At 36.4% G+C, this 72,089-nt stretch overlaps 3 protein-coding genes across 15 annotated transcripts in view; 1 reads left to right on the top strand and 2 right to left on the bottom strand.

Annotated features, from left to right (window-relative positions):
* PBA1 (N-terminal nucleophile aminohydrolases (Ntn hydrolases) superfamily protein) overlaps window positions 1-13,109 on the bottom strand; it is a 15,233-nt gene extending 2,124 nt beyond the window's left edge. Inside the window, exons 1-6 of the mRNA XM_006850895.4 lie at window positions 12,870-13,109; window positions 12,564-12,640; window positions 11,138-11,193; window positions 6,216-6,288; window positions 5,350-5,461; window positions 416-489 (exon numbers count right to left, since the gene is read on the bottom strand). Of these exons, the coding sequence (XP_006850958.1) occupies window positions 416-489; window positions 5,350-5,461; window positions 6,216-6,288; window positions 11,138-11,193; window positions 12,564-12,640; window positions 12,870-12,972 (495 nt within the window). The 5' untranslated portion in view covers window positions 12,973-13,109. The remainder of the gene's footprint in view (window positions 1-415; window positions 490-5,349; window positions 5,462-6,215; window positions 6,289-11,137; window positions 11,194-12,563; window positions 12,641-12,869) is intronic.
* A 13,777-nt stretch (window positions 13,110-26,886) lies between these two features.
* Window positions 26,887-45,064, top strand: HEN2 (RNA helicase, ATP-dependent, SK12/DOB1 protein). 13 transcript variants are annotated; one of them, XR_016041455.1, is made up of 19 exons: window positions 26,887-26,983; window positions 27,142-28,191; window positions 28,497-28,871; window positions 29,014-29,118; window positions 29,291-29,359; window positions 30,031-30,198; window positions 30,282-30,353; window positions 30,529-30,645; window positions 30,990-31,214; window positions 31,367-31,525; window positions 41,823-41,912; window positions 42,055-42,150; window positions 42,986-43,139; window positions 43,228-43,376; window positions 43,506-43,601; window positions 43,711-43,803; window positions 44,087-44,184; window positions 44,427-44,538; window positions 44,760-45,064. XR_016041455.1 is itself a non-coding variant. In XM_088848031.1 (18 exons), exons 2-17 carry the CDS (start codon window positions 27,229-27,231, stop codon window positions 44,535-44,537), a joined length of 2,982 nt encoding a protein of 993 aa, XP_088704157.1. In that variant the 5' UTR covers window positions 26,887-26,983; window positions 27,142-27,228; the 3' UTR covers window position 44,538; window positions 44,760-45,064. The 13 variants fall into 13 exon arrangements, 4 of the variants coding, with proteins under 4 accessions (XP_088704157.1, XP_020526909.2, XP_006850959.2 ...); XR_016041465.1 differs by lacking the exon at window positions 44,087-44,184 and having other exon boundaries at window positions 28,557-28,871; window positions 30,990-31,253; XR_016041459.1 differs by lacking the exon at window positions 44,087-44,184 and having other exon boundaries at window positions 30,990-31,253.
* Window positions 45,065-47,876: 2,812 nt separating this feature from the next.
* LOC18440759 (gamma-glutamylcyclotransferase 2-1) lies at window positions 47,877-51,394 on the bottom strand. The gene is made up of 9 exons (XM_088848070.1): window positions 51,125-51,394; window positions 49,890-50,025; window positions 49,709-49,785; window positions 49,552-49,608; window positions 49,395-49,451; window positions 49,180-49,223; window positions 48,992-49,063; window positions 48,763-48,842; window positions 47,877-48,581 (listed from the first exon to the last, which is right to left on the bottom strand). The coding sequence occupies exons 2-9, from the start codon at window positions 49,996-49,998 to the stop codon at window positions 48,397-48,399; spliced, it is 681 nt and encodes a 226-aa protein (XP_088704196.1). The 5' UTR covers window positions 49,999-50,025; window positions 51,125-51,394; the 3' UTR covers window positions 47,877-48,396.
* Window positions 51,395-72,089: the final 20,695 nt, after the last annotated feature.

Here is a 72,089-nt window from a genome sequence, read left to right as displayed (position 1 = left end):
GAATCTAAGGGGAAAATGTTGTCGTTTGAGACTTCATATCTTCCCATACCAGGGTGCATAAGACAAATTTAGATGTATTTGGATAGCACATTAGTTGTCGAGTCAAGATACAGGGCAAGTAGAATTTGGGCTTATTTTGAAGGTGGGTATGGAGAAACCTAGGAATTGGGATTTCCTGGACTTAGGAGAATGGGCATTGAGTAGAAACAAAGGAGGTGAATTCACTTTCTCAATCTTTTTTAGCATAACATTGCACAAGGATTTAAAAAACTGAATATTAAGAAGAATCCCATGTAATAATGGTGTCTTTAAAGCAGCATAAGAACGTGACACGATAGAGCGAAACACCGGATGAAAATGGATGTAACTTTGGACAGAGCCACAAGGCAGAATTCAAATGGTCATACAGGCATACCTCAGCTGCTTCCTCAGTCAAATCTTTCTTCCACGCCTGATCAAAGAATCCATACAAATAACTGGAGCCAGATCCTACAAATGACAGAATATAAATTTAGTATATTATGGATAATATCGGCCTAATTCATACTCCCCAAAATCCATGCTAAGAATATAACAGGAAGATACTGAGATCTCTGATCCACCCTGCAAAGACAAGTTCTTAAGAGAAGATGGGAAAGCCATCCTAAGAATATTACTTAAAAGCACCTATGAAGCATCAACCAACCAAGTTATGCCAAAAGCACGATATAAGAGCAACTTATCCACTAAGTAGTCACCTCACACTCTACATGAACAACTCTTATAAGGCAGTATCGTGAATGAAAAAAATTTGCAAGGTCATTACAACATGAAATGCGGGCAAAGGGTCCATTGGAGAAGAGAAAGGTGATGAATGTCAGGTTTGGTAAAAGTCAATAATGTCAATGCGAAGTTTGCCTGAAAACTTTGGGGGCATTATGGTCAATAGGTAACAGGAAAGGGGGTTTTCCAGGGAACAAGCAAGGAAACCTAATGATTTATATATATATATTAACCAACAAACACATGATACATGTTCTTTTATGCGCCACGCCTTTGGGTCACCCTTTAGGGTCATGGAAAAGGTGATCTTCAAGAAAGAGATGCGATATATCTCCAAAAGAGAGAGAGGTATGGCCTCCTACAGAGAGGTGGTTTGGCATGGAGTTTTGGGTTGGTTCACTTTCCACTTCTAGAGAGTCATTCAGTCACTCTCAAGGTTATCTTTCCGGCAGCAGTATAGTAGAGGAACAAGGGAAATTGACCATGCCATTGTTTGATGGAGAGGTTGTGTCCAGATTCTTTAGAAAGTTATATCCACGAGGTCCACGTTTTGATAGAGAGGTATGTAAATGGTAATCAGTATTGAAAGTGGATTTTAAGTTGCTAAGGCCGTGGCCACATTGGGGTGAACCCCATAAACAGGATTATTATGGTGTGCTTTTGTTTTCCCATTTCTCGCACCTGGTTTTTTTATGTGTTTGCCAATTTCGCATGTAGCCGACTATGTACATAATCTTGGTAGATGAGATCTCGGTACTTGGGGTTCTTAGTTTCACTATTGAGTTCCCAAGGACTGTAATAGTGAAGGCTTCAGACTTCAGTCATGAAGAGATTCTACACCAAAGGGGAGAAGTCCAACACTCCAGTATCGCCAGGCCTCCATTCAAAAGAATTGAAGAATGGTACAGGCCGGATAGAGAGAGGAGAAGAAAATGATGAAACATAGACAATCATAGATGAGGATGTCTATAGAAGTATAGAAAGGAATTTCTAAGACCCACAATGAGAAGTTTGAACCAATGGCAAAAGGACCGAAGTGGTCATCAAACCAGTGAGGGCACTAGATTCAACCAGTTTGAACTGGCAGGTTCAAATCATTTTTTATCATTGTCAATTCAGTGGTCAGATTGGACAGGTTCCATGCCTGTTTCTTGGTGCAACACTCAGATCAGCTAGTCTGATCCAGTAATAACATTGGTTTGAACCAGTTGCCAGGGTCCCTTAGCTTGGGCCGATAGGATGGAATGAAGACATAGTGGGCCGAGGCGGCGCCTAGGCGGCATTAACCTCCCATTGCTCTTTAAAGTCAAATCCAAGGCTCGAAAACCAGGACCAAACTTGAACTTTCAATTTCCTATTTCCCATTTTTTTAAAATGTCTTTCTGATGGAGAAGCAAACTGACTCCAAACTTCTTAGATTTGATGCACAGAAACATCAAAAGAAGTTAGAAGAACGATTTCCCTTGCCATATTAGAGTCAAACTTGTGCATCGGAAAGTCAATTAACTACAGATTGGGCACAAAATCTTCATCAGAATCTCAATGTATTTTGATTTTTTCTTTCTTTTTGTCAAATAATCGTTAATGAACAATTGTTTCTTAATAAAATGCAATATAATACACTAGCATTTCATAAGGAGAAAAAAAGGAATCTTTGAATGAAATTTTAGAGGTCTTGGTAGAACAAAAAATAATTAATCCAATGTCCTTTTAAACCTGCACATGGTCTTTATTGATCTAGATAAAGTTTATGATAGAGTACATTGAGATTTGATTTGGCGGGTGCTGGAAAAAAAAGGCGTCTCTAAACACTACATAGACTTGGTGAGAGATGTGTACGATAGAGCGCTAACTAGTGTACGAACAACTAATGGAGAGATGAGCGAGTTTTCAGTGACAATAGGTCTACATCAAGGGTCAGCATTTAGCCAGTACCTCTTTGTTTTAGTTATGGACGGCTTAACTTGGCACCTACAGGATGAGGTTCCGTGGTGCATGTTGTTTGTAGATTACATTTTTTTTTTGACGAGACCCGAAACAACGTCAACACAAAGTTAGAACTTTGAAGGGACGCTCTAGAATCCAAACATTTTAAAATTAGTCAGACTAGGACAAAATATATGGAGTGCAAGTTTAGTAATAATAGGAGTAGAGACGAAGTAGTAGTTGAGATTGACGACCAAGAAGTACAAGAAAGACTGCACTTTCGATATCTTGGGTCAATAATCCCAAAAAATGGAGAGATTGAGGAAGATGTCGCACACAGAAGAGCTGGGTGGGCAAAGTGGAGATGTGCAACTGGAATTTTATGTGATCGCCGCATACTCTGAGTGGAAGGGCAAGCTTTAGAGGACAACGGTGAGACCCGCTTTGCTCCATGGGGTGGAATGTTGGGCGGACAAAAAACAATATACTCATAGACTAAGTGTAGCAGAGATGAGGATGCTGAGATGGATGAGTGGCAAGACAAGAACGGATAGAATTCGAAATGAATCAATTCGAGAGAATTTAGGCGTGGCACCAAGAGGCGATAAAATGAGAGAGAGTAGACTTAAGTGGGCTAGCCATGTGTGGCAATGACCAAGTACAACACATGTTATGAGGTACGAGATAGTTCAAGTGGAAGGACTGAAAAGGGCAAGACGTAGGCCCAAAGGGACGTGGTTGGAAGTAGTCCGAAAAGATATAAGGGACATATGGCCTTTAATAGAGCTGAATGGAGAACCAGGATTCATGTAGCCGACCCCAATTAATTTGGAAAAGGTTAAAATGATGATGATGATGAATGTCCTTTTAAAAATCTAAAAGGATTTTTATTATATTTGTTTGAAGACTGTTACAAATTTGATGAAGCACCGAACACATTTTATTCATTGATAGGATGCCTCTGGGAAAAGGCAAAGGCGCTGGACAATAGGGTCAAATTGCCTATTCTCAAAGCTGAAATTCATCTTCCAAGATGTCCTTTTATCTTTTGTTAATCGTCAACTGTTTTTCATTAAAGACTAGATTTATTGGTTATCAAAAAATATTGCCCTTCAAAATTGATATACAAATGTCTCAAAATAAGGGATGGTCAATCTCTGGTCTATCTGCGATTGGAACAATTAGAATCATACTGTGTGTACCCTTTTCTAGCTATTGAATGTTCTATAGTGCTCCAGCCTTCCATGAGTCCACAAAACTCCCTGAACCATTATCACAGAGCTTGAAAATTTCATAAAAAAAAAGTGCAAGCCTCCATGGGCACATAGCTTCTTTCTTCACCCATGAGATAATGCTAAAGGAGTCACCTTCCATAATAATATATTTCCAAGTTGGGAAACAGTCTTCAGGGTGGCAAGGAGTGCGCGAATCTTCCCCTCATTCAAGTACAGGACACTTGTCCCATCGAAATTCCCTATAGCTGGGAAAGGCAACTACAAAATCTTGGTGGAGGTCGAATACACGATTGGACTGTCCGTCTTCAGTAGGATTGGCATGATCAAAGATAAAACGTGACGCATATGCTATCAAAGTTGAAGGGCTTATAAGATCTAGATTTGAATTTTGAAGAGTGTCATATTGGACTAGCAAATTACAAGGCACAAATTGAGGTGTTACAGGTCAACACATTCGTAGCCTCTTCCCTTGGACATATGATAGTAGAGGGGATTCTCTTAAAATGACCAAATACGCTCGTCAATCAACCCCTGGACTACAGAGGATTGCTGAAGTACTACAAAGGATATTAGACAGTGCTAAAAATCTCATTCACATGCATGCGTAGATAGGCAGCGGATACATCAACTCAGAATATTACCAACTAAAAAATTTGTGGCAGCTGATAGATCAGCTCAGAATATTACGAACTAAAAAATTTGTGGGATTCCTTTGCAGCATTTTAGCTCTCATGTACAGAGAGACCTTTGAACCATTTCAAAGGTTCGACGTGAACCTTCCAACTTAAATGTAGGACGCCCACCCTTCACTTTAACTCCAATATATATGTACTGTTCTCTTACCCGTGAAATTAAATTGCAATATGAACAAACTCCCAGCAAAGGCAAAAATAAGAAAGAATAAAAGATATGAGACTCTCCAGACAACATTTAGTTCAGCACCCACTTTGAAAACTTTTTTTACCAAATACTTATAAAATAGAGCACTTTTTTTTCTGAGTGCTAATTTGGGACAGGAACTCTTGACATCACCTTGTAGCTCCACCTACCCTGACCCCCGTGCGAAGAGCTCCATATATAACACCATAGCGCACTTATCTAAATCATAATATAAGCTTCCTAAGACTAACACACCAAAAACTCTTCTAACAGGAACCCAACTAAATATGCTAAATGTAAGAACGAAATGCATATGCACAAAGTGCATCGCATTGTGAGGCAGAATAACAAACAATTATGTTAATGTGTGTGTGTGTGTGTGTGTGTGTGTGTGAGAGAGAGAGAGAGAGAGAGAGAGAGAGAGAGAGCAGAGGACAGACTACGAATCCAAACATGAAACATATAGAACATATTTTCAATATCAATGGGATATGGATTACATTTAATATGAAAGGGACAAAGATAGGTAAGAAAGGCCCTAACATACCTCCAATAGCAAATGGCTGTTCTACAATAGTACCTCCCAAAGGAACTGAGTATATTTGACCTCCCCCATACTGGTCCCATCCACCAACAATCAGGCCAGTCTCCAGCATGTTCTGGTGATAGGAAAATCCAACCACAGTGTTAAGTCAACTCACAGGTTTCTGAAGCATCTTAAATATGAATGAGAAAAATAAAATAGGAGGACCTAGTTCATGAACAATGCAGAGCCCTTAAGTATAACAGTAGAAGTCAGAACTGATCCAGTTTCTATGAACCAAAAGCATGAGGCAAAGCTAAAGATGCAAATATAACAGCCTGCAATTTCTGTTTCACATTCATTTAACAGTGCAATACACACATTGTTGAAAAACCTACTTCATAAGACCCAACAAAGGAAAGAAAGGGCATATCAATGGACTGTGACAGAGCGGCCTGAGTGAAATAAAGGAACCCAAATGCAACACATAAACAACAACTAAAGAATGTAAGATGATTGTGGTGGCAGGTGCAGTGTTCTTTGAATATCACGCTCAGATCAAGATAGCAACAACTGCAAATATGAAGCACAATTATCCAGATTGACAAATAAAGAGCAAATTACTATCTAATAAACTGGATAAGCAAGTTTCTGCAACTAGGAATGGGAATTCATAAATTTGCAGGTCTTTAAATAGAATTTAGATGACATTCCATGCAGAAAAAAGTAAGTGGATTGACTTTGAAAGCTGAATGTAACGATCAAAAGGAAAAAAAAAAAAAACTGCAGTATATGGCAGGACAATATTAGCCTTTGGGCTAACATTTTAGCTTGACCATCCAGCACAAACAGATGAACCATGGTACAATGTTAAATGAAGTTCGTCTTACCTTGTTTTGATATGACAACAACCTTATCAAGTTAGCAGTCACCTTGACCGTTGCAGGCTGCCCAAGTTGTATTCTGCAACAGAAACAATGTAAAATCAATTGACATCTGGACCAATCAATCCAAGTTTGAACCCCCCACTAATTTATAGAACAAATGTCACAATTTCTTTTTAACAACCATCACAGAAAGAAATTAATGTTTTATTATCAAACATCAAACCACATAATACAACACATAATGACATGGAACACAGGGATAAAAGTGCGTAAGAATCTTGGGAATTTCACAAGCAAGTTTCTTAGTTAATCAAAAGATGCAGATCACCCATCAAAAACAGTGCAGACTACACCTAGGCCACGTTCAAAGTTGGAAACAGAAGCATAACTCAGTAAAACACTTAATTTTCTCAATGTAATTTATAATCAGTCCAAGAGACATATAAAATGGGAATATGTGAAGCATTTGATCTCAAGTAACGATCAACAGGACATCAAATTAATCTCTTGGGCACAAATGGCCAAGAGATGAATGGCCATATGAAACAAAGTAAACGAACTGCAATACAAATAAAACTGAAGGAACAGACCAGGTTTCAATAAACTGGGAATTTAACAAAAAGGACACCTATTTCTCAAAAAAAAAAAAAAAAGGACACCTGTAGCAGGCAAAATGGTGGGTTAGGCATGTAAATAGGATATGACACTAAGTTCGTTTTCAAGTAACTAAGTGTTGGATTCATGAACAAAAATGAACTCTTAACACGAAACATTCAGATTAAAAAAGTTACAGTAAAATTGTGATCATTAGGCTTCTCCAACTGTTGCAATCCCTTCGAGAAGGATGATGGGATCAATCTAGGATTGGAGAGAAAAAAAAAAACTCTGCAACTCCAACTTGTACTCACCTGAATCACTTGAGCTTGACAGCTTGACGAGACGGAAACCCCTGTCTCAGGTAGGGGGTACTGTTTTCATACTCGCCCACATTAAACTGACAAGTCACTCGAATTGGGCCGCCTGTTAGTCCGGAACCCCTCCTACTAAGGTAAGGGGGAGATATTACAACCATACTTGCCCGAGTTATTAAAAAGTTGGGATAATTGCAACCATACTTGCAATTATCCCAACCATACTTGCCCGAGTTATTAAAGATAATTCCGAGATATTAAAGATATTGCAACCATACTTGCCCAAGATATTGCAACCATACTTGCCCCCGAGATATTGCAACCATACTTGCCCGAGTTATTGCAACCATACTTGCCCGAGTTATTGCAACCATAACTCGGCGATTGCAACCATAAGCCCAAGATATTGCCCGAGTTATTGCAACCATAAGCCTGAGATATTGCAACCATACTTGCCCACGTTATTAAAGATAAGGCCGAGAAATTGCAACCATACTTGCCCGAGTTATTAAAGGTAAGGCCGAGATATTGCAACCATACTTGCCCAAGTTATTAAAGATAAGGCCGAGATATTGCAACCATACTTGCCCAAGTTATTACTAAGATAAGTTGGGATAATTATTAAAGAGTCAGCAAGTTTCTGACAGACTCGGTGATTACTAAAGATCGCTACATTTTGCATATATAGAGGAAAGGGGAGAAATCAGACCCCACTTCTCCTCAATTTCTCCTCAACCCAGCATCTCCCAGTTGAGAAAATTAAGGTTTAGGGTCATTTTTGCGTCCTCTGTCTAGTAGAAAGATTAGATTCAAGAGAAAAACAACGATTTGGTTGAATTTGTGAGATTGTGATTCTTAAAATTGGTTTTGGCTGAAGTTTGAAAACTTGCAATCTGCTCGCAACCCCAGCTCAATTGTTAATTGAAATTTGCTACTTATCTTTTAGTTCTTTATTAAAACATAGGTATGTTCCCCCCACCCACACACGCACGCACGCACACAAAATAATAGAAATAACCATAATATTAATAATAATAAATAATAACAATGTAACAAATCTGAGATTTTAAACGTCAAGAGACTATTTGATTGAAAATTTCAACTAGTGTTTTGTGACAAAACAACGAGTCATGAAATGCCCATATGTTCCTTAGCCCAAAGAGTTGACATAGTGATCTCCAAATGTGTCCGAAATTCGATAATACCCTTGAAAACATGAAATATGCATGTGCCCCAAAAGATCAGGAGAATTGGAATCAAGTGCAAGGGAGTTGTCAAGTTCACCACAAGCTACAGTACCATGAATAGTACCCTCATGGTGAACTACAACAAATGTGACCAAATGATATCCGAACAAGCCCAAACTTGGAGGAATGCTTCATGAGGGTATTTCCAAACCTTCTGCCAAAAATCATGCAGTTTGGAGAGGGACAACACAATCCAGTGAAGGTTCACCACGAGCCATGAAAGCCATACATAAGCTCAGGCAGTGAACTTTCCAGTTTGAACAAATAGCGTCCAAATGCATCCAAGCTAGGTGGGAAATCAAAAGAATGTTGTTTTCAAGAAAGCCATGAAAAGTTATGAAGATTGGGTAACTCTATAGTGGTAAAGTAAAGTTCACCACGAGCCATAGGTATGGAGCATGGACTCTCATGCTGAACTGTCCAAGTTGGGGCAGATGATGTTCAAATGTGACCAAATTAGGAGAAATGATTGTGGAAATCTTTTATAAGCTCTTGTCCAAAAATTAGAAGATTTGATAGAGCTTTAAGTGGTAAAGTTCACTGCAAGCCACGGATAGAATGATAGAGGTCCCCTGTGGTGAACTATTGAAGTGTGATCAAATGGTTATGAATGATGGTACGATCTTCTTCTTCTAGAGATGCTTGCTCAGGTCTAAATGAAGAAATAGAATAAGTATCAAGCAGTTCTGAATAGAAAATAATTAGGCATTGAAGCTTTGAAGACTTACCGCAAGGGAAGCAATCCACGTGTTCATATAAGGCAAGCAATCTATTGGAGATAATTTCCTAGTGTTTTCTAGATGGAAGATACCCCAGAAACACAACATTTGGAGAATGTTTGGCCCCATGAGATTGAAATTATTCTTGCATGCTAAGTCTCATCTTCTACATGAGAGTAACTTGCAACTGTGACGGAGTTTCTGTGGGGAACAAGAAACAGAGTTTTAACACGACTTTTGAGATCTAACCATGGGAATTCCTTGCTGGAGTTGTGAGAAAGCTTCTGATATACAGAGGCTGCCATACATTTGAGAGGTTGAAAGAGACCAAACTAAGAACTTCAAGCAAGGTCTAGAGGAGTTAGAGGGAGAAAGTGATAGCCTGACATCCTTCAATCATCAGCAAGGTGTATGGAGTACATAAAAGTCAAGTGCCTAGGTCTGTAACCTATTTGCCTCTTTTGAATTCCTGTAATATCTTTGTAATCATGGACCAAAGGTGATCTTGTCTTTGTATAAAGATTTAATGCAAAAAAAACAAGTTGCTTGTGAACTCATCCCCGAAATCACACTTAATGAAAAGCTCTTGATCGTTTTACAGTCTTAAGTAAGTGTGTTCCCTGATTTGTGTGCTTTCTCTGGTTTAGCATTTGGAGTCACATCTCTTCAAAATATTTGTTTAATAGACATTTAGGCAAAACAACTCATAACGAACTCCAATCCCAAAACTAGAGGACCCTTTCACAAAGATTGGAACCATCAATTCGCGCCAAGTGCAAATATTGGAAGATTGGCCACGAAATTTTGTGTAAGAAAAATTAGGTTTCATTTTTTCAATTGAAATTCGTATATATCCTTTTTTGGGGACTAATGTCACTACATCTAGCTAAATTTAGCTAACATAATACTTTTGTCGCATTCTGGTCATAAAAATCAGTAAGATTCACTTTTTCATTTTTACTTATAAAGATACCTTTTACATGAATGTAGAGATACTTTTTACATTTTTGCAATTTTAGTTATGTTTATGATGCCAATTAGGTTCTTTGGAATTTCATTTTCAATTTTTTTCATTTTTTGTATTTTTTGGATTTTTTAAGAAATTTATCAATTTCAGAAACTTTTTATCGGCAACTCATCAACTCGAATAAAATCAGCAAGTTCACTCAAGACATGCCAAGTCTACTCGCTTGGGGCCTCAAGTAAGTGTGTTTTTGGCCCGCAATTATGCAATGTGTGTAAAGAATAATCTGCCTGAATCAAACTATTAATCGAATTTTGATATAAGAATTATCTATGCATTGATTCTAAAAAGGCCCTTATAATTCTGCAATGTGTGTTTTCTTATAGTAAAACACTGCACTGATAAATTCCACAATTTTTTCATGGACCCATCATAACATCCCAAAGCTTGATACAATACTAAAAGCATAATATAAAAACCCTTCTCTATCAAAACTCATAGAAGCAGTTGTGTTATACAATTGTTCAGAAAATCTCAATATAACTCACAATCTCATAACAATTCTTTTACTCTCAATCCATAGCTTATCAAACAATGTATGAGTTATCAAAATTCCCAAACAAATAATCACTAAAAAAAGTAAGTCTCCAGAACCACTAAATACAAAGCATGCCATGAACAATGTAGGACAAACTTATTATCCTTCATAGTAGTCCAATGAGCTAACAGGCGACAAGATAAGGGAAAGTAAACTTAGGTGGGCTAGCCATGTGCAGTGTAGACCCAATACACCACCAGTTAGGAAGTGCAATTTGGTTTAAGCAAAATGCTCTAAAAAAGGGCAAAGGGAAGATCCAAAAATATATAAATGGAAGTAGTGAGAAAAAATAAGAGTACGTATGGTATTACTGAAGGTAAGATAGAGCAAAATTGCAGAACAGGATTCGTGTAGCCAACACCAAATAGTTGGAATAATACTTTGATGATAATGATGAGTAGTCCCATGAGCAAAAAAAAAAAAACAGAACCTACCATTTCTTAAGATAACATGTAAGAACCAATGAGATGTGATAAATGAACTCACGTGTGCTGATGAAGATAGTAGCGTACGTAGTCAGAGACCACTTGAGAATCAGCAGCCTGCAAGTCCATCAAAGGAAGATAATAATGCATACAAATAAAAAACAGTGGGCAAATGAGGGCATCGCCAACCAGCAGCAGCATTATATTCTTGCACCCAGTTCCTTTTTCGGCAATAGTGTAACATTCTTGTAGCAAGATATAAGTACGAGTGATAAAGTATAAACAAAAACACTAAACCGATGTCTAACAAACTGAAAATAGTGACTAACAGAACAGGATGTATGTACTTAACCTCATGGCTGATTCACTCAAACCAAGGAATATAAGCTCAAATGACTACATGTGTTTACCGACATTTGTTAAAGAGAGCAAAGTATGCATCAAGTTGTACTATAAAGTAGAAACACATAAAGACGCACACAAGGTGAGATAACGAGAGATGAACAGAGAAAAGAGAGAAATCTGTACTAGAGAACATTCAATGAGGTAGTAAACTGCTGAGCAGCTTGTATAATCAAATCCAAATAAATTGATGCCAAAGAAATACAGCGGATATGCATTCTTCATTTAATCACTTTGACATGGCCAATCCTAGCATAAAAACCAAATAATCAAATCCAAAATAATTGATGCCAAAGAAATACATCAGATATGGATTCCGTTAAACACTTTGGCATGGTCAGTCTTAGCATACAAACCAAAATTTCAGAATATAATTACAGGGACATGGTGAATCTCAGAATACAAACATAATCAGATCAGTTGAGAATCTTTAATGGCTAAGAGTGGTGAAATATGTATTTACACCTTATAGTGACCCTCACATTGAATCCAATTACTTGATGGTAGGTCCAGAAAGACCTGTTTTTATGGTTGAGGTTGAGGAATTCCCCATTAAAAACCCTCTCCTAAATATATGATACCACCAAAAAAATAATAATATAATTAGAAAATGGATAATTATTCTATTTTGCAATGTGCAAAATTTGTACTCTTTGACATGACTACCCAATAACTCTTTCTTTTGCCTACTTAAACTGCCAATCCAGAACTTGATCTTGAGAAGAATGACTTCATAATTGACTTAATAAGAAAATCAATTAATCGACCCCAAAAACATAGACATTCACTGTTTTAAACATATATTCCGCCGTATTTTTCCCAGATTTAGGTCGATATGAACTCCTTAATACTCAAATGGTGTACTGGAAAATTGTGAGAACCCAATTTATCACGGCTAAACTAAGTTTTAGTATATACAAATTCCTTAGACCCTAGAGTTCTCTTTTAATTAAAAATTTATGCCCAGGGAATTGAACTTAAAGCCATGTAATTCTTATCTGCCAACAACTCTATTGTCGATCTCACATCAGTCAAACAACAAAACAGTAAAAAAATAACACAGAAAGATAGAGATTTAGTATTACCGATCCAGAACGACAAAGATAGACATTATCAGTGAGCTGTGTGATTTTATCTGAAGCTCGATTAGCAACATACATGCCTGATGCCAAACAACACAAAAACAAATACTCAGATTACTTCTAAGTTCTAACCTAGTGAACTGTACGCAACATTCACTGAACCAGATTATTCCCAAGAAAAGCCCAAAAAAAAATAAAACAGAAAGAAATAAAAGAGAATCACAACCACGGAATCAAAATCAATGAACAACATCAATTTTAATAGGAAAAACACCAACAAATAAACCCTTAGAATCCTAACCATCTTACCTGTGCTGGTCCTGGAATCAGCACCAAGAACCACACCATCCTTGTATGTCACTCCAATAATGGTGGTTCCCATTGAATGGGGAGCAGTTAGGTTAAGATCCATTGAAGAAATGTAAGAAAATTTACTCCGACTGCTCAAAAAAATTGCAGAGAAAGATAAATGTGGAGGACCGTGCTCGTGAAGAACAATATTCTCTGGAAAATGAAGCGCTTTCCATTTAAATTAGGGTTCAAGTCCCCTTCTTCAAGACAAGTCCTGTGAATGATATGAAAATTCAGGTTCTGAAGGATTCATATGTATCAGCCGTCCATTCTTCCTAACCAATAATCGCGTGAAGTTAAAGTAGTATGCTGAACGTTAGGTAGTGTATTTCATGAAGATAAACTTCTCGTGCAGTGCCATGTTTTATCCGTCCGATATTTAATCTGATGGCTGAGAGTAGGTAATACTTTTTCAATTTTATTTCCCTGGAATTTGCAAATGTGTTAATCAAAGGTGCTAGGCGCATCTGCGAATTTGTTAAATAATTTAAGCACACATCCTCCCAAAATTTGTGTTTTATTATATTTAGGGTGTGCCAATCTTAAACAATCCAATTGAAGCGCACCTACAAATTTTATCATGTAATTTTAGCATAAAATTTCTTAAGATTATCTAAAAATCTATTTTTATATCTAATTATAAAATTTTGAACTTCATAAATAGTTAAAATAAAATAGATTTATAAACATATGAAAATCATAAAAATGGACAATCTAGATAATGTGTTGCAATATGCAGTATTTTTAATATTCAAATTCTTATCTTTTTTTTTCATACTCGTACATCTCGATGTCAAGTCGACCAATTATAGGGTTTTTCACTATCAAAACAACCTTTTACGATGGACTTTTGATGTGCGTGCATAATTCTACATTTAAGGTTGCAACTTTATATAAATTTATCCCTTATATTTATGTCCAATTGTTTTACCTATTTCGAATATTGAATGTTTGAGATTTAGCATTTGTAATAAAACCTATAGACCTTTTCTTAGGTGATTATAAGGGCTTAAAAATACTTTGAATTTGGAAAATTCGAAGTCTTCTAAACTTTTGATTGTAAAAGTCCGAAATTTTATTGGCAACTAGCAAGGAGAGGACTAATGGAAACTTTAGTCTTTCAAGTTCCAAAGTTAGGGGGCTTTGGATAAAAACAATTAGTACAAAAAAATAGTATGAATGTAATATTTAAAATTTTAAAATAATTTTTTACGAGAGTAATTCAATGGATTTGTAAGTAAATTACTAAAAAAATATATACAATAATAATTTATTAATTTGACAATAACAAAATAAAAGTACATTATGAATCGGGGCACGCATCTCTGCATTTCTATCCCCCAATGCACCAACTTTGTTTTCACATTTGGCCTAGTGTTGTTTTCTTTTTATTTTTTATTTTTTTCAAATCCAACAGCTGAAAAATATCATTCATATATTTTTTTATATGTGTGCGGTGCCACATAGAAAGGTTACATTGTGATGAATATCTCAAATCTCGATAAATACATGTTTACGTAGTAAAATGACAAAACAAATCCTACACTTGAATCAATTACATTATACCCCCAGGAAGAATAACAAATTCAGGGTGTCTTATGTTTCAGATCACCTATGGAAGTAGGAAGTACACTTTGTATTTCTCTATTATTTTTTTTGTATTATTGTATTTATAGAGCTTGGCTCCTTTTTATTAATGAATTTACTGTTAATGGTAAAAAAAGAAGAAGAAGGAGAACAATAAATTCATAAATTGGAGTCTTTGCAACTATGTTATTTTAGGGTATGCTTGACAAAACAGGATTTGAATATTTAAAGATTTGAATAAAGACATGTCTGCTTTCTCTTATCTAGATTTTATATCATCCTTAATATTATTTTTTTGTGCCTTATGTATCTATCTACGTGTATTTTCGAGAAATAGGGAATGATATGAAGGTATTCAAGGAGATACATAGATTGAGTTAACCCTTCTCTCTCTACCTTACTTATTTTCCTACTAACCATGTATAAGAATTCATCACTCAAGAAAAACGGACACACCGTCTCTTTGTCTCTGATAAAATATTGTGCCCTTGCTCTCAATAAGAGACAACCATTCTTTCTTGTACCACAAAACAAACGTGGGAGGAAAGTGAGTGTTGTCCCTCAAAAAGTTCTCTCTCTATGGGCGTGTTTGATTGCTTGAAAGATGTCTTTGAAAAATAAAAATTTCAGTTTTATAGAAGTTTCACGTTTGGCAGAGTAAGAATGGCACCACCTCTCAATTAGCAATAAAGTCAACCTCTCTCTATGGAGATCAAGCTATTCAATTTCACTCTAGAGGAAACACCACCACCCTCCTATGACAACTAATTTTTACCCCAATAAAAACTTATCCTTCTTTTCTTTTTTAACACTAGTTCCAACTCTAAAGTAAATCCCTTCTTCTCTCGTTTGCTCTAGTTCTAGCTCTAGCTCCACCTTCAATATATGTAAGCAACATGGCATAAAACCCAACTCTAATCCAAAAACAAATCCACCTTTTCTCTCTAGACTGCCAAGTAAAAACCCACCTTCTCTCTCTAGAGTTTGCGGATAACACGAAAGTGATAGAGTTTCCATTGAAAGACAAAGGAGGGAGATGAGAGGATGAGTGAGTGAGAGACGTAAGACTTTGACAAGGGAAATCAAATCTTGCAAAATTCAACTTCAAGTTTAATTGTTGAGGATTTATATATCAGTGGGTTGTTTGAAAATTGCAATAAATGATTTTGCCCTATCAAGCACGGCAAATGTACTCATAACATTAGAATCATAATAGATACCGCGCTATCTTGAAATATTAGGATTTTAGAGTGCTATCAAGTAGACTCTTAATCCTTCTATGTCCATTATCACGTGATTACCAAGATAATTTGATAAAAGGGTTATGTATTTGCTTTTCATTCAATTTCTTTCCAGTGCATGTTTTTTTTTTTGACAAATATTGCTACTTTTATTAGAATCTAAAAAAATTCAATTACAAAGTCAGAAATGACCAAAGAAGAAAGTTGAGAACCCCCCTTCGCCAATTTATCAGCAAAGAATTAGCTTCACGATAAACATGAGTGAAAGTAATTGTGAGGGAGAAAGATAAGTCCATAACTCGTAACCAAAGAGAACGAAGATCTCATGGAACATGTTGCTCCTTATTGCACCACTTGACTACATTCAAAGAATCTCCTTTAATCCAGACAGTGTCCCCACAGTTTCTCTCCTTAAAGATCTTCAAGCCGTGGTATAACGTACTTAGTTCAGCCCTGATTGCAGTAGCACACCCAATAGGACCAGCATAAGAGAGGATAACATTGCCACCACCATCTCTTAATACACCACCTATGCTAGCAATCCAGGATTACCAAAAGAACTACCATCAAAATTAAGCTTCAATGTACCCTCCAAAGGGGCCAGCCAAAAAGATTTAGGACGATTACTATTGACCCCAAGCAGAACAAGGTTGCTAAGATTTGAGAACACATCAATCTCAAACACTCCCCACCCTTCCTTATAAACAGAAAACCACGACCAAATAAACAGTCCAATGGCATAAATCAAACAGTCAAATGTAAGGGATACACCTTTCAAAGTTATTATGTTTCTTTCTCTCCAAGCTTCCCAAAGAATAACTCATTTGGCTACATTCCACAAGGTTTACCAACCTTAGGCAGATGAGACAAAGATAGTTGAGAGACAATCCCGTCCACCACAGGAGGAAGAGTCAAGCTTATGTTGACCAAACCAAAAAGCTAATACCAAATCTGACTTGTAAAAGGGCAATGAACCAAAAGGTGTGCAACCGATTCACCATCAACCTTGCACAATAAGCAAACATTAGAAATAATCTTACCTCTTTTGGACAGCTTGTCGATGGTTAAGATTTTATTCATAGCGGCCAACCAGATAAAGACCTAAACCTTATGAGGTATGGGTCATTTCTAAACTTTGGCTATCTGAGGATAAGTCCATCGCCATCGATCATTAAAAAGGGGATTGTAGCGAGATTTAACAGTGAAAATACCATCACACTCCAACACCCAAACCATCTCATCTACTGCATTTGGAGCAACATAGACCTCATCAAGCAGTTCCATTAATGCACACCATTGCGCAAGCTGAGTATTGTTGAGCATGTTATAAGCAAGAGGAACATTCCAAGACAATTTGTCTCCTCTTCTCTCAACCACTTCACTAACCTTAATATTTGGCATCACGACAATCTCAAACAACTATGTGAATAGGGACTTAAGAGGAAAATCTGTAACCCATGTGTGATGTCAAAACAAAATTGAATCCCGACACCCCATTGACCATCTACAGTAAGCAGCAATAATTGGTCTACAACTGGCAATGTTACTCCATAACTTAGAGGTTTTCCTACCTTCCCCTTTCCCGAGCTAGACACCCAATGCCATATTTCACAATGAGTACCTGATACCCAATATGGTCTTTGAGATGGAGACTACGTCATCACCATTTGTACAACAGTGCTTGATTTACCAATTTGATTTTCCTTATGCCCAAACCACCATCCTTTTTTGGTGTACAAACCCTATCTCATCTTAGCAAATGGAACTTTCAATGCTCACTGCTATAACCCCACAAGCAATCCCTCATCAACTTCTCAATCTTTTTGACCACTGCTGCATGCATTTGAAAAAAAGACATCTGATAGACAGGAAGATTAGCCAGATAAGCTCTTAAAAGAGTCACCCTACCCCCAAAGAAAGGTATTTGAGTTTCCATAAATCCAGCCTACCTTGAACTCTCTCCAGCACCTTGTTCCGAATTGTTATGGGGAACCTAAAATCAAAAATAGGTAAGCCCAATTAAAGAAGGGGGAAGGTACCCACTTTATAGCCCAAGACATTCACCAACGATGCAACCACAGCTTCATTACAATTAATCCCTAATAAAGAGGATTTATGAAAATTCACTTTGAAGCCAATAGTCACCTCACATATATCCAAAAAAGTGGCGACCCTCTCTACCTGTAAAGGATCCGCATCATAAAATATCAGAGTGTCATCTGCACATTGAAGATGTGAAATTACCAAATCCGAATTTGCCACGGAAAACCCAGAGAAATGACTAGCCCTTTCCACTCCATTAAGCATCAAACTGAAGCATGATGTATATATAGTAAATAAAAAAGGGGAGAGGGGATCCCCCTGACGAAGGGCTCTAGATGCACGAAAAAATATGACAGGACTACCCTTGAATATCACCAAAAAATGGGCAGAGGAAAGGCAACCATGAATCCAAATGCACCACCTTTCCCCAAAACCCATACATTTCAAAATTTCCAACAAGATCATCCATTCCACCTGATCGTATGTCTTTTCCATATCCAACTTCAACAGAATATTAGGCTTCCTACACAACACCCTATAGTGGATACACTCTTGAACAATAAGCACGCTATTTGTAATCTGCCTATCATTGATAAAAGCCGACTGATTAGTCGAGATCCAAATGGGTAAGACAATTTTTAAGCTCTCTGCCAATACTTTTGCTAATTTTTTGTAAGGCTGGTTAAAAGACTGATAGGACGAATATCAGACAGGGTTGAAATCACATATTTCTTAGGAATCAAAACCAACAAAGTCGAATTCACCCCAAATCATGAAGCCTCTAACAAACTCCAAGAGCTCCCCTTCTACCAGATCCCAAAACTTATGGAAAAAGGCAAGACGGAAGCCATCTAGATCTGTGGCTTTACCCCCAGGCATAGAAAAAACCGCCTTATGTAATTCTTCTAAAGAAATGTCCCGCTCCAAAGTAGATATTAAATCACTCGAGAGAGTCTTAAAATGAACTCTATTAAAGGAAGGGGACAGATTAACTTCTTTGGAGAATGCTTGCTTGAAATGGTTAATGACTGCCCCTTTCATGGCATCATCATTTTCAAAATCTATCTCAGGAATAGACAACCCAGAGATATCATTATGCATTCTTCTGACACTAGTAATAGCATGAAAATATTTCGTGTCCAGATCCCCTTTCTTTAGCCATTTTGAACGCGACCTTTGTCGCCAATAGACTTCCATAATTCCTCAAATTCTTTCAACTTTTGACATCTAACGAGCGCAGACTACTCAGACAACATCCCAATGGCTTGAACATTGAGATCTACCATCTCTAAAACCGTAAGAACAACCTCAATCTTCCTCTTAATGTCAAACCTATTTTATTTCTTCCATATCAACAACTTATGTTTGACACTTAAGAGTTTTTTATGAAGTTGAAAATCAACAGTACCTTCCACAATCGTATTGACCCAGGTTCTTTTAATTAACTCCATAATCTCTATTTCAAGCAACCATCCTGCCTCCATCCGAAAAGGCCTTGGACCACTATCCAACTGACTTGAGGTCAACAAAATCAAGCAATGGTCTAAAAAAACCTAGGCAAAGCTTTAACAGAGGTAAGACGAAAAACTTCCAACAACTCTGGTGAAACCAGGAATCTTCTAGTTTAGACATCGCCAAATAAGAAATATTGTTATTTGACTACGTGAACTTGGCACCACTAATAGGTAGATCCACCAAAAAATTATTAACAATGAAACCATTGAACAATCTCATTCCCAAATTTATAGGAGGGGTTGATAAACATTCCTCGAGATAGTGAATTAGGTTGAAATCACCTCCAATCACCACAGAAAAGAAATCACCTCCAATCTCCACATGAAAAGAAAAAGAGCGAATCACATAATCTAAATCATTAATAAAATGTTATTTTACAGCGGTCAAGCAAAGACCATAGACATTCAAAAACCCCCAAGAACACCCCGCTTTAGGCCCCTGAAGACCCATAAGAATAAAATGATCTCTTATAATGACCTCAAAATTAACGAACACCAGAGGGTCCCACATGACCCGAAGCCCACCAGATGCCCCAACAACATCGATACCACTAAAAGCCACAGCACTATTACCCTAGACTTCCTTTACCTCATAAACTCTGGGGCTAGTGAGCTTTGTCTCTTGCAAAATAAGAACTACAAGATTAAATTTTGAAACAAAAAATTTGACATCCCTCTTCCTATTTAGATGCCCCAATCTCCTAACATCCCAAGACATAAAATTCATTAAAATTTGGAATGAAAAGAGGAAGAAGAGGAACCTGGTCCTAGCGGACCGCAACGAGCTGCACTTTCCTTGAACATTACCACTTCTGAGTCATCGTTTGACGAACTAGAGGAGGATAAATTCTCGGCTGGCACCTGTGGATCACGAAAGATTATCGCTGTGCAAGCAAGGGCATGCATCTGATCCCTGGCCCTATTTCTAGCCGAAGAATGAACACCAAACCTTGGTTCCTTAATCTTCTTCCCGACAGCCATTTCTTTAACTTTTGTCTTCCCTTTAGCTGTCGCCACCCCTTTCACTGGTGAATCGAAAACGTTAGGAACATCCCATAAGTCATTTGGTAACTTCCCACTAATCATGTATTTTTTGACCGCTAATAGTGACCTACATCGAGCCTTAATCTCCTCCATTATCACCGAGAGGGGAACGTCTTCCATACCCATATCCTCCACCATTTTTTCGATGACAGGAGCCTCCAACTTTGCAGAATCTTCCTCTTGGCCGGAGAATCCAGCAAGGGAGGCGCGACCGAGACAGTCATCGATAGTGGCAGAGGCGAAAACGTATCCAAGGTTGCATTGGACTCTGACGCATCATCCAAAGAGGAAATAACCATCTCCTACTGCTCAACAGACACTTCCTCATTTTCCACCACCACAATAGCCATGGGGTCGATGCGTAAAGGGTCGAACCTCGTCCTAGATCCACTTGAACTACTCATCGCCGCCACACGAGTAGGTAGGGGGTGCATTTTAAGTTGTAGAACCACCGCCACCACCACCAGTAAAAAGCTTTGAACCAAAGAAATAGTTCCTTTGCTTTGATAAGGAGCAGCAGTAACAAAACCAGGGACGAATAATCCTTTTGGAGTAGCCCTTAAGGATGAAGTATGGAAAGGAGAGAAGGCAACATCTTTCTATCTTTGTACACAACCGACTTATACGTCGTCACACAGAGCATTCCGTTTGCCTCGAGGATCTCAAGAAAGTGTAACTTGGGCAAGCAAAAACTATCAGCGAATCCTCTTGGGAAGATTTCCTTGCAGTTGGATTAGGAACACCCGCAGGACTACAAAAATTGGCTAAGGACCTCGAAAAACCATCGCGACAATTAGCAAAATCCTCCTTGATAAGCGGAGTTGATGAGGAAGCAACCTGCCGACTTGCGTTACGCTATGACCCCTCCAATCAATCCGAGAAATGCCCCACCTCAATCCAACATTTAGTAACCTTCGATTTTGCTTGCTTTTTGAATTTCCTATTTTTACGACACGATTTACAGATGGTGACGTTAATGGATGGACGACAATCAGGCAAAACATGTTGTTTTTCGATAAGGGGTTGCTGCGGAGGAGAATCCTTCACGAACCAGCATTCAGGTTGAAAATCATTCTCATCAGTAATCGAAATCAATAAAAAGCTGGCATCAAGACAAAGGGAGATACTCTTAGGGAACATAATGCCAAGGCATTTCCCAACCTTAACTCGAATAAAGTTGCAGACCCAACTCATAAAATAATCCCAGCCCAAGTCAAGAAACACTCCAAAAAACCCTACTACCCTTTTGATGACAGCTAAATTCCACCCCGACAGGGGCAGACCCTCCAACTTCAGCCAAAACATCTCTAAAGGATCGAAGGACGAGTGATCCGATGCTTCCCAAGGGTCTAAGGATAACATACTACCTCTCACCCTGCAAAATCTGTTTGTCAAAACCCTCTTGACCTCTTCATTATAATGTAATGTAAACACTATCTTATTAGGACCTATCATCTTCACATCTGGTGAGTAAGACAAATGCCATCCCCTTTGGGCCTAGTCCTAGAGGTAAAAAATATCAGAGATTGGTGGTGAAAACGACGTGTTGATATTGAGCCAACGCTAAGTATCACGATCCAAAACCAACACAGGAGACGAAGACATTGGAACCCTCACCTTCTGCACAACTTAAACTTTGAATAGCTCGAGATGCTTTCCCTTCACAAACATGCATGCTTTGTCTTACAACATTTTGAAGTTTAGGTATAAGGTTGGTATTTTACAAAATTTTATATGTGCATGAAAACATCTAATCATCTAATATTAATTGGATGATTGAAAGTGAACTAATAACAATGTCACACATTAATTAAAATTAATTTGTAACATTATTTTTGACTTGCCCTTATTATGGGTCACCATAAATATATAATTATATGTTATGGGACATATGTCTAGAGGCATATAAAAAGGTTTCCCTTTGTTGCTATGTTGTGTTTCAACATAGGTATGCATGAGCACAACCAATGCATAAGAAGCATGCCATCAACAACAATGTTTCTTAGAGAACACCAAAGCATTTATCTATAAGTTCGACATATTGTGAACTTTACTCGTTTAGACATAAGCCAATTGCTTAAGGTTTTGTAAGGGAATTTGTTTGACCCCATAACATATGCATGTTATTTGTTCACACCATTTATCACAAGTCAGTGTGAATCCCCAATCATACACTGCGACATTAAGCAGCGAAACATACTCATTGACAGGTCCAATACCCCAAAGATCGTTGACTTTGGGTTGGCAAAACTCTTGCAACATGACCAAACTCAAACTAAAACACTTCTTACGGGGTCAAGGGGCTATGTAGCTCCAGAGTGGTTTTGAAACGTGTCAATCACAGCAAAGGTGGATGTTTACAGTTTCGGGATCGTGCTACTTGAGATCATATGTTGCAGGAGGATAGATTTAGGTCAGGACAACGAGAGGCGAGTGATCTTATCTCATTGGGTCTATGATTGCTTCTATGAATGAAAGGTGCATGAGCTAGTGGAAGGAGATGAAGAAGCATCGAGTGATTTGAATCAGGTAGAGAGGATGGTTAAGGTGGGATTGTGGTGCATTCAAGATGATCCCTCTATGAAACCATCCATGAAAATGGTGACTTTGATGCTTGAAGGGATAATTGAAGTTGTTCCTCTGCCTGAGTCCATTATAAGTACATGGGGTTGAGCATGTAACAACGAATGCTTAACATCCATTTGAAATGGTCAAATCCAAATATTTGATAAATCAATATGTTGTGTTTTAATTATAATATCAAGTGTCAATTTGTATTTGGTGTTGATGAAAGGGAGATTGTCCATTACCTTCATGTTTTTTCTTTTTAGTGTTAACGGGTTTTTCATTGAGAAAATGAAAGCACTACAGCTACAAAATGGAAATAACAATAAAGAAATAACAAAAATAACTAAGAAAAGCCAAGATGAAGAGCATAGGGCATAAGAATAACGAAAATTAATAAACTATCTATGTTGCCTCTTTCGCTAGAGCATCAACAACACTATTCCTTTCCTTATTGACATGAGAAAATATTACTTCCTCTCAGCTTAGTGAAATAAAATTTCATCTATAGTAGTTGTCTAAAGCCATGGAATAGTAGCAAGAGACGTACAACAGTTTATATAGTAGTTAAATCTCCTTCCACTGTTAGAATATTTTGTTCAGGGGTGAGTTCAATAACCCCTTGTTTAAGGGCCTATAGTTATGCCTCGTTCATCTCATAAATATGCATGCGGCCACTATAAGTCCAAAGGGTTTTACCTTGGCTGTCTCTTAGTAACCCTCCATTTCCAACCATTATTACTTCGCTCCTAACATTGCCATCAAAGTTAAGCTTTAGGCAACCCATCGAGGAGTCATCCATATTGAAAGTTTGATGTTTTTAGGCCTTTTAGCAAGTAATGTCTTGTGAAATTTCTTGTAGAATAATTCCTCGGGGGTACTTTTGAAATCTAAGTGTGCTTGTGCCTATTGGATTACAATGGCTCTCATAATGTTTATAACCTGCAATGGCTCCTTTGCCTTAACATTCACAAAGCTCTAGTTGTTACTTCTCTCCGTGTATTCGGACACGCTGCTATAATCACGATCACTCAAAAGATGGATGCCACTTTTAGGGAAGTGGAAGACAAGCTGTGATTGAAATATATTTTTGTCTTTTCGACACCATATAATTCCAATGGGAGACACCTTTGCACCATTCCCTGATAATGCTAGAGCAAGGACAATGCAGGAAGATGTAAGAGCTTCAACATCCTACTCAAACGACAAGCATATATTAGTAAGCATCATCCATTCTATCCTCAATTGATCCACCGAGAGGGTATGATTTTGTTAAAACAAACATGAAATAACCTTTACCCCCAATGGTGCCTTGATAACTTAAGTTTCATGGGTAATAGGAAAAGGAGTATATCACTCACATTAGGTTTAGGAATTGTCACTTTGTGGACTATAAATCTCTAGAAATTGCAAGTTTAGGGGAGCATTGGCCACTTTGATGACCATAAATTTGTTTTTGACACTGGAGCCCACCAGACCCTACTGCAGGATAAAAATAGATTCCACTCAATAAAATCAGAATCACTTAAAAATATATAAAAAAACAATAATCACAATCTTTTCTATTTCTATAATTCATTCCGGCAGGCAAAATATATTTTAGAAGTATTTTTTGGGACTGCGTAAAATGGAAATGAAACCCCAACTATCAATGACAAAAATACTTTTAAATGCACTCATGTTGTCCATAAAAACAAAAGTAGTCTTAATATTAAGTATATATCATCTTTTTTTAGGATTGTATGCTATAAGAACATTTACTTTTGGTACAATGAAGTCATAATCGTTCAAATTTTATTTTGGACTTTGTACCTAATCATGATACACCCCCTACCACCAAATTGAACATGTAACAATCAATAATAATTGTTACATCCTTATATCAAAGGTAAATGATATTACTGAATATATATTTTTTTAATTTTTGACACTTAAATTTAATTATTTAATAACTTATATCGAAATCAATCATCTAGTTATTCTTAACCAAATCACTAAATGTCATATCGAGCACAAAAAAACTTCCAAACAACTCTTCTATATGATGAAGCAATTATGCACTTTTTCGCGTGGGAATATGATATGCCCAGCCAAGCCCAAATTGTATACATTCACTTCATACTTGAAGATTTCAAAAGTTTCAAAGGATCACTTATTCACAAATTCTCACTCATGGATCCCCATGATTGGGCCTACCTCAAGTTATATTCAAACTTGCTTCGCAAAATCTACAAATATTACACCTAATTATCTACTTTATATACAATAATAGGTGGTCGTGCAACCCGAATTCAAGGGAAGGGAGATCCCTTGAATGGATGGACCGGATTTCGCTAGTTAACGGCTATCCTATCCATGCATCGAATATCAATAAGGTGCCTCATTGCACTATAAAAGTGAGACGTACATCTGTATGCGCCCGTCTAGATACCCATAGATGTTTGTCCCCGGGAGATGACTCGTATAGGAGATGCATAACTCAAAATAGGCATATCATGTTATCGGCAGTTATGCTATTCGCAATATCTTGAATAAATATAAAATAGAATTAATGCAATAATTTTGCAAGCTGAAATTACCTTTTGGGTTTATTTGTACTTAGTGAGATTTGTATAAGGTTGCAACCGTACTTGTAGAAATAAGGTTGCAATATTATGCATCATCCATTTTAGTTGGATGATGTAGATTTGACACATATTTTTAAACAATATCAAAGTTGATGCATCTTTTAAGGTAATATTAAATCTATATCATCCAAATAAAATAGAAGGTATAGATTTTTGCAACCTACGTATTTCGCACTGTTGTAACCTTCAATAAACATTTTACAATTGCAAATGTTGATAAGGGATTGTATATTTTTACACCATTTGCTATTGATACAATGAGCTTACAACCAGCCTTAATAATCAGATATAAAATCTGATAGTTTCAAGTGTGTCATATAGTTCGAGAAATTTTATTTTGAGCTTTGTGCCCATTTAACGACACATCTCTTCCCGTAAAATTTCACATGTAATTGTCAAAAATATTTGTGATTTCCTTATACTAAAAATAATTTGTCATATCGTATATATTTCCCATCAAGAAAATGGGTGCGGTTGTATAAGGCCCCAATATTAAACAACCAAAGTAAGGTACATCTCCAAATCATGTCAAAGAATAATTTTTCATTGCCATAAACTATTGTGCTGGCCTGGAAATCTATTTTCCAAGCTACCTAGTGAAATTTAAAGTTCCAAAAGTGGTACATAACGGGCAACTCCACAAACATGTGAAAATCTTAAAACTGAACACTCGAGATGATGCATTATAAGACACGTAAATTTCAAGACTTTAAATCCTCTTTTATATGGATACATCTTGAGGTCAAGATGATTAATTATAAGATTATTAGCATGTAGATAACATTTTTTTATGGATTTTTTAGATGTGATTTACACCGTGTATAAACTTTTTCTCAAGAAATTTTACTTAAAAAAGATTTTGGAATAGTATCCTGTCCTGATGGGTGAAAGGGTGCACAAGCACCCTTCCAATGATTTAGATTTAGTCCCATATTTTGTTTTTATTTTTTAGTTAAATAAGGTATGTATTTGAATTTTCAGGTGTAGATATATTTTATTAATATAATTATATAAAAATAATTAAAAATTAAATTAAATAGAAAAATGATAAAATATCCCTAATTTTTTTGACCAATATTTTTTATTGAAAATAATTTATTATTTCTATTTAGTTTTAATTAAAAAATGAACCTCCCAATTTATATTAATATTATTTTTAAATAAAAATCTCAAGATAAAATCAAAATTCATTTTTGGCTCTCGAATGAGGTTGGGTTCAATATGAAGTTACGAACCATTAAGACGCAATACCAACCCGATTTTTTTTTGAGGGCGTGCATGACATTAAGTAGAAAAACAAGGGTATTTATAGACCCTCTGTGGCTTTTCTTCTTGCATTCTGAGTGAAAAATCTGTCGTCCTGCGGTTAGTATGACGAAACCCTAAGAAAGCTATTTTTTTTTGGAAGTTCAGCAGGGAGACCAACCCTAATTTCGCCGTCTCAGTTGCAGGTAAGCAAGCGTGAACTCTCAGACTCCATTAATTATTTATTTTGGTCATCCCACCTCTTTTTTCTTTACCGTCTTCCTCATTGTACCTGCAACCCTAGATTTTACATGCCTATTAATTGACCCACCTCTCTCTCTAACTTTTTTTTTTTTTTGTCAAGTCTCTCTCTCTTAATTCTTCAGCTTCAGCTCAGTTGGCAAAAACACTTTTTACTCATTGAAAAATTCCAGTTCTCTCTCTCTCTCTCATGGAGGAATCTCCAATACCTGGAAAACGAAAAGCAGAGGATGATCCTGAAGCCCCCAAAAGCGAAACTGAATCAGACCCAAAGCGCAGAAACATTTCACGTTCATGTGTCCATGAAGTTGCAGTCCCTTCTGGTTACTCTTCGACCACAGATGAATCCATTCATGGGACCCTCTCTAGCCCCTTTTTCAAAGGGGAAATGGCAAAGACCTACCCATTTACCCTAGACCCATTTCAACAAGTATCCATTGCCTGTTTAGAGAGAAATGAATCAGTTTTAGTTTCAGCTCACACATCAGCTGGTAAAACAGCAATTGCAGAGTATGCGATTGCCATGGCATTTAGAGAGAGACAAAGGGTTATTTATACTTCTCCATTAAAGGCATTGAGTAACCAAAAGTACAGAGAACTAGCCCAAGAGTTCTCTGATGTTGGGTTGATGACTGGAGATGTCACCCTCTCACCCAATGCCAGTTGTTTGGTTATGACCACTGAAATTCTAAGGGGAATGCTTTATCGGGGTTCCGAGGTTTTAAAGGAAGTGGCTTGGGTTATTTTTGATGAAATTCACTATATGAAGGATAGAGAGAGGGGGGTGGTTTGGGAAGAGAGTATAATATTTCTTCCTCCTGCTATAAAGATGGTTTTTCTATCAGCTACCATGTCTAATGCCACTGAGTTTGCAGAGTGGATATGTAAGCTACATAAGCAGCCTTGCCATGTGGTTTACACTGATTTTAGGCCCACCCCACTTCAACATTACGTGTTTCCTATGGGTGGGTCGGGTCTTTATCTCATTGTTGATGAGAAAGAACAGTTTAAGGAAGATAATTATTTGAAATTGCAAGATACTTTTGCGAAGAAGAAGACAGTAGCTGACGGTAACAACAACTGGAAAGGTGGAGGGAGGATAGCTAAAGGGGGCTCAGCTTCAGGGGATTCTGACATCTATAAGATTGTGAAGGTATGTGAAAGTTTAACTTTAACTTTCCTCGTTCACGTGCCTTTAATTTGGTAATTCTTATCTTGTGGTCAGTCAATGTGTTTTATTTGCTTTATTCATGAGAAATGATCATGTGGAAGGTTCCTTGTATTTAGTTGGGGGGAGTTCCCTACCCATTTGTCGGTTTAGATATTTAATAGGTGATAGAATGGTCGTTATTTGGTGAGATAGTGTAACTGCTATTCCTCCACCTCTGAGATCTTTAATCCAGTGGGCCACATACAGGGACACCTACCTGATCATTTCTTTTTCATCTGCCTCTGTAGGGACCATGGTGCATATGCATATTATTTGTAGTTGACTTCGCAATGATACTTTTTTCTCAGATGATCATGGAGCGCAAATTTCAGCCAGTAATTATTTTCAGTTTTAGTCGAAGAGAATGTGAGCAACATGCTTTGGCTATGTCCAAACTTGATTTTAACAGCCAAGAGGATAAGGATGTTGTGGAACAAGTTTTTAGAAATGCAATACAATGCCTTAGTGAGGAGGATAGAAGTTTACCTGCAATTGAACTCATGTTGCCACTTCTCCAACGAGGCATTGCGGTGCATCACTCAGGTCTTCTTCCTATAATTAAAGAATTGGTGGAGCTTCTCTTTCAAGAGGGACTTGTGAAAGCTCTTTTTGCTACGGAGACTGTACGTAATCATTGATATGCATGTGAATTTGTCATGGGTTTTATATGTTGTTATTTTTTAGATGGACATGGTTCAGTTGATCCTTAATTTGTATACAGTTTCACTACTGATTGTGGTATCTGGGCATTGATATGTATTATAGTTTGCCATGGGTTTGAACATGCCTGCGAAAACTGTTGTCTTCACATCGGTCAAGAAATGGGATGGTGATAGTCATCGATATATTGGTTCTGGTGAATATATACAGGTTAGTATTTAATTTTTCTTTTTGTTTGTTATTTTCATTTTCATAATTAGGCTATGAATGTTTAATGACGGGAAAATGTGAATCATGTCATTGTATCTGTTTAGTTTTGGTACATTCTCACCCCTTCTTCAAAAATAAATTATAGCAACTCTTTTTGACTGTGATTTTATAGATGAGTGGCAGAGCTGGACGTCGTGGGAAGGATGAACGTGGTATTTGTATCATCATGATCGATGAGCAGGTGTGTTGTGGCTGTTGATATCTTCCTTATATTGGTTCTTGCATCCCACCCTGTACTTTTGTGCAGGTTTATTGTTAGAATTCTTAAGTTAATTTAGGGGGCATGTGTCTTACACCCCATTGTACATTGGATATGTCTTACACCCCATTGTACAGTTTATTAAAGCTGACAATTATCCGAGTCTCCTTGGATCAAAGATCCTGCTTTGTCATTTTTTCAGGGACTTGAACGAATCAGTCTTCTGACTTGTCCAAGTTGGACCACTGACTTGAGCCAGGGACCTTGGCTGGTCTCAACTCTAGTCCCAGTTTTAAAATCACTATTCCTAACTTTCCTCCATGATGTTTTCCATTTTCCAAAAAAATCATGCATTATAAAGCTGGGCAACGCCATTGAGAGGATGCTTTAAAGTTATGGGAGTTTTGGAGTGAACTCTCATTTATGTCCGCACATAAATTGGTAGATTTGCTGTGCCTTCACAGCTGATTTTCATAAGTTTATATTAATATTTTTTTGAACTTACATTGTACATATTACACACTATCTAACCTTTTAGCTTTACGTAAGTGATGATTCTTTGTATATTTGTGTATGTATTGTTTTTGAAATTGTCTACACAGTGGTTTAGCTTGGTTATATATTTGTCAATTCCCTATCTGTTTCCTGGGCAGATGGAAATGAATACTCTCAAAGACATGGTTCTTGGAAAGCCTGCACCTCTAGTCAGTACTTTCAGGCTGAGTTACTACTCTATTCTGAACTTAATGAGCCGTGCTGAGGGTCAATTTACTGCTGAGCATGTGATCAAGAACTCCTTTCACCAGTTTCAGTATGAGAAGGTACCAATGCAACTTTTTTATGCTCTGTTTCTTAGTCTGACTTGTGGAGAAGCAGCAATGTGTTTGTCCATTGTAATTTACAGACATTGCCAGATATTGGACAAAGAGTTTCCAGCCTGGAGAAAGAAGCTAGTATGCTTGATGAATCTGGGGAGGTAAGATATCTCGAATGACTTTCTTGAATATTGCAGCCTGTATGATGTCCATTCATGCATTTATTGTACCATTGAATGTGCTGTGCTTTTCTTGTACAAATGAATGAGACATCATTATAAATTGATCCATTTTTTTTTTTTAAAAATAGTAAATGCTTTTTCAATTTTTTTGTAGGCTGATGTAGCAGAGTACCATAAGCTGAGACTAGATATTGCTCAACTTGAGAAGAAGATGATGTCGGAAATAACTAGACCTGAAAGGGTTCTATGTTTTCTTCTTCCTGGTAGGCTGGTAAGTTCCAGTGTAATTATTTTATTGAATTTTGAGGTATGAGGAGTTCCTCTCTTATTTTCATTTTTCTGTTTCAAGCATATTGCTATTAACTTGTTCTGGTACTGCAGATTTATTATATATGTTTCTTATTTTCATATTGCAAAGAACATTCGTTTCTTCGTATTGTTATGGGGGTTTGCTACTATTTTGATTGTGATCATTTATTGAATGTATTGTCCGAATTATATGGCTTCTATGTGTAAGGTTTTTACAGTCTCATTGAATTCTTCAATTTCTATGGTTTATTATTTTCTATTGCTAGTTTAATTTAATTCGTATGACTGTTCTTTGCACCTTTGCAGATTAAGGTTAGAGATGGTGGAACTGATTGGGGATGGGGTGTGGTAGTTAATGTGGTAAAAAAGCCACCTGTGTCATCAGCATCGGTGCCTTCTGCACTAGCCTCTATGCGCTCCACTAGTTATATAGTGGACACTTTGCTACATTGTGCATCTGGTTTAAGTGCTAATGGTTCTCGCCCAAAGCCATTACCTCCTAGTCCTGGAGAAAAGGGTGAAATGCACGTGGTGAGTTGAAGCTCATGGGAAGCAACACTTTTAAGCAGGGTCAGTGTGTATGTATTTTCAGCTAGGCAATTGAGGTTTAAGCAACGTGTGTTGGTGAAGTAAAATTGCATGGATTAACTAATGTGAATTTTGTTGAATATTGGTTTTTGTAGGTTCCTGTCCAATTGGGTTTAGTTTGTGCTTTGAGCTCCATTAGAGTATCTATCCCCTCTGATCTTCGACCAATAGAGGCAAGACAAAGTATATTGTTGGCAGTGCAGGAGCTGGGAACACGATTTCCCAAAGGCCTTCCTAAGCTTGATCCGATTAAGGTATGGATTTATATTGTAAAATTAAGATGTATTAAAGTTCTTTTTTTTTGTATCTTAAGATGTATTAAAGTTGCATGTGAAGTTCGGAATTATTGTCATGTTTTATCATCAATTTTACTTTCACTTGAAAACTTAACCATTATGAGTTCTCATACGTTTATATTGATGTGTGTGTGTTGGTGGGAGAGAGAGAGAGAGAGAGAACTCGTCGAGTTCGACTCATATGGACTTGAGTTACTCGGGCTTAGTTGTGTTACTCAGACTTGGCAGCCTGTGGAGTCTGGAGGAAAACCTTGGGAACTTGCTGAGTCTCACTAGTTCCAAGTTTTTTGTTGTCTAGTTTCTTGGGACTCGGTTGAGTTCATTGGAGGACTTGGCTGAGTTGGGCTCGAGACCCTTGCAAGTCCTAATTCCAGTCCATGGTTTAAAACATTGGTGTGGACTTATTATTTTTGGCAAAATACCTCCTTGGAAGGATTTTCTCGATCTGAAATTTCTGGGATCCACCTAGAATCACTGAATGAGCTTTTTCGTAAAGGGCGATTTGGAGTTCTTGAACACTCAAGTTGGTGGGCTTTGTTAAATATTAGGATGTTACTTCTTCAGGTTAATGTCAAATGCATATTTTTTTAAATTTTTTTTTGAGGTTATTCGTTTAAATCTCTAAAATATGGGGTCTTAAAGATACTCCTAATTAGAATTTTCGAAAGGGAGTGAATGTAAGATATGCTCACGCAAGAGATTACACATACACAGATGTGTGTAAGTATGTTTGTGTATGCATTTATTTATGTGTTTATTTGTATTTATGTATTTATGTATATACATATATAGGTATAGACCCATATTTGTGTGTGTGTACACAAGAAAAACATTTTGTCAGCCCAAGCATTGATGCAATAGTATACACCCTTGGCCTAGATTCAATTTGGGCTGATAGGAGGACCACAATCATGTTTCATCATTGAATTTGTTTTCTTTTTCTACGAATACAAATTACTTGAAATTTGGGTGTCCATTTTTGAAAATAGGCATTCATAATAAGAATAGAAAAATATTTTATAAAAAGTAAATTGACCAAAATACCTGTGAAATGAATAGGGTTATTCAGGTCAATTTATTTTTAATGAATTTTATTTGTTATATTTTTATTAGGTGCTCCTTCATGAGAAGACTGGACATTTCAAATTTCAGGTGATCTGAATTCGTATAAAAAAATTATAATTCAAATAGGAATCTCAGTCGTGATCGGCAATTGGCTCAAATTAAATCTAGGCCATTGGGCATATAAAAGTTACTCCCTTATATATGTGTGTGTGTATGTAGGTTTTGGATGAACATAAGACTGTTTACTTTTGGCACAAGATGGTCACAATCACTTTTAGTTGTCAAATGTGAAATCCGGTGGCTAGGGGGTATCACAAAGTTCGAGAAATATCTTTACTGGATTTCGAACCATTAATTACATATATTCTCAGCTTGCCTATTTTCAAATCTAACAGCTAAGGGTGATTGTGACCTTTTTGTACCAAAGGTAACTGGTTAGAACATACTTGCTCATACATACACGTAAACGCTTATGCACACAAAGAAAACTACATAATGCTTTGAGTGCTTTCTACAGTAAAACCTTATTGCTCTTTGCCTTCCGATCTTGATTGGAGAATAATTTTATTTTCTTATGTACACTTGGATTGAGCACAATTTTTATGCGTTTATAGTTCTCATAATGCACCTATAAAAAATAGAAAACAACTTTAAAAAACTAAATGACTAAATACCCCAAGAACTAGTTCAATTTATTTTGATAAATTTAATTTTTAATATTTTTATTGGTGGACCGTGCGCTCTGCATGTTATCTTGTGTTAAATTTTAGAAGGTAAAAATTAAATTCAAATAGTGTTACACTCTTTTAATTGCCAAATCAAGATTGAATGATCAAGAGTGATTGCGTTTCATTGCAGAATAATGATTAAAGCGTTCTCACTCTTTTAATTGCCAAATCAAGATCGAATGGTCATGAGTGATAGCGTTTCATTGCAGAATAATGATGAAAGCGTTATGTGTGTGTGTGTGTATAGAGCAATGATCCAATGCAACGGTTGTATCATAGTATAATGCAACGACACTTCTAGAAAACTATGTTTGTGGTATTTGTATGACCCCAAATTTTGTACACTCTCTTCATCTCAATAATCAATCCTCCCCCCCTTTCCAAGAAAAAAGTTATATTTGAACCCTAGATATGGTCAAAATGAGTCCCCTCCAAAAACGAATCTAGACAATTCATTTTGTGAATTTCAAAATCTTAGCCTTTATAAACTAAAAATCATTGTTTTTATTTTTTAACATTGCTCATCTAATGATAATAAAGCCATCCAAAAAAATTGGAAATGAAAAAATCCTTCTAATGCCTAGATATAAGCATCTCACCAAAATGAACGGCTTATGTTAATTGGGCTAAAAAAATACTTTCTAAGTTGTGTTTTCAATTTTTTATTTTTTTGTGATTGTTCATTCGAATGAAAAGAGTGTATTTCAAAAATTAGATCAAACAAATGGCCATAAGATGGTTTTTTAGGATTGTTGCATTATATTACTATACAACGGTTGCATGAAATCATTGCCCATATATATATATATATATATATATATATATAGAGAGAGAGAGAGAGAGAGAGAGAGAGAGAGAGAGAGAGAGAGAGAGAGAGAGAGAGAGAGAGAGAGTCTGTATATATACATATGCTCGGTATATATAAGGTTGCACCCTTACTTGTAGAAGTAATGTTGCGGTGTTTTACGATGTCTATTTTAGTTGGGTGTTGTAGATTTGACATGTCTTTTAAGATAATTTCAATATTTTAGTTGTCTTAAAAGACGTGCAAAATTTATATCATCTAACTGAAATGGGTAACATCATAAATTACTGCAGCCTTTACTTCTACAAGTAATACACACACATATATTTGTTGGTTTTGTTAGGTTTCTCAAGTATGGTGTAGTCTTTAGACCTACTCAACACTTTTGGATACTTCATGCCCCTACTCTTCAATATAGGCAACTTTTGTCTATGGGTATTTAAGGTAGTTTATCAGTGCTAATGTAAAACATTTTGTAATTGCAAAAACTTCTTTAACTATTGAATGGGATCACATCACCCACTTGAGATATTGCGAAATCATCTACATAGGGTGTGATATCACTCACATGGAGCGTTGATTATCCTTTCAACTAAGAAAATGCTATTGTCCTTTTTGGAAAATATTATTTTATTTTCAGTAGTAACATAAAACATCATTACCAAAGTAGTTATTGTATTAAAAGGCGGGTATTAAGTGTTTGGTGAATGTTGAGCATGTTAATGGAATACTTTGAAGGGGAGTAGCCTAATGACAGCTATACATATATGACCAATTGAAACATTAAATAGGGGCTTGTGAAAAGGGCTTGTGAAAAGGAAGGGTGAACTCAAAATATAAAACATGGCCATGCTTATGGAGACCAGTGAGACTACCTTGCAAGATGAATCTTGTTTTTCATGTAGTGCTATAACGTCATCTGGCCTAGCTGTTCCAGTTCATGTCCCCTTCCTTACGGCATGCTCCACTCCCTAGAATTTGTTAGGTTAGTTTGGCCTACTACTTTTGTTGTGTATTCCATTAACTTTCTAAACATTCATTAGATATCTAATAACCTTTTAATACAAAAACTTTTTGAGTAAAGACATTTCCATTAGTGAGGGCTAGAATAGATATTTTTGAAAAAGAATAATGATAGTTTGCTAGTTAAAAAGTAATTGACGCTCCATATCAATGATCGCAATCTAATTCCTTTGTGGATGATGTCTCATCTCATATTGGTGACGATGATGTCATTTTCAATGATACTTAGAAAGAGTGTGCTTGTTTTGTGGAAGCTGCCACCTCCAGAAGCCGCGGCTTCCCCAATTGTACACTTCTCATGTTTGTTACACGAGAAGTGCGATGCTGTTTTGGGAGCCGCTGCTTCCAACGATTTCAAAAACAATGTTAAATGATATTGATTTGGGGAAGCCGTGGCTTCCATTCTACCCCCTAGAAGCCACAAGTTTTGGAGTTGGTGGAAAAGGCTACTTGGCTAGTTGCAGTTTTTGGTGTTGGTGGAAGAGGCTGTCGTGGTGGAAGAGGCAGGCTTCCAAAGTAACCTCTTCCACTACCTCTTGAAGCCCCAACTTTCATGGGGTAGCATGGAAGCCGCGACTTCCCCAAATCAGTGACATTTAATGTTGGTTTGGCAGATGCTGGAAGCAGTGACTTCCAAAACGGTGTCACACTTCCTGCGTAACAAACGCGGAAAGTGCTACAGTTGTGGAATTTGGGGCTTCTGGAAGCTGCGGCTTTCATAAAGCAAACACGCTCTTAGTGCATTGGTCTTTACTAAAAATTGTTACTTTATCTATGTTTAATTAACTTAAAATACCTCTAGAGGAAAAGTTACTTATATTGTATTGTAAGCATTCGTGTTCAAAAATATTGAATAGGTTTTGCGAATACACTATAGTGAAAGTAGCTTAACAAAATCCTATTTAGAATTTTTCTTTTCTTGCTTCATTACACTTGGAGTGAAATTACCTTCTTGTGATCTGTCCTTGTCATCCCCTTCCCCTTGTTGAACTCCACCATACCTCCTTAGATTGATTGACTATCCCTTTCCCATTCATGAAGAATCAAGATGGAGAGTTATGCTCAACCAGCAGCCTCCAATTTCCATGAGTAATCTGTATTTTTCTTGATGGTGTCCATCAATAAGAGTTGTGATTGTGGACGAGGTAGAGGGGGATCTGCAACGTTTACATGAAAAAGGGCATACCATATACAGATGTTTCATGTTGCAAGAAGTTGAAACAGAGGAAAGAAATAGTTACTTGGGTGAGTAATGGGGAGAACATGATGTATTTGATGCTTCACTAACCATTTTTGTATGACCCTACCTCTATGCTATAAATCAAAATTTTTATCTCCCAATGGAGTTGTAAGAAGCAGGGAGTGGTTGTAAGACCTTCGTATGGAGAGGAAGCAAAGTAATCTTAGGCAATCAATCTTTTTTTTTGTTGGACATTTTGCTTACACCTCTTGACAAAGGCATATTTCTAGAATTTCGATTTTTCTCATCCTTGTTATGACTATGATATATCAAATCATTTAATGTACATATTCTTCCATACAAGTAGTCTTTTTTATAGGAGTATTTTAGCCAAGATAACAAAGGCTAAAGTAGAAATTTTTGGTAAGGACAAAAGCATTCCTTTGCTATCGTGGGAAATGACATCATCCATATGGGATGTGATATCATACGCATGGGCTGAGGTCTCTTTTATGTTGAGCATTAATTGCATTTCAACAACTAGTAAAATGCCATCATACCTTTTTAGAAATGGGCTAAAATTTCTATAAAGGGAAAATTTCTCTGTACACCTTGTTTAGGGAAGCTATTTCTCAAGAGACCTAAGGTTTCAAAACCTTTCTTGCAGCTTAGAGATTCAAACTATTGTATCTTCTAACCCCTGGACTTAAATAGCCCATTTAACTACACATTCTTGACTCAAACAAAATGTTAAATGACACCTCTTTCTATTTGAAAAGAGGTTTTGGAGAAAGAAAGTGAGCGAGAGAGGTTTTGGAGAAAGAGAGGTTTAAGAGAGAGACGTCTTGGAGAAAGAGAGAGGTTTAAGAGAGGGAGAAAAGTTTTGGAAAAAGAGAGGTTTAAGAGAGAGAGAGGCATATAGATCGAAGGGAGAGACGTTTAGATAGAATGGATACAAATAGAAAGAGATGTCATTTAACATTTTGTTTGGGTCAAGAATGTGTGGTCAAAGGGGTTTATTTGGGTCCATGGTTTGAATCCTTATGTTACCAGAAAGGTTTTGAAACCTTGGATCTCTTGAGAAATGGTTTTCCAAAACAAAGTGTATGGAGAAATTTTCCCTTTTATAAATGAGGAGATATAGTTGTTGGGTTGTGTCCCCTAACACATCTACTGTCCATTTATAGTGAAGGTAAAGGTTGCGTCCGAAAATTGAGATTCGGATCTGACCTTTACCGCCTATTGTAAATGGACAATGGATGTGTTGGGGGATGTAGTCGAATAACTGTATCCACTAACACCAAGCACTTCTTAAGAAATATCTAGCTACCCTTCACTAATGACAAAAATTGTTCTTAGTCGAAACGTTTGGTGTCAAAAGATTTGAGTATGTTCATATCCAATGAATGTTGAGTAGGTTGAGGGAATGCTCTATGAAGGGGTAGCTTAACAAAACCAAAACAAGTGGATAGAAGCTGAACAAAATCAGTGTTACCTAGACACTTTGCCTAGACTTGGTTTTGCGTGGTGACATGTGTCAATACTTAAAGACGTGTCGAAAATTGTACACATGTGGTCGATGCTTCGACAGTGTTTCATGGACACTGAGACGTGTTGGTATTTAGTACATGTCGGGATGTCTTGTACACAGAGCAAACTTCTTGGCATGACTATGCAAATAGTATTGTGAGTAGAATTATTGTGTGTTTGTGTGTACAATTTCTTTCTTTTGTGTATAAGCTACAACAGCATAGTGGTAGAACTCATGGAGTACAAAGACGATTTTGACGCGGATATTGTTGTGATATACAATTTCTTAATGTTTTGCACATAAGTTAATATAGCATATCGGTAGAATGTGCATAGTGTTTGAGCAAGAGGTTGCAGGTTAAACCTGCTGCTTGGCAACTATTTTATTTGAATAAGATAATGTTTGTATTATATATGACGTAATATCCTCTTGTGGCACTAAAAGTGGCAGGGTATTAGAGCTTAGCCTTCTTGCCTAGGATGTCTTAGGTTCATATTTGCTGCTAGATGACTTATTCATTCTAAATAAGATGGTGTTCTGTTATAGATAATTTAATATCCTCTTGGTACACTAGAGCCAAAAGTGGCGGAGTGGTAGGGCATACCGTACTTGTACATGAGGTTCAGTTTTCAAATTCCCTCAGTAACACGCCTTCTACACCCTGCATTTATTAAAAATAAAATTTAAATTGAAAGAAGAAATTTGTTAAAAAAAGGTTACTTTACTAGGACCAATTATGAGTTCACACCACCACATGATCTGTCATACTCTAATTGTAATAAAATGCAAAGCACTTAATAAAAAGTGGTGACGTAATTCGACATGTACGGTCGGTGTGTTCTCAAGTGTGAACAAGTGGTAACAAGCGACAACAAGCCAAAGGCAAGGTTTTTAGGTAACACTGCACTCGACCATACGGCTCAGGTGCCATAGTCACTGTTTAGAACCTAGATATATTTTTTATAAAGGTGTTTGACATTTTATTACCACAGAATGGCAAAGTCACATAGTAGAGTGAACTAATGTTTGATATATTGAAGTTCTGGGCAAATTACCTGTTTTTGGATCTTAATTTTAAATGTTTTTGCTCAAGTTCTTTTAATGCAAAACTCTTGCCTTTTAATTCAAAACGTTCTTTTTAGTGAGGAGACTTTTTGTCATTAGTGAGGGGTATATATATATTTGAGGAAGAGAATGACATTTCATTAGTTGTTGAAAAACAATTAATTCTCCAACCAAGTGATGTGTCACGTTTTATATATGTTGTCAATGTGGGTGTTGTCTTTTTCTACAATAGTTAGTAAATGCTTTTATCTCGGCAAAAAATTTATTCTTTGGTGTTGATTAAATACCTAAAATGCCCCTAATAAACAAATTTCTTGTATAAAGAATAACCTTGCCAAGCACCAAAAAATGTTGAGTAGGTTTTGTTAAGGCATCATAAAGGAAGTGGCTTAAAATCCTCTACACGCACTAGTCCACAGTTGATGTGATGCACTGGCAGCAAATTATTTATACTTTTCCATATTTGATATTTAAAAATTTTTAAAATAAAATTTGTGATTTTAAATATTGAAATGAAAATTGCTCCTTTATTTTTATTGAAAATAGAAAATGAAGGTAATTTGATATATTGAGTAATTTACTAGGAATATTTTTCATAAGAATACATTATTTTTCATATCCCTTGGTTTATGGTGGAAAGTGTTTCAAACAGTAAGGTTCCTTATTAAATAGAAAAAAATTGAGATATTTTCATTCTATTACTTTTAAAATAAAATTTGAAAGTTAAAAATTTATTGTAATTGTTTAATAGGAAACTATGATGAGCGAATCTGGCTGGAGAGAGAGCATGGCCCAAAATTCCATGCCTTTGATGCCCTCTGTGAATTGGTAAAATATCCTTAAATAATAATAATTCATTATACAAGATAAAGAAATCAAGAGTGTTATCATTATTTATGAATAGAAAATTAACAAATGAGAAAAATTATCTTTATCTTAATCCTACATGGATTTGTGTTCAGTCCAGCCAAATTTGTATTTTTATGCTTCAGTGATGTTGAATGGTTATCAATGCTGTCCTAATCCCCTCAAACTCTATTTTAAATAGGGAAAAAACATAAAATAAAGGGAAGTCTTAAATCCACTTGCAAGATGCACGTGTGTTGCATGCTTCTATTATTCTTATTCCCAACTCAACATGGGAGAATGATAAAAGACTTAGGCTGCAAGATGAGCATATAGTTACATCATGAGTTTTTGTCCCGAGTGATGGGCATCTTTTGCTTGATCTGTACAGAAATTCAAATGTCTTTCTGCTACTGTAAAATTAAATATCTTTGCTATGCCTTACTTTACAATGTTAAACTTTTTTTTTTGGCAGTTTACATTGTTTCATCAATGTTGTAAAAATGGATGCATATATGTGTAAATAAATAAAGGAAGCAAAATTGGGGCTCAAAAAATACACACTTTGCAAGGTTGTTGGGTCTTGGGTTTATACAAGAGTCTATTTGGTGAAACACGAAATGAGAGTCAGCTAAATGATTGGTCTGTCTCCAAATGTGTTTTAAAGAAACACTAGAGATGAGTAGATTCATAAATTTGGCCTAAACTTTGGTCTAGTCTCCAGGGGTTTGGTGCTGCCTTGAAGTTCCGAATTGTAACGCTAGCCGAGTGCCATGTGATCATTAGCAAGTTGCCCCATACCTTGTCAAAAGTGTCGAGGCCTATTAAGAGGGCTGTTGCTTCTGCTTGAGAGGCATCTGAGAACACCTGGGATTTTCTGAAAGCACCCCCTACTCCATGCTGCCCTGGATTGCAAGGGATGAAGAGGTGGTTAATGGACACTGTGGCATCCTTGCATATGATACACCTGTTGGGTATAAGAGTTGTTGGTGTTGTATATGGTCTATGGTTAGAGCTTTATCGGAGGTACCCAGCCAATTGAAAGCTTTTTACCGTGGAGGAGATAACGTGGAGCATGTTCTACGTGCATTTGAGGGGGGTCAATAAGGGCTTTATAAAGAGGTTGGAATGGGTAAGGGCCTTATAAAAGGAATAAACCAAGAAAATACTCATTCCCGGGCTCCAGATTACCATGTACTTTCTTTTAATTTGAGGGAGAGAAAATCTGCAGTGTCAGTAGCATGGATCGGAGATCAGTGTTCTCTTCCTTTTTTTACGTTAAATTGAAATTGAGGTGTCCATATAGTCCCACCAGCCAAATTCTCCATGATTATTGAGATAAGAGCATCGGGATCAGTTCATCGGATGCAACATGGGATAGTCTGGGCTGGGGTATATGTGGTCCACAGTGGTCATGCCTATCCAAATGTCTCTCCAAAGTCTTGTTTGGTTTTTTATCCTAAAAAATCATTTGCGTTTGTGGAAATCGGAGAAGACTTAATCGATCCCTTTCCAAGCCCCAAGTAATTTCTGGTGGAGGTTATTGGGCCTTTGATTAGGAATCCTGTTGATTCTGTGCCATATCTATGAGCTATGACATTGCACCACAGCTAGTTCCTGGTGGTAGACTGGTAGGCAAAACGCCGCCACCACTTTCGGAGTATGCACTATTAGCTTCTTTTGGATGTTTGATTTCTAGCCCCCTTTATGTTAAAATGTTAAGTGACTTACTATGTTATTGTATCATAATATCCAAGAGTTTAGAGGTTGTTAATTATTTAGTTATTACGAATAGTTGCTGTTATTCTCAAAAAAAATAGTTGCTATTGGACCACTGTGTACTGCTTGAGAAGTGAAATGAATGGCTTCTAGATATCCATTTTGTATTAGTACTATCTTGCCTCATTGGTAATACTGTTTTCTTGTCCTTTTTCCTTTTGGGGGTTTCATGCCTAAATTTCAATTCGCTCTTCTGATTGTATGCTCTCATCCACTTTATCATCATTTGTCAGGATATGGGCATACAGGACCCAGAGTTTGTTGAATTGGTCAACAAAATTGAGGGACTAGAACAGAAGTTAGTTGCTCATCCGCTTCATAAGGTACTCCTGTTATTATCAGTGCTTGATGAAAATTTCCATGCTTCGTAGTTTTAAGTTTTCTTTTTTTCTCCTGCTGGCTTTTGATCGTCGGTTCTTATTACTTGAAGTGATTGCGCGTACTAAGATATGCATATTTTTATAGTCCATTCAAGACGAGAAACATTTCAAGACTTTCCAAAGGAAAGCACAGGTGAATCATGAGATTCAGCAACTCAAATCTAAGATGCGGGATTCGCAGGTAATTTTAGTTTTTTGTTGGTATCTTTAAATGGACTCGTTCTATGATTGGCCATCTGTTTACTGGTTATCAAATATAATACCATTTGAAACTCTAAAGCAGGATCCTGAACAGCTCTTTAATCAGGTGATTGACTTTCCTTGGGATTTCTAAACATGGTGTGGAATATCTGGATTGTCCTGGATTAAAATTATCTAGTTATGGAAGGTTTATTGTTTCATAGTCAAATTGTATTCTTGTGTTGTCCTGAACCCTGGATCATGCCCTTACAGAATGGGGGCTGAGTGAGTCATTGTCGTGGCATAAGTTATCAAACTTTGAGATTAGCAAATAAACACGTATAATATGAAGTTTTACTTGGATATTCTTGGTGTTTTACTCCCTTTCTTCTAACCATGAAGCAACTATGATGTGGAACGTGTATGCTGAAGGAAATTTCAAAAAAAAAGAAACGATACTGTATGCTGAAGGATCGAATGTTTTTTCCTTGGGGATTCTCTCTAGTCTTTGTGTACTGGTTTTAATTTTATCAAAAATTGCCCACGATTAATTATGAAATACTAGGAAAAAGATTGTAATACCATGATCTTGCAACTTGCAATCAAACATGTCTAGAATTGCTCTCTGACGATTTTATGTCACATGTTTTGTTGACAGTTGAATTTGGTTTCTTCTTATGGCTTTGAAAATATTGGGTTTTATGATATTTTTAGGAGGCTTGGATGATGATGATAATGTTACTTTTGGGCAGTTACAGCATGTTGAGTTTGAAAAAAAAATAGTTCCATTTTCTTCCATGTTTATGGGCTTGTAATGATTTGCCTCCTTTGATCAGATCCAAAAATTCAGAGATGAGTTGAGAAATCGTGCACGGGTGTTAAAGAGGCTTGGCCATATTGATGCTGATGGTGTTGTTCAACTGAAGGGTCGGGCTGCCTGCTTGATAGATACTGGTGATGAACTGCTTGTTACCGAGCTAATGTTCAATGGTAAGTTTAATAACTTAATGTTAACAAGCTCTTGAAGATATGTTTGCTGTTTAAGTTTTATTTACAGATTGACATAATGCTTGCTTAGGTACATTTAACGAACTTGACCATCATCAAGTTGTGGCTTTGGCTAGCTGCTTCATTCCTGGGGATAAATCTAGTGAGCAGATACATTTGAGAACTGAGCTTGCAAAGCCATTACAACAGCTTCAAGACAGCGCAAGAAGAATTGCTGAGGTTTATTGACGTGATGATATGGGTTTTCATGTTTCTTAAAACGCAATAATTTGGGTTCTCATTTATCTCGTAAATTTTTTAAAATTAATTGTAATATGAATGGTTGTGACTTTATTGAATGCAATGCAGATTCAACGTGAATGCAAGTTGGAAGTGAACGTGGACGAGTACGTGGAATCAACTGTACGGCCATATTTGATGGATGTTATCTACTGTTGGTCCATGGTTAGTAAGAATCATAATTAATAAGGTTATGATGTGGATCTACTCCTTTTATGTTTTCATGTAGTCGTTTCCTTTTGTCTCTCAAACCACCATGCTTACTACTTTATAGGGTGCAACTTTTTCTGAGGTGATTGAAATGACTGATATTTTTGAGGGGAGCATTATCAGATTGGCGAGGAGATTGGATGAGTTTTTGAACCAGGTGATTTTGATCAATTTCAGTTTTTTATTCTTGTAAATAAATGCATTAAAACTGCACAGTACTTGCTATGTATCTTCGGAAGCAAATGTATGTGCTTTAGATGGACTGGAGCACATCATTAGAAGCATGCCTTTTTTTAATCTCCAAACCATCCACCAGAATATTTTAAATGCTCAAAAGTGCATTAAATTGAACATATTCTTACTAAACTACACTTGCTGATCATTGCCAATCACCATTTATCTTTGGTACGAGGATGTTGCAATTACTTGATATCTGACAGCTTGGGGTATATCACAAAGTTTGAAAAGTTATCTTTGGGACTTCGAGCGTGGTTTATAGCACATCTCAGCTGCCAGATTTCACATCCTAGGACCCAAAGTAATTGTTACCTTGTACCAAACTTATTGTATACTTTCCATTTGTAATTCTGCAAACTGGCGGTATTTCTAAGCTACAATTTATGAATAGTGGTGACGGTAGAGGATAGGTTTTCATAGTCCAACGTCTCTAGTTCCATGTAACCTTGTCAAATTTTTTTTTATGAATATTGGTGATTTTGTAGCTTCTATTGAAATGAAGATATGTAAAGTTTAAGTGGTGGTCGATTTCTATTGGTGCAGTTGAAAGATGCAGCTCATGCTGTGGGGGAGGTGGACCTAGAGAACAAGTTTGCAGCTGGTAGCCAAAGCCTTAGGCGTGGCATCATCTTTGCCAACTCTCTTTACCTGTAAGGTTGTGTTCATTCCCATGCACGGTTTCTCCATTTCATTATCTGTTTGCCTCTCTAGTTTTCAATCTCAATGGAGAAATATATTGTACGGAAATAAGCCTTCATTTATGAATAGTTAGTTATCAAAAGAAGAAAGAAGCCTTCATCTTTATCCCATGTACTTCTATTTGGCTCATACTCTATAAAGGGAATTTTTTCTGTGTTTTTGTTTCTTTCACCATAGGTGTTTCCAGTCTGTGTGTGACAGACACATGAGTTGTTTTGCTCTCTCTAAGGAAGTGAAAAGCAGAAAAAAGGATGGGAAAAAAAATAGGTGAGGTTGGATTCTTTTTTTTTGGGGGGGGGCCCGGGGCCGGCGCGCCTTTGGGTTTTCTGGGTGTCAAACAATGGTGTATTTGTGACTAGGTCAAACAATGGTGTATATGTGACTAGGCTAAAGCTCGAGTTAACCAAGATGTCAAAATGAACCAATGGGAAGTGGCCCTGAGCTCGAAAAATATAAAAGCTCAAGTTCTTATTTTCTCCTTTTATCCTCTCTTTCTCTCGCTTTAGGTTAACAACTAAGTGATTGATGGAAAATAGATTTGGAGGTTCATTTTTCCATGGACTGTAATGGGGAACAGATTTGGCCACCTATCATTTTCTAATCAGCTAATTTTTGGTTGAAGCCCTAAGCAATCAAATCAAATCAAAGCACACTTCGAAAATTCACTAGAAGAGGTTTTTCGATATCTTGACTTTGAGATGTGTAGATGTGAATAAAAATGGATTTCAAGTTTGAAAAATAGTGCACCTTGTAATGCATTATCTGGGCCATCAATTTTCAATATTTTCACGTGTATATAGATTTGTTTGATGTATACTATTTATTTAAGCTTTAAATTTTATAATTAGAGATGAAAATAAATTTTCAGGCCATTACAAAGATTTTTGCCACGGGAAATTCATCTTTGAATGCTATTCAGAGTTACACGTTGCTTTGGTTGTTTATGGCCTCAACCTTGTACCAACCGCACCTTTTTACTGCTCTTGAGGGAGCTCCCTTAGGTAAATATTAGGCTCAAACTTTGGGGATGTAATATCTTGTCTTCAACTTAGTACCAACTTCAAAATAATAAAAAAAAAAAATAGAAAAGAAATTATAGCGCACTTTATATGCCTGAATAACGGGTTATGATTGAACGGAGACCGTCCAACATTGGGTTGCCCTGGAAGTCAGAGCAAGTGTTTAATTTGTTAAGATTCAAAATTTTCAGAAAATGATATCAAAGTTTCTGGTTGAATAAATCCTCCCAGTAGCTCTTTTATGAGTAAATGTACGAGTGTGGACTATGGTATTTGTACCCTTAGCTTGTTACCTTGTAGTTGTGTTGCCCAACTTTTTTAACATTCAAATTGGCTGTTGTCGTTTTCAATCAAGGATCGTCTGTGATTTATTAAACCTAATAGCCAAATACGCCCAACTATCATTCGCCAAAGTTGTATGGGTTTTCCTAGTTAACTACCTTTATTGTTACTTCCACCCAATTTTGACGCTATTGTGTCATTTAGATCTGGTTTTTTGTCAGCTATTTTTTGTGCTTAATTTAACTGAATAGCCATATTGGTTTGGCCAAACTTTTCATCATCCAAATAGGGGAATAGGGTTGACAACCTCCATGGTGATGAACTTGAAGGGGCAAAAAGAAAAAAGGAAAGTTGCTCCTTAAAAAGTAGTTGAATTTGTAGTGTTCTTTGACCAATGCATTTCAATTCTTAAAGACCATCAAATCTGTGTTGTTAGCAAAAATATATTCTACTCCCGCCAATAAAACCCCAATTAAATTACTTTTAGTATCCCAAATATTGGAGATATAACCTTATAGATTAACCTCTATAGAAAATGAAGTATATGCAATTAAGCTCTTTATTTTTTATATAATGGTTTATAATCATCATTGACGATTAGATTTGAAACCTGATGGTTGTGGATGGGTCATTCTTTGGACACGAAGTCAAAACAAAATCTGTCAAATATTGTGGCATGTTTTCACTTATTGAATTTTATATCCAATAGCTGACTATGATATCTTTGTACAGAAAATAAATTGTCTTGTAGTAGAGAATCCCAATAGAAAATTTCTTAATTGTAACCTCTAAGCACTTAGAAAAATAATGTCTGAAGTGTTGGAAAATTGATATTTTATTTTTTCAAACTCATTTTTTTTTTCAAGAATAATCATCTAGTAATGCTTAGTTGTTTCCCAAAATTTCAGATTGACTTAGTGAAATGAAATAAATATGCTCCCGAGGGAGCATAAATAGTATGCATCCTCATGTTGTTAAAGCTCTGGGTTTCTAGTGATTTAGAATAGAAAAATGTTTTGATAGGGCTGCAGCGTTATCATCAAAATAAGTACCTCACCTTAAAACTCATTGAAAATAGTACGTTCTAACATCATAAAACCTTCAAATTAATTATCTTTGCCTTCACCATTATAGTTATGAAAAAAAAGAAAAAGAGGAGGATTTTAAATCCCAAAAATAGTGTACATTATAACAAATTATCTAGACCATCTATTTTGTTCTAAAAATAAATGTTCGTAGATCCACAAGATCTCTATATTTTTTGAACTTCAAACTTCATGAGACGGTGTTAAAAAGTGGATTTTAAAGTCATCATAAAGGTTTCTAATACCCAGAGAGAGAATTCGAGGTGAGGCTTTACTTAGTTTTCATAGAGCCTGGGGATACTGCTGCTGTAAGCGAATAGAACATGTCTCAGGTCTTAAGACCATATTCTTATCCTCCAAGTGGGGCGAATATGCAAGCAAGCAAGCAAGCTTTTTCTCGAATAAGACAAGAATTGATTGATGGGAAGTGTATCACACGCCAATGGTGTTTGGAACATGGAGGGACGGTGGAGATTTACCCTCCACATACCATATACAGCATGTTTCTACTACCATTGTTGTACCCTGGGAGATTTTGTGTGCATTACCATTTTCATCGATACCTACAGACCAGAAAGTGTTCCCATTTCCATTGGAACCGAGAGATCAGACTATTCCCATTTGCACGGAGATATATATTCCATTGAGACCACGATAATCCGGAGAGAGACTTCCATTGAAACCCAGAGAGTGCATTTAGAAAGATTTGAGGGATTGGAACCTGGAAATCAGTATTCACATTTCCGTTGCAACCGAGAGAGAGCCCATGAGATTCAGGGAGAGGGACGTGCATTGGAATTGGAATCCAGAGAGAGCATTCCCATTGAAATCTAGAGAGAGAGATCTCCTTGAGACCATGAGATCGAGAGAGAGAGAGAGAGAGAGAGAGAGAGAGAGAGAGAGAGAGATTGTTTCACATTGTGGTCCATTTCGCTCATTTGAGAACTTGTGCTTTGATACAAATTGAAAGCAGGGCAGGCAAAATTAAAGAATGCCTCGCCCTATCAGTATCCACTATAGAGACACCATACCACAAGAAATCCAAAAAAATACAGCATTTAACAATGACAAGGGCCAATAAAAATCACAAGTCCAACATCAAATTGACCTTGTTAAGTCAGCAAGATGATATTAAGAAATTGAAGGGAAAATAATAAAACAGTGATGAAGGCCACCCATGTATTTCTCTTTCATTTTAACCTTAAATGCAGAATTTCAGTCAGCAGATAAAAAAAAATGTGATCTCTCTCTCTCTCTCTTCTAAAATCATTCTCTCTGTCTAAGTTATTTTCTAACATCAATACCTCTCTTTAGCTTCTATTCTAACATCAATCTCTCACTCCCTCTATCTCCCTCCTAGTAATCTGTCTCAAAATATTGAGTCCAGTTTTTCTCTATATTTTAGTTGTTAAATTTTTTGTGTTGAGGTCAGGAATCAAGGATAAGGATCTTGGGGCTTTCAGGGATGGGTAGGTGGTGATGGATGTGAGTGAATTGAGGATTGATGGGTAGGTGGGTGCCAGTGGCTAAAGGAATTGGAATGCCTTTTGTCATCTTTCCCACCACTTTCCTCACCTCCCTTGCCAACTCTATTACCATGTCTTCCTCGTGACCTGTTTCACAACAACCCATCACTTCTCTCTCTAAAATTTCTTTCCTTCCGAAACAAAAGCTATAAAGAGAAAATAATCTCTCTCCTCTCAAATATCTTTTCTTTTTTTTTTTATAAAAAGAAAAAATCTTGAGAGAAAATAAATCTCTACCCCTTTCTATCTAGAGAGAGGAGGCTCATACCTATGTCAAACAAAGCCTTCTCCAACATGAACAGGTAGTCTCTGTTGTTTCCACAAGGACCAGATGCTGTTGCAATTTGACTGCAAATCCAAATAGGGAGAAGTGAGAAATTAAATACAGTAAATTTCTTTTGGAGATTTAATATATTTGTTTCATTAGGCCAGGTTTCAAAATTCGAATTGTCCTAACAGAAAAAAAAAAAAAATGATATGGAAATGCACCTACATACCTTGCCATCTCTTTCATCGGGGCTGGACCCAAGAAATATTTATTCTTTACCTTGTCTGGAGTCGATGTAAATCTGAGAGAAAACGAAAACTATTTATTTTAAATAAGAATCTAGAAAATTCTGAAAAAAAAAAAAATATTCCCATTTTTTAATTTGATTAGAAATAAAAAAGGGATCAGTGTTCATACACTAAGACTCCTGTCAAGGTTGGCTCCAATGCATCTCCTTCCTCCTGAATTCCCAAAAAAAGGAAAAAGATCTAAAAAAGGAAAAAGATCTAAAAAAGGAAAGACATGATCTAGCAAACGAAATTAGCAAAAAAATGTCCCCCAAAAAGAAAAACAATATAAAGAGTTTTTTTTTGCTTTTTTTTGGGATGGATTTTGAGGGCAAGCAATTCTACCTTGTAAAAATCAACAAAAGTCTTGCAGTCGTATTCACATTCTCTCCTCTCCAAATACTGCACCAAAAGAAATAGAATCCGCCATTAAGTTCTAGAGAGAGAGACACACACACTTTGGACATAAGGAAAGTATCTAACTAGAGAGAGAGAGACGTACCTCCAAGGCTGCTCTCTCCTTTTCAGGGCATCCTTTTACACAATATGCGACCCCCCACTGTGGAAAATTACATTTTTCATTGTATAAATCTATCAAAATATTTGAGGCCTAATAAGGAGGAATATTGATGCAAAAAGGGAAGGACTTAAAAACTTACGCATATCGCTCCTTTTGTGGTCTCTAAGGTGCAAGTTCTTGCTGGCCTTTCTGGTGTTCCTCTGTGATCTATGCAAGCTGAGAAATAAAAAGTCACTTATTACTATGATCAATACCTTTCTTTTCTTTGTTTTAGGAGAGAGAGAGAGAGAGAGAGAGAGAGAACGCAGATGAATGCTCACCAAGATCAAACACGCGCTTATAATCCTTGATGAATCCTACAATTTTCTCATCAAATATAAAGCCTGGGTTCCACACCAAAGAACCATAGCCGAAAACCCAAAGCACCATTTTCCTCCTTTTTCTTCTTCTCCCTCACTGCAACAAACCAAAACCACGATTATATATAGATTCAAATAAACACTGAAAACCACGCCCACATGGTTTGCGTTTTCACTAAGTATTCAGTACTACATTACAGCTAATTACTAAATAAATAAATGAATAAATAATTGCAGAAGATCAAATGTATTAGACGTGCTAGTAAACTAGTCCTCCCGAGTCGAATGACGACCTCGAGTTGATGTTAAGAACTCAGAGAATTGGGGTTGAATTGCTTGACTCTGGATCGATTATTTTTAAGGATGCAGTTTCTATAAGAAATAGGCCTTATCAAAATAAGGCAAAGCCTAGCTTGAAAAATCTCTAGGCTAGCACTAAAATCTATTTCCACTTCAGATTATGAAATTTGTGGCTTAAAAAACGGTAGAATGTTTCTTGTAGATCCCTAAACACTTAAAAAGGACGGAGTAGATAATATCTTATTATATACACTATTTTTAGGACTTGGAAATTTTTTTTTTTCACAATAATGTTGACGATGATTTAAACGTTTTCCGGCACTGAAACTAAAAATTCTTGAGGCTTTACTTCTTTCCGTAAAACCTTGGCCCTAATTTCAAATAAAGTCAGAGCACATTAACCATTTTCTATAAAACAAAGAATCAACTCGCTCCATCAAAGGACATTACTGGTTAATTTCTAAAGTTCACACCAGAAGGGCAAAGTGCAATATCTTCTTCCCTCTCTCCTTCTTAGAGGGAGAAACTCGCCTAAAAAAAAGTAGAATTGAGCTCTATCTCAAGTTCAGAAGAGAAAAAAAAAAAAAAAAAAGCTCTCTCCATGAAGTTCGTCCCAATCTTCAGAAAGATTATGGGGGCAAAAATGATATTACGAGATGAGGCAACTCAATATATGGCGAAATACAAGGGGGGATAGACATAGAGAGAGGATACATGTGTCCTTTGAAAAACCCACATTCATCATATACTATGTTTTTCTTGGTGTTTTACAAAATAGCAAAAAAATAAAAAAAGGGAGGGACATATAAATCATTAAATCTATCATCTTCTTCAAAAGCTCGAGCCCCCATTAAAAGCTTAGAGAGAGAGAGAGAGAGAGAGAGAGAGTCTCATACCAGAAGCAAAGAAATCAGAGGCACTCTGCTTCAATGAATCGCCTGATAACTGGAAGCCCAATCCAAAAATCGAGACGTACTAATGACCACTAGAAACAATTTCTCGAGATCTGAGTATCTCGCTCCACCTTCTCTTTGTTTCTCTCTCTAAAATGGAAACACCAAAAAGAAGGACAGCAAGGAGAAGCAAATAAAAGGCTGGTTAGAAAGAACGCTGGGATTTGCAGAAGATGTGAAAAAAGAGCTTCTCTGCAAAATCCCAACGCCTCTCTCTCTCTCTAAACTCTGGAGAAACGTGAACAAAGGGAGGCAGCTCCCTCGAGGATTTATAGGCGCCTTTTATTATTTTATTATTTTCGTAATTACTCGGTAAAGTTGGGCGTGCGATAGATTGTACGGACAAAATGGAAATTGGGCGATGTATGTATGTCATGGATGTTACAATGGTCATGCATCCATGGGCGATGTATTTATGTGAGATGTCATGGTAGTCATGCATCCGTGGGCGATGTATTTACGTGAGATGTCATGGTAGTCATGCATCCATGGGCGATGTATTTATGTGAGATGTCATGGTAGTCATGCATCCATGGGCGATGTATTTATGTGATATGTCATGGTAGTCATGCATCCATGGGCGATGTATTTATGTGAGATGTCATGGTAGTCATGCATCCGTGGCCATCTCAAATTCGTGGATGGAAACGCGTTTGGTGGCCCTCTTGGGCCGACCCACGCAATGGATCACGTGACTTGGGCCGGGCTCAGCAGGCTTTTTTTTATTTTGGTAATATTCTCTCCTCTTTTTTCTGTTTTTTACCTTGAATGGTCCGACCCAGGTCAGCTCGGGCACTGGGCCTGGTTTAGGCTAGGAACCTTCAGCATTTTTGACCTAGGGTTTTAAAATCCAATCCAGATTAGTGCAGCGGCGTCCAACCCATACATATATGCATTAGATTGCTGAAGTGGCTGGATCGGTTCGAATCGGCAAATAACGGAGAGAGTTGAGTAATTAGGAGAGAGAGAGAGAGCCGCCGTAGTCCTTAGAAGATCGTTTTAGCGATTAATAAATAACTGTTTGTTTCGGGTGGTATTTTATTATCATAAAGGCAAGAGGAGTTGTAAAAGGCCCACTCCACCAACCAAAAAGATTTCCAATAAACGAAACTTCAGATCTTATACGCGCTTCTCTCTTGTGTGGTTCCCTGCATTAGAGCGCGTGCCAATTTCCATAGCACGTGACGAATCACAACTATTTTCACACTGTCTCACTAGACTGCACTTTCTCTTGTCTTTCTTAATTAAAATTTATCTAAATACTCGTGAAAGATAGATTATTTAACATTCTATCTATGTGTTTTAGTTAACTTCAAAATGCCTATCAAAATACTCATAAATGGGTGAAATTGCTTCTATTGGAGGTAGAATGATAAATTTCTCTTTTTTTCAAGTAGTGTTTTAGCCTGTAGGAAATCCGTAAGGACTCGTCTACCTTTTGTCTTCTTTCTTTGTTTATTGGTCTTTAAACATTTGCTGGACTTAATATGATCGGAGAGAGACTTTCTTGGGGGCCAAAAAAGCAAGAATATATAGTCTCTCTTTTCTCGTAGTATTTAAATTTTTAAATTAAAAAATTACCTCATTCGACTCAGGCTCACCCGATTCGGACTTCAGGGACTCAGGCTTGGGTCTTGGTGACTAGGAGTGAGTCCGACATTGTACACTATTTCTTATTCTCATTATATAAACGATAAGTAATAATCAAATGATTGAGCGAGTATGTTAAGGGCTTTGGTGATTCAAATTGGTTGAATCACGGGGTTCCCAGCCAAATCACTTTTTGAAACTCTTATTGTTAATTATTTGAAAATATAAAAAATATTCTCCTAATATGCAGGATAAATCACGAACCCATATTAAGAATCGCGAATACAAATTGGCCTAATAATCGATCGGTTCACCTAGCCAATTCGGGTTTTTGCTAGATTGTATTATTCACCATACTAAAAGTTCTAAAAAAGAAAAAAAAAAAAAATGGTGGCTATCCCTAACCATATGATTTGACATCTATTGGTTAGAAGCGATTTGTGACTATGTACTAAAATAAAAAAATCCCATAGTTACGGGTGAATATGGGTCTGGCCAGGTTCTCGTCAACTCTAACCAAGATGAGACTTGACTTGATCTTAGTTAAAAATGGACTTTGGGTCTAGTCCAATTCATTAGATCTAGATCCATCACTACCAGGTTTGATCGTATATATATATATATATATAAATGATCATGTCAGCTTATAGGCTGACAACATATTCAATCTGGGTTGATTTGACAGTTACGATCACATTTCGTATTTGAATTTTTTTATTTTTTTTTACAAATCCGAATCACTTGAAATGTCAAGAGTTCATTATTCTCGTCAAGATGCACCTAATAAATTAATGAGAAATTTATCATAAAGGGTTTAGCTATTTAACATTTTACCTGTATTTTGATTTAATTTTAATAATACCCATCAAGAATACTTGAAAAGGGCAAATTATTATTGTTACAAATTTTGGTGTATTCCAACAAACTTCTATGCCCATTTATGGATGAAGTTTCTATAAGACCTACCCTTTATGAAAAACAAAACAAAGCCTCACCTCAAATCTTCATCTAGAAAGCATTTTCAACAATGATGGATCTAAATCAATTTTCAACACCAATAACAAAGTTTGAAACTAAAAAAATGGTACATATATTATAGATCTATGAACACTTATTTTTATAGTAAAATGGACGGCCTAGATAATTTGTTACAATATACACAATTATTAGCTTAAAATCCTATATTTTTTCACAACTAATGCGTGCAATATGAGATGATCAATGTAATGATTTTCCAATGTTTTAATTACAATTTTTGATGAATTATGAGGCGAGGCTTTACTTATTGCCTATCATCACCATCATAACTATTTTTCAATTAATTGAGGTCGGTTATATATATTATGCTTTATTTAATACCATGGCATCATTGAGACCAAAAATCTCGATATCTTTTCAGATTTCTTTAGTAAAATTTTATGTAACTAAAAAAACGGAACCCTTTCTTAAACGGACTTATTTTCTATACGATCATTAATTGAGTGGAGACTCGGATTCCAAAGGACGCAGTCGCCATTAAAGTTTCGTTGAGGACCGAATCGGAATTTTTGTTTACCCCTCGCTTGCCACGAAATGCGGAATATCCGTATCTGAGACACGTGGAAAGAGCAAATCTCAAAGCGTCCACATTCGTTGAACCTTGATTTCATCGACTTGCCCGCGTGCTGGGGACCAATGACTTTCAGTTTTAAAAACTTTAACCCTTTTTTTCAGAAAATAGGAAAAAAGCAGAAAAAGAAATATTCGAAATTTTAGGAATCGTCCAGATTCAATGTATCTGTCTCCATAAAATGGTCATCATGTATACATCGCTCTTCCCATGCATGCATGCATGTTTATGTATGCGATGGACTGTTGAGATGAAAGTGATTTGGGAGAATTTTCATGCCACGTGGAAATGACTCCGGTCACGGGTTGTTTCATTTACATGTGCACAAGTAAAGGTATTCAAGGGGCTTGATGGACGGTTGAGATGTGAGTTCATATGGTGTGAATTATGTGGGTCCCTAATGTTGATAATGGACGGTTAGGATGCATCACGACTACGGCTCTGTAATGAACAAAGTTTTGGCGTCTCGTATAAGAAACGTACCAGTAAACAAGGAGATCAACTTTTTTTGTGAGCAAGGGATTAGTACTCCCATGGGAGCATACTATACATTTAATTCCATAGGCAAAAGACAAACTGAGGAAGATTTTATGATCTAAAACGTTGATAACTACTTTAGAATCACCATATAATTAATCAAACAAAAAATACTTAGATCTGACCATAAATAGAATGAAAAAATAAAAATATAAAAAATGTTTATTAACACATTATTTTTCATACACATAGACAATGCACTTCATTTTTCAATTTTTTTTTTTTTTTTCCGAACTTGGTCCCTAAGTTTAAGGGAAAATAAATTAGGCCCGTATTTCAAAAAATAAATTAGGCCCGTATTTTTATTTTTTGAACTTGTTCCCTAAATTTTGAACCCAATTCAAAAGATTATATTTTCCCTAAAAATTAGGATTGAATTCTATTTCAAAAATAAATTTATTAAGGGGCCCGTATTTCTCCATGTGCGGACTTGGCCGCATGCTAACCGCTTCCTTATGTCTAACCGTCGACAACAGCACTGAAAGAAACATGAGGGATACAAAGAGTGCAGTATCACCTTCTAAACAGACGCAAGACAATTTGTGAGAAATGACAAAAACATTGAAAAAGAAAGGCAATAAAGGTTGCGGTACCAACTTCCAACGCTTCCAATCCTCTTATCCATTCAAATAAGGGATTCCAATCCTCGACTTTCTTTTAATTTTATAATTTTATTTAATTTTGAAATATATCATCATCACTTTTGGTGCTCCTCGTCTTTATTTCATGTTATATATTTCTTATTTTTAATTTTATTTAGTGTGGCCTCCTTGCTTTTGGGGAGAAGATAGTATGAAGGGCTAAGGACTTGGCATGTCGAGCTGCTCAATCCAAAAGTTAATTGATTGTATAAATAAAACAATAGTTGTACAAAAAGGGCAATTGTGTTTTTATTATTTTTTGTGATTAAGGTCGTGTGGTATTGCTACATTTTGGAGCATAGTTAATGGAATCTTCTTTGAGATCTCTAACGTCCACTACAAGAAGAGATGGAATCATAGGAACCAAGAAGTTGGAAATGTCACAATCCCAATTGTTTTGTTATAATAAATAAGTGAAATAAACTTTCGGAACGATGCATGTGATTCCCAATTTCTTACTGTTTCTTTCTACGCTCTCATCTTATATGTCTTCCTCATGTAGTAAATCCAGTGTTTTAAATCTCTGTGATTTTTTTATCTGGATTGCCAATCTAAATGGGAATTGGGCGGACCTGAACCAGGTATGGTTGGCATGGCTGCCCCCCTCCTCATATATATTTTTTCTTTTTTTTTTTTAATTTTATTTACTATTTTTTTAGGTCCCATCTAAATTTCAACCCTAGAAACCCCACTTTTAACTTTTATTTTCTTTCAAATTTTTTTTTTTTCATATTTTTTGGGATCCTCAATTTGGACTGATCCAGATCTGAAATCTGTGGGTGAACGATCTGCCCTGAAATTCAAGGTTTTCAAACACTAATTAATCTGAATAAAGTGGAAACTGAAATGCCACCAACGAAGGGGATGTTTGAAGAAAAATTGGTCACGATTTTCTCCATTAAAAATATAGACTCCACGAAGTTTTTTTCCCAAATTCCCAACTTAGGGGCGTGTTTGAAAATAAGAAACTTGGCTGCCAGAATTCAAATTTTTTGGAACCAATTCTATGTTTGACAACTAAGATTTCTGCAGTAAAAGGAAGTCTATTTCTCAAAAAATGAGATATATGATCCTAAACCCAATGCAAGAGTAAAATTATCAGAAATATGGGAAGTGCAATTTTCTCATTTTTGAGACCATTTTGTCTTTTTGAAAATATGGACATAAGTTATTATATTTCTATTTTTATTTTTTATTTCTCAAAGTAAAATTTGGAGGGTATAAACAATGGGACACATTTATAAAAATGTATAAAAGACATAATTCATATAAATTAAAATGACCAAAATATCACTCAAAGTTTCAAGGGTATTTAGGTTATTTCAGATTTAACGAAATTTATTTTTATATTTTTCACAGTTTCAAGGGTATTTAGGTTATTTCAGATTGTATATTTTATTTATTTTTATATTTTTCACGTGTGTGAGGTTGAGAAGGATGGGAGTAGGTCAAGCTTTCCTCTTATTCTAATGCAAATAAAAAATTAAAATTGAAATATTTAGATATGCTCTGAATTGTCCAATCGTAGTCGGATCGATGACATTTTTGGTTAAACATAATATTGAGTTTCATGGGTATTTTTCTTTTTTATTTTATAAATTTCAAGGGTAAGAAATATAGAATCTTAAAATCTTTAGCTCAATTTGGTATACAAAAAGGAAAAAAAAAACCAAAAACAAAAACAAAAATTTGCATAGAAAAAAAAAAAACTGAAATACACATACGTGCTTTTAACCATTTGTGGGGGTATCCTCATCATTTTATTTTTGCAAAAATAATACGCAAGGGAGGGAAGTATGGATGCCCAAATTCTCAGCTTAACCCGATCTATAGAAAGGAAATAAAATTGAAATACTCACACAGACTCTCAACTCACACCTAAAAAGTTTTTTCGTCCTATATAATCTAGATCGTTCATTTTGTTTAACCTACCTTTGATATGTTATGATTTTGAAATCTCTACAATTAGCACTTAATACTCGCAAATTTTTTGGTTTACAAATTCCAAGTTAAACCAAACCTATTTCCCCAATCCCTAAGAAGTTAAAAATAGATTAATCAAATACTAAATTTTTCATTGCTAGGTATTTAAATTTCTACATTTCATATTTCATTATTATCATTTTAGTTTTTTTTTCCAATTAATTGAGGTCGAGTACATAAATCCTGGTTCTTCATTCTGCTATATTAAAGGCCATATTCTCAATGAGGCGATAAGTCCTTATATCTTTTCAGACTACTTTTAACCACGTACTTTTTGGCCTATCCCTTGCCATTTTTAGTCCTTCCACTTAAATTAATTCGCACATCCTAACAGGTGTTGTACTTGGTCGATGCTACGCATGACCAACCCACCTAAGTCTACTCTCTCACATTTTATTGTTTATTGGTGCCACACCTAAATTGTCTCAAATAAATTCATTGTAAATTCTATCATTTCTTGTCTTGCCGCTTATCCATCGCAACATCTTCATCTTAAGAGGATCCCATATTTAATAATTTAAAATTTTCAATCTTTATTCCAACTTTTAATTGCCAAACGCCTCCCTTAAAAATCATAGGAGTTCTAGGATAAGAAAGTTGTCCATACCCAATTTTGGGATCATAACCCTCCCCTTAAAAGCTCCATGGATAGGACTCAAGATGGGTTGGGTCAGGTTGACCTACACACATACCCGAACCTACTAGATTTAGGTTATTCCGATTTCCGACTTGGCCTTGGTTAGGTCCAAGTCAAATGGAACCAAGCCCTACCCACCAAGTCATGTTGCATCCAATTCTAGAAATTAAAAAAATATAAAACTTTATATTATATTGTACTATATTATATATTTTATAGTACATGATAACTATATATTTATATGTACCTTAATTGTATGAATATGAGGTCGAGTCGACCCCGACTATGACTTGATAGGATTCAAGTTGGATCGAGACTCAGGGGCAACCCGGAACAAGTCTTGGTGAAGCAGACCCAGACCCGCCCCATCTGGTCCATTGTTTGGGTCCAGATCTTGATCTAGTTGGGGTCAACCCATCAGTTCTATCAACTCGAGCCGCTTCCCACCCATATCCACAGAACTTTATAGCAACTTTCAACCCATCGGGTCTTCGACCCGACCGGTTTCCAATAACCAACGTATATAAGTATGTCCTTGCAACTTTGAAGTTTAGGCTTGGCAATGGACTAGGTCTAGACCAATGTGGGCAAAAGCGGGGCTTATGACCCTGTAAGCCTCCCTAAGCTGGACTTGGGACCGTAGTGTTGTCAATTGGTCAGGCAATGGAGCCCAAGCGCAACCTGTCTAAGCAATAGAATTCTAGGCTAGGTTCTGACCACATTCCAACTTCTAGGTTGGAGTTCGGATCGTAAAGTCCTCGGCTTGTCAGGTCATAAACTCCAAGCCCGACCTGTCCCAACAATAGGATTCTAGGTCGGGCCTGACCTGTATTCCAACTTTAGCGCTTGGGCCTAGATTTTATTGGGCTGGGTTGGCTAACCTATTGCCAAACCTACTTATAAATTATTTTCCCATACTCTGCTAACCATAGGCCTTGATGTCTTGCACTCTACAGAGCGACTGCATCCAGTATACGGTGTTTGGTACCAACCCCGGTTGGAGGTTCCTTTAATTTTATTTTAACGATAATTGTATAAAACCCCCAAAAGTAGACTTATTAGACACTTTACCCCATATTATTTTTTTTTAGCATATTTTTTTCAAAAAATCAAGTTTTATAGCAAACATTCTCCCAATACAAGAATTCATTTTTTTTTTTGACAAAAGTACCATTTCAGTACATAACAAATCATTTTTGAATCCCAATAAAAGGAAACGCCGGACATGTATATTGCCGGACCCATCCATTATGCCAGACCGGAACTGTACATTGCTGTGTTGCCTATTCCAGACACAATTTTGCCAGACCGTAGTTCACAAATGTTGGACCGCTCATTAATCCATAAACAAATGCCGGACTGCCTCTTCCAAACTCTGGACCGCCATAAAGAAGTGCCGGACCGCCATGGTGAAGTGCCAGACCATTCCAAATTAGTGACATAAGCGCCACACTGCCTCTTTCAAACAGCGGATCGCCATGGTCAACGTGAGGTAAAGGAGGGGTATTTTAGCCTCTCTTTTTTTTTGTTAAGTTGGGGGTATTTGCTAGGAAACATGGTGGATCGCCATGGTCAACGTGAGGTAAAGGAGGGGTATTTTAGCCTCTTTTTTTTTTTTTTTGAGTTAGGGGGTATTTGCTAGGAAACATGGTTTTGGAAAAAAGTTGTTAGAAAAAATTTGGATAAAAAAAATTGCTTAGAAAGTCAATTTTTGAGAGTTTTATACACTTTTTCCTTTATTTTATGTATTTGTGCTGATTCAAGCATGGGTAAAGTATTTTCAGTTAGCGCTTAGAAACAAACAAAAGTTTCTATGAATACACATCCGGAGGTTTAAGTATGGAGTATGGACCGGGTTCAATACTTGAAAGCAATGGTTTAAAAAAAGGATCGGTGATCCGGATCGGGCTCCCAAAAAACCGATTCGGATCGGCGAATCGGCGATCCGTATCGAGAATCGGATGAATCGGTCAGAATAAAGCTTAAAAAAAATCCGAAAAAATTATTAAAATTCATTATAAATATTGTTTTTTAGGAATTCAATAAGAAATGAAGGTACTCCATTAAGAATTTTCATGTTTTTGAATGAATATGCGAATATTGATATGTTCTTTCCCTGCATGAACCGCCATTCAACATTTAATTTACATCACACAGAAGGATAAACATACAATTATTATGGAATAAGTATATCAACATACATGAACTACAATAAAGCATTACATTAGTAACATATGATCTAAAAAAAAATGATATACGACGTTATTGTTCTTCTTGGTCACGCTGGTGCCATTGATTGAATTTGTTTAACAATTCATTGATTCGATCTAAAAAAGAATCATCGATATTAGCAGGCGTCTGACTATTCCCAAATTCCTGAGTGTTAGTGTTTTGTTATGTTCCCAATCTAAAATCCCCGAAGATTGTTCATCCTTCATGCTCACCTGCACTGTCATGCTCATCCCTACACTGTTGCTGTTGGGACTCGATATGTGAATAATGTGGCTGGGATAGGGTGGCCTCAGAATCATCATCTCTCTCATTTTCTCTTTGAATAATGTGGATTAAAAAAAAAAAAAACAAATTTTCAAAAAAATTGATCATGGATTACAAAAAAAAATTCGATCATGGATTAAAAAAAAAAAATCACAAATTTTCAAAAAATTCTATCATGGATTGCAAAAAAAATTTCGATCATGGATTAAAAAAAAAAATCACAAATTTTCAAAAAATTCAATCATGGATTACAAAAAATTTGATCGTGGATTACATAAAATTCGATCATGGATTACATAAAATTCAATCATGGATTACAAAAAAATCAAACAAAAAAAACAAAAAATTCAATCGTGGATTACAAAAAAAGAAAAAAACAATTCGATCATGGATTACAAAAAATTCAATCATGGATTACAAAAAACTCTATCATGGGTTACAAAAAAAACAAAAAACAAAAAATTCGATTATGGATTACAAAAAAAAAAACAAACATTTTGATCATGGATTTACAAAAAAAAAACAAACATTTCGATCATGGATTACAAAACATTCGATCATAGATTACAAAAAATTCTATCATGGGTTACAAAAAAAAAAAAAAAAAACAAAAAATTTGATAATGGATTACAAGAAAAAAAAACAAACATTTCGATCATGGATTACAAAAAATTCTATCATGGGTTACAAAAAAAAAAAAAAAAACAAAAAATTTGATCATAGATTACAAAAAAAAAAAAAAACAATTCGATCATGAATTACAAAAAAATCGATCAAGTATTACAAAAAAATCTATCATGGATTACAAAAAAAATTCCGTACGGGACTCGCTGATTCACTATATGGACTCGCCGATTCCCGTACAGTGAATCGGCGAGTCACTGTGCAGAATCGTCCGGTTCTCTCTAGAACCGGACGATTCCCCTTTTTTTCGCCGATTCGATTCATCCATGGCGATTCCCGAGTCGAACCGGGCGAGTCCGGTTCGACTCGGCGTTTTTTTAAACACTGCTTGAAAGCATGAAACTTCTATGGAGGACGATGAAAAGAATTATAAGTAGGATGGAGAGAGTAACAATCATCTCTTTTTGCATTGCCCTTACTTAATGCTATTTTTGGGATCGGATAAGATGCATAACTAGATGGAATTGGATTAGGGAAAGCTTTCTATGTTCTGCCTATAACATAGTAGTTCTCTCCACCCCCTACCATCCAGCCGTCTGTTTGTTATCAAGAGAGTCACTCACCATTTGATCTTAGATCCGACATCTCAAAGTATTTTATTTTTAGTTTTTTTAATACAAATTTTTTGAATATAAATGGTATGTGCCATCTTCTCATTGGGGCACACCTATAAAAAATATTAGTAATAATTTTTTTATAAAAAACAATGACCAAAATACCCCTTGAAGCTTTTAGGGGTATTTTAGTCATTTTATTTGAGTGAAAATATTTTTTTTATATTTTTTGTTAGTACGAGTTTAATAGAGGAATGGACATCCAAAATTTGGTGTTAAAATAATTTATAGAAAAAATTAAAAATAAAACAGTATAAAGATGTGACATGGTGACTGGGGCAACCTTAAGGCTGGATGAAGAGAAGACAGAACTTCCATATTGTAGCGGGAGGGAGAGGATAGAATTTCTGAAGTGCAGAGGGAACATGGAAAGCTTTTCCAATTGATTATGCCAGGTAACATAAAACAATTACTTGCCTATTTCTTTTCACGACCTTTTCGACCACGTGGAAATTTATATATCTACCTTGTGAGCGCCATGGGAAAGAAAGAAACGCTAGAACTATTATAGAAGGGTCTGGAACCGCAAAGCTTAGTAAGGACTATTCTGACTTCGGTGGTCCATTGAGCGAAGGCAATTCCAGAGTTCTCGACTTCCCCAAAGAATTTTTTTAATTGATTTTGCTGAACTGCTTGTGATTAGGATCAGGAAAATTGCACGGTCCACTAGATGGGAATCTCCTGTTGAAAGGTTGTTTAAGTGAAAGAAAGACGAATGTGATATTGTCGGGAAAATTTTTTTTTTTCAAAGATCGCTTACAAGTAGTCTTATTACAATAACTTTTGCTTCAAATAAAATAAAACTAACAAATCCAAGATTTTGAAAAACTTGATGCCAGTATACTTTTAATCAAAGAAAATATCCACAATTCTTATGCTTGAGAATATAAAAATAATATAATTCAATATAACAAGAATCTTATGCTTGGGAATATAAAAACAATATAATTAAATATAGTAAGAAACAAAAAAGGGAATTTCGGAGATTACCTTAACCGGGCTTATTACACCCATACCGAGTCACCACCATCCGATGGCGCGAGATCAATGATCAACCTTCAATCTCAATCAGGAAAACAAGTTTAGGCTAAGCCAAGCCAATAGAACATGAACCCTTTTGATCACAAACTCAAACTCTAGGTGAATTTTCTTAGCAACCTAGTTTGAGAGAGATGAATTTTTTTTTTGCTATACCCTACAACCCTAAGCCATAAATCTATAGTTGAGAGATGGGAAAGAGAAGAATCCTATAGCCTAAGTCCTTAGCCATTTTTTACAATGTGGGAGAGAGATCCAAGATGAGAGAGTTGGGCGTGCCCCTTTTGGGCTTTTATAAGTGAGAAACTTTCTTAGGAGAGAGATATAAAGATAAGGTATAAAGATTTTGAATAGAGACAATCATTTTTTATAGCTTTAAACAATATTAAGATTTTCATTAGCTTGTCTCTTTTTGTGAGATTGAATATGAACCATTGATCTGGTCACTTGTGTGGTGAGAGATTTGAGCCATCAATTCTATAGATGCGTCATCAACATTATGAAAGGTACTAGAACCTTTATGTCCCTTTTTCTTTTTGACCATTATCTCATCAATATAAATCAAATAAAATAACACTAATCATAATGTTGTGTTTTATCCAAAAATATGCACAAGCTTTTTAAAAAATTTACTCAAATCTTCTTTAACCACTTATCCCATAAAAGATAGGAAACCTCTAACAGTGGAGCGTGCCACCCCATGGGAATTGGAAGCCTCATGTGGTGGCTTTGTTGCCCCCATCAATTTAGGGCCCGGTGGGCCCATGTGCACAATAGCCCAAATGCTATTTTTAAATATTTAAAATCAATAAATAATTTAGAATTAATTTGAATATTTAAAACATTAAAAATCAATATCTCCATTTTTATAAATCCAAAATTTTATAAATAAAATATCAAGAGATCTAGAAAAAATCAAATAATGATTCTCAAATCATATAATCATAAAATAAACACAATTAAATTCATTAGATGGGATAATGATCCATATGGTCTAGGAATAAATAATTTGGGGCACTACACCTTCAACTGTAGACTACGGTCCACACTTGTTTTATCACCTGACACAGTATTTCCCATGACCCACAATCTATGTTGGGGCTCATTAGTGGGTCATCAAAGTCTGGCCGATGAGCCAAGAGGTCACAATTCCAGTCTGTAGATTTCAAGTTCTCCCCTAGAGACATGTCAAGGTCACCTAGACTTGATGCGACTACAATTCCTATGGCGCATAAGGGTATCTCTTGCACAAGCATAAGCTTCACCCTGAAAGAGACCAAATTGCCCTTGTTTATGATTGAGCAATTTGAATAAGCTAAGAGTATTTTGGTAATTTAATCTCTTTAAGTGTCTAAGACGGAATAACTCATTATCATCCAAGTCTCCTCCCAATTATTTAGGGTTTGAGACAAATTAACTAATACCCCTTATCTTTCAGTGTTAGCAACAACAATTGCCAAATGATGATAATATTAATGGTTATTCAATGTTAGTAATATGAAATACACTTTTCTATCCTAAACCCTCGTTCTTTTTTCTTAATCCTGAACAATCAGGGGTATTACCATCATTTATGGAGCTACATTTCTAAAATTTTCTTACAAAATCTAGGTACACATCTTGAACAGAGGCAATTTGGTCATAGTTTTTATAGGACTTCTTAAAGTAGTACATGAGGGAAATGAAAAAAACGTAAGTATCTTAATATTACATTGGATGATTTTGCCATCTTAATGTTTTTCTAAAATGATTTGACCATTTAATTGATATTTTCATAAAAATTAGTTTTTTCACATTTATAAATAACTGCCTTACTTTATTGAGTTGCTAGGAAATACATGTGAAAGGAAAGTATATATTGTATATTTAGTTAATATGGAATGTGTATATTTTAATCTGTAATTTGGGAAAAGTATATACAATATATGATAAGTCTGAGTATAATATAGAAATCTATGATTTATTTCTATATCTTCTCATCTATAATTTGTTTATAAAAGACAAGTCTGTACATTCATATGATCAATGGATACAAAGAGTCTCTTCAGAGAAACCTGAGACTCCTTCATGGTATCAGAGCCATATTCATCTTTGTTATGTCCATTCATCATCTGAGCTCGCACCTTAGATCTGAGCTCGCACCTCAGATCTGAGCTCTCTGTCGAGTCGTGTTTCAACTCTCTGACATGTCCTTTCTGTCGAGTTGTGTTTTAACTCTTTGATCTGTCTATGTGCCAAGTCCTGTTTCGACTTTTTGATTTATCTCTCTACCAAGTCGTGTTTCGACTATTTGATTTGTATGATCTCCTCCACCACTTCTCCTGTCTTCTTTTTTTTTACAAAGATCAATTATTATATTAAATTAGAAAGAAATTACAGTATCAAAGGCCAGAGTCTCCAATAAGAAAGTACCCCCTTTTGCAAGGGAATCAGCCAACACATTGGCATCCCTATTAACATACACACAAGAGATAAAAAAACAACACGAAATATCCCATATTTCTAGCAACATTGACCGCAGTGCCCACAGTGACCTAGTCTTCTTGTTACACCAATTAGTGACGTTAAGGGAATCCCCTTCGATAATAACATGCTGCCCTATATTTCTGGCCACCAAGAGTATTAAATCATGGAAAAGGGCCTGAAGTTATGCGAAATTAGCCGTTCTATTACCGTGGGGGCCTGCCTAAGAGAAGATAACCGTTCCATTCCAATCACGGACCATTCCTGTGAAATCAGCCAGTCCAAGGTTTCCCAGAGAACTGCCATAAAAGTTAAGTTTAAATACCCCCTGCAATGGAGCAGTCCATCTTCCTTTGGGCTTGCATTTGAAGAAGTCCAACCGAAAAAGAATATGTAAACCCTTTCAAGAAGAGCTAACAAGGCTGAACACTCAGCAGAAAGAGAATATGAAATTTTGTTATACGGAAGAATTATATTCCAAACAACTTGTTTATCTTTCCTTTCAAAATAATCAAAGATGAGAGCATTAGGATTTGACATCTTCCAAAAAACCATGGGGAATATATATGTCAAGGGGGAAGGTCCTAACCATTTGTGATGCCAAAAATATATGTAACGACCATCACTTAAACCCCAACAATTAATTGATATTTTCATAAAAATTAGTTTTTTCACATTTATAAATAACTGCCTTACTTTATTGAGTTGTTAGGAAATACATGTGAAAGGAAAGTATATATTGTATATTTAGTTAATATGGAATGTGTATATTTTAATCTGTAATTTGGGAAAAGTATATACAATATATGATAAGTCTGAGTATAATATAGAAATCTATGATTTATTTCTATATCTTCTCATCTATTATTTCTTTATAAAAGACAAGTCTGTACATTCATATGATCAGTGGATACAGAGAGTCTCTTCAGAGAAACCTGAGACTTCTTTAAGGTATCAGAGCCATATTCATCTTTGTTATGTCCATTCATCATCTGAGCTCGCACCTTAGATCTGAGCTCGCACCCCAGATCTGAGCTCTCTGCCGAGTCGTGTTTCGACTCTCTGACATGTGTATTTTAACTCTTCGATCTGTCTATGTGCCAGGTCCTGTTTCGACTTTTTTATTTGTCTCTCTACCAAGTCGTGTTTCGACTATTTGATTTGTATGATCTCCTCCACCACTTTTCCTATCTTCTTTTTTTTTTTTTTTTTACAAAGATCAATTATTATATTAAATTAGAAAGAAATTACAGTATCAAAGACCAGAGTCTCCAATAAGAAAGTACCCCCTTTAGAAAGGGAATCAGCCAACACATTGGCATCCCTATTAACATACACAAAAGAGATAAAAAAACAACACGAAATATCCCATACTTCTAGCAGCATTGACCGCAGTGCCCACAGTGACCTAGTCTTCTTGTTACACCAATTAGTGACGTTAAGGGAATCCCCTTCGATAATAAAATGCTGCCCTATATTTCTGGCCACCAAGAGTATTAAATCATGGAGAAGGGCCTGAAGTTTTGCGAAATTGGCCGTTCTATTATCGTGGGGGCCTGCATAAGAGAAGATAACCGTTCCATTCCAATCACGGACCACTCCTGTGAAACCAGCCAGTCCAAGGTTTCCCAGAGAACTGCCATGAAAGTTAAGTTTAAATACCCCCTGCAATGGAGCAGTCCATCTTCCTTTGGGCTTGCATTTGAAGAAGTCCAACCGAAAAAGAATAGATAGGTTTTTCCCGACGTTAACTTCAGAGATATCACTCCATGCCTTCGTGATGGATAGATAAAGCCATATTGAGTGTAAAATTTTCCTAATAACATTCTCAAAAGGCAATCCTACCCCATCAGAAGTTCTTCTATTCCTCTTCTTCCACACCTCCCACTAGATTACCCCTGTTTCAATTTGTCAAATCATAGAACCAACCTTTGGGAGAGAAGGAATTGACAAGTTAGCAAGAATACCTTCCACCTTTGAAGGCAGAACCATTGTAATCCCAAGCTGACTAAAAAACCAATTCCAAATCCGGGAGGTAGAGCAGCAATGGAGAAATAGATGGGCACCAGTTTCACTATCCTCCTTGCATAACAAACAAATATTTGGCATAATATTTCCCCTCTTAATAAGATTATCAACAGTTAAAATCTTATTTTGAATTGCCAGCCAAAGAAAGGCTTGTACTTTGAGAGGTACATGCCATTTCCAGACAACAGCAACCTCAGACATAGTCCATCGCCATCGGTCATGAAACAGAAAATGATACATCGATCTAACTGAATACTCACCATCCTTATCAATGTCCCAAACAAACTCATCAGTAGCATTACTAGGTATGTAAACCCTTTCAAGAAGAGCTAACAAGGCTGAACACTCAGCAGAAAGAGAATATGAAATTTTGTTATACGAAAGAATTATGTTCCAAACAACTTGTTTATCTTTCCTTTCAAAATAATCAGAGATGAGAGCATTAGGATTTGGCATCTTCCAAAAAACCATGGGGAATATATATGTCAAGGGGGAAGGTCCTAACTATTTGTGATGCCAAAAATATATGTAACGACCATCACTTAAGCCCCAACAATTAATTGATATTTTCATAAAAATTAGTTTTTTCACATTTATAAATAACTGCCTTACTTTATTGAGTTGTTAGGAAATACATGTGAAAGGAAAGTATATATTGTATATTTAGTTAATATGGAATGTGTATATTTTAATCTGTAATTTGGGAAAAGTATATACAATATATGATAAGTCTGAGTATAATATAGAAATCTATGATTTATTTCTATATCTTCTCATCTATAATTTGTTTATAAAAGACTAGTCTGTACATTCATATGATCAGTGGATACAGAGAGTCTCTTCAGAGAAACCTGAGACTTCTTCATGGTATCAGAGCCATATTCATCTTTGTTATGTCCATTCATCATCTGAGCTCGCACCTTAGATCTGAGCTTGCACCTCAGATCTGAGCTCTCTGCCGAGTCGTGTTTCGACTCTCTTACATGTCCTTTCTGTCGAGTTGTATTTTAACTCTTTGATCTGTCTATGTGCCAGGTCCTGTTTCGACTTTTTGATTTATCTCTCTACCAAGTCGTGTTTCGACTATTTGATTTGTATGATCTCCTCCACCACTTCTCCTGTCTTCTTTTGTTTTTTTTTTTGACAAAGATCAATTATTATATTAAATTAGAAAGAAATTACAGTATCAAAGGCCAGAGTCTCCAATAAGAAAGTACCCCCTTTAGCAAGGGAATCAGCCAACACATTGGCATCCCTATTAACATACACACAAGAGATAAAAAAACAACACGAAATATCCCATATTTCTAGCAGCATTGACCGCAGTGCCCACAGTGACCTAGTCTTCTTGTTACACCAATTAGTGACGTTAAGGGAATCCCCTTCGATAATAACATGCTGCCCTATATTTCTGGCCACCAAGAGTATTAAATCATGGAAAAGGGCCTGAAGTTATGCGAAATTAGCCGTTCTATTACCGTGGGGGCCTGCCTAAGAGAAGATAACCGTTCCATTCCAATCACGGACCATTCCTGTGAAATCAGCCAGTCCAAGGTTTCCCAGAGAATTGCCATGAAAGTTAAGTTTAAATACCCCCTGCAATGGAGCAGTCCATCTTCCTTTGGGCTTGCATTTGAAGAAGTCCAACCGAAAAAGAATAGATAGGTTTTTCCCGACGTTAACTTCAGAGATATCACTCCATGCCTTCGTGATGGATAGATAAAGCCAGATTGAGTGTAAAATTTTCCTAATAACATTCTCAAAAGGCAATCCTACCCCATCAAAAGTTCTTCTATTCTTCTTCTTCCACCCCTCCCACTAGATTACCCCCTTTTCAATTTGTCAAATCATAGAACCAACCTTTGAGAGAGAAGGAATTGACAAGTTAGCAAGAATACCTTCCACCTTTGAAGGCAGAACCATTGCAATCCCAAGCTGACTAAAAAACCAATTCCAAATCTGGGAGGTAGAGCAGGAATGGAGAAATAGATGGGCACCAGTTTCACTATCCTCCTTGCATAACAAACAAATATTTGGCATAATATTTCCCCTCTTAATAAGATTATCAACAGTTAAAATCTTATTTTGAATTGCCAGCCAAAGAAAGGCTTGTACTTTGAGAGGTACATGCCATTTCCAGACAATAGCAACCTCAGGCATAGTCCATCGCCATCGGTCATGAAACAGAAAATGATACATCGATCTAACTGAATACTCACCATCCTGATCAATGGCCCAAACAAAGTCATCAGTAGCATTACGAGGTATGTAAACCCCTTCAAGAAGAGATAACAAGGCTGAACACTCAGCAAAAAGAGAATATGAAATTTTGTTATACGGAAGAATTATATTCCAAACAACTTGTTTATCTTTCCTTTCAAAATAATCAGAGATGAGAGCATTAGGATTTGACATCTTCCGAAAAACCATGGGGAATATATATGTCAAGGGGGAAGGTCCTAACCATTTGTGATGCCAAAAATATATGTAACGACCATCACTTAAGCCCCAACAAATATCTCGGTGAATAAGAGGTTTGCATGAGTTAATTGCTTTCTAGCAGTACGACATTCTCCTCATACCATTTTTTAGAGCCCACACATTCCGAACCTATCCACTCCATACTTGGCAGCCACCACTTTGTACCAGAGCTGATCTTTAAATTTGAGGCTTCTCCACCACCATTTACACAGTAATGCTTGATTGACCAACTTAATTCTCTGAATCCCTATTCCCCCTTCACTTTTAGCCTATCCCATCTCAAAAGATGGAACTTTCTGACTTCTGCAAAAGCGCCCCACAGGAAATTTCTCATTAAACTTTCAATTTTTTTAGCAACAGACGATGGTATCTGAAGCATGGACATCTAATAGATGAGTAAATTAGAAAGACAAGCTTTTATCAAGGTTATCCTCCCCCCCAAAGAAAGGTATTTAAATTTCCATAGATCAAGCTTAACTTGGATATGTTGAATGATTTTGTCCTAAACTACCATCGGGAGCCGGCCATCCGAAATAGGCATCCCCAAATACACTATGGGAAAATGCTCCACTTTACAACCCAACACGCCAGCCAATTCCAAAGTTAAGGAGTCACTACAGTTAATACCCACCATTGCAGTACACTATGGGAAAATGCTCCACTTTACAACCCAACACGCCAGCCAATTCCAAAGTTAAGGAGTCACTACAGTTAATACCCACCATTGCAGTTTTATCAAAATTCACTTTAAGGCCTAGCGCAACCTCACAGCATTAAAAAAATGGCAATGTTGCTTACCTGCTCAGCCTCTACTTCACAAAAAAGTAAAGTATCATTCTCATATTGCAGGTGAGAAATGTCAGGGCTAGCATTTGGCATTAGAAAGTCAGAGAAATGCCCACTTCTCTCAACATTCTCACAAGCAGACTAAAACAGTTTGTATACAACGTGAATAAAAATGGTAAAAGAGGATCACCTTGATGCAGTCCCCGAGAAGCCTTGAAGAAACTAGAAGGGCTGCCTTGGTAGAGGATAGAAATATGCGCAGAGGAGAGGTACCAAAAAATCCACTTTCTTCATACCTCCCCAAATCCCATATTCTTCATTATCTCCATCAAAAGATCCCATTCAACTTTGTCATAAGCCCTTTCCATGTCTAGCTTAATGACAACCCCAGGATTCCCAAGCAAAACCTTGGAATGAATACACTCCTGGGCCACCATTATAGTGTTTGATATCAATCTGTCCTTGATAAATACTGATTGAGGGGCTGAAATAACAACTGGTAACATACCATTAAGGCATTCCGCCAAGATCTTCGCCACAATCTTGTAAAGACTAGTCAAACGACTAATGGGTCTGATGTCACCGAGCGAAGTTATGACAAATTTTTTTGGAATCAAAGCAATAAAGGTAGAGTTGATTCCTCTAAATAGTTTACCCTCCTAAGACACCCTCTAACCATCTCTTATAACTCCCCACAAATCAAATCCCAGAATTTGTGGAAGAAAATTAAAGGAAAGCCATCAGGCTCTAGTGCCTTGTCACCTGACAGAGCAAAGATAACACTTTTTAATTTCTCCATAGAAACTTCAATTTCTAAGGAGGAGCTTAAACCTGTCAGGGGCACCTTAAAACGTACCCTATCTAGCTGAGGACTATGTTTAACCTTAGAGGTAAATGTTTTTTTAAAATGGCTGATAATGGTGTTGGACATACCTTCACTATCCTCAACATTCACACCCTATATCACCAGACTAGAGATGCCATTCTGACGACACCTAGCATTTGCCGTGACATGGAAAAATTTTGTGTTAAGGTCCCCCTCCTTTAACCATTTAACTCTACACCTTTGTTTCCAATAAATTTCTTCTAATCTTCTGAGTTCCTTGAGTTCATTCAGTTTGGAGCTTCTTTCCACCATTAGCTCAAGGGACCATACACCTGAATTTTGCATTACTGTGTCCAAATCCTGAACACTACGAAGGACATTCTCAATATTCTTCCTTACTGAGTATCCACTGAATCTTTTCCAATCTATCAATTTATGCTTGATATTAAGAAGCTTCTTATGTAATTGGAAATCTAAGGTCCCAAGGAAATAGTG

The sequence above is a fragment of the Amborella trichopoda genome, chromosome 1 (assembly GCF_054954075.1).
Source record: "Amborella trichopoda isolate Santa Cruz 75 chromosome 1, AtrichopodaSantaCruz75HAP2 v2.0, whole genome shotgun sequence".
NCBI lineage: Eukaryota > Viridiplantae > Streptophyta > Magnoliopsida > Amborellales > Amborellaceae > Amborella > Amborella trichopoda.
Note: the sequence above shows the minus strand (reverse complement) of the source record. Positions and strands in the feature narration are given on the sequence as shown.

Excerpts from the sequence above, each read along its gene's own strand:
- LOC18440759 (XM_088848070.1), bottom strand. The coding sequence starts at position 49,998 with ATGGTGCTTTGGGTTTTCGGCTATGGTTCTTTGGTGTGGAACCCAGGC. Across the intron at positions 49,786-49,889 it reads TAAGCGCGTGTTTGATCTTG|CTTGCATAGATCACAGAGGA; the intron begins GTGAGCATTCAT and ends TTTATTTCTCAG. Across the intron at positions 49,064-49,179 it reads ACCTTGACAGGAGTCTTAGT|ATTTACATCGACTCCAGACA; the intron begins GTATGAACACTG and ends GTTTTCTCTCAG.
- HEN2 (XM_020671250.2), top strand. The coding sequence starts at position 27,229 with ATGGAGGAATCTCCAATACCTGGAAAACGAAAAGCAGAGGATGATCCT. Across the intron at positions 31,215-31,366 it reads AAAAGGGTGAAATGCACGTG|GTTCCTGTCCAATTGGGTTT; the intron begins GTGAGTTGAAGC and ends TGGTTTTTGTAG. Across the intron at positions 42,151-42,985 it reads CTAAGATGCGGGATTCGCAG|ATCCAAAAATTCAGAGATGA; the intron begins GTAATTTTAGTT and ends TCCTTTGATCAG.